General features: G+C 44.2%; 3 long non-coding RNA genes and 1 pseudogene across 5 annotated transcripts; 2 read left to right on the forward strand and 2 right to left on the reverse strand.

Moving 5' to 3' along the window:
• The first annotated feature begins 5,260 nt into the window (after window positions 1–5,260).
• On the forward strand, window positions 5,261–18,959 carry LOC120097416 (uncharacterized). Its single transcript, XR_005494785.2, has 3 exons — window positions 5,261–17,140; window positions 17,897–18,005; window positions 18,828–18,959. It is a non-coding gene; the product is annotated as an uncharacterized LOC120097416 (long non-coding RNA).
• Window positions 15,994–16,125, reverse strand: LOC120097625 (small nucleolar RNA SNORA26; annotated as a pseudogene).
• LOC120097417 (uncharacterized) lies at window positions 18,906–24,927 on the reverse strand. Its single transcript, XR_005494786.2, has 3 exons — window positions 24,571–24,927; window positions 20,422–20,588; window positions 18,906–19,042 (listed from the first exon to the last, which is right to left on the reverse strand). It is a non-coding gene; the product is annotated as an uncharacterized LOC120097417 (long non-coding RNA).
• An 11,113-nt stretch (window positions 24,928–36,040) lies between these two features.
• Window positions 36,041–48,211, forward strand: LOC102553008 (uncharacterized). 3 transcript variants are annotated; one of them, XR_005494812.2, is made up of 3 exons: window positions 36,041–36,340; window positions 41,622–41,837; window positions 45,736–48,211. It is a non-coding gene; the product is annotated as an uncharacterized LOC102553008 (long non-coding RNA). The 3 variants fall into 3 exon arrangements; XR_005494813.2 differs by having other exon boundaries at window positions 36,057–36,226; window positions 41,600–41,837; XR_360479.5 differs by having other exon boundaries at window positions 36,058–36,340; window positions 41,600–41,837.
• Window positions 48,212–50,771: the final 2,560 nt, after the last annotated feature.

Consider the following 50,771-nt stretch of genomic DNA (forward strand, 5'->3'; position numbering starts at 1 on the left):
GGCTGGGGATTTAGCTCAGTGGCAGAGCGCTTACCTAGGAAGCACAAGGCCCTGGGTTCGGTCCCCAGCTCTGAAAAAAAGAACCAAAAAAAAAAAAAAAAAAAAAAAAAGAAATAAGGACTGGAGTATTTACCTATGGGAAAGGAAATTTCCAGAATCTCTACCTTGAGGACAGATAGACTTAACCTAAACACTGAAGGATGATGGCCAGATACTCCTGTTTCACCCCTTGGGGTACTCATGTCTCAGAAAAGACACCTTCATCCTACTCCACATTATGTTACAGCACGACAAGATAATATGATTTAATGCCCATATTAACTCAGATTGCTGAAATGATTTACCCAATGTCTCAGCTGAAACACTGCAAAAAGAAATTGCAGTCCTAAAGCTACTTAGATACAAAATATGAATTTCAACAAGGGAGGTGATGGTGTAAGAAGGGAGGGGGCCTTGTGGGGCCACTATAAAGATCTAGAAACTCATGAGCAGATAATGAAAGGACCTTGGCACCCAACTGGCAAGGTCTGAGAACGGGGGATTCAAGCAGCTTTCAAAGGTTTAGGAGCAGGGCCCAAGAGGGCCGTCTTTCCATTCCAGGAGCTGACATTGTGGGTTGGTCCACAGTCACAGGGTGGGGACACATTGGCTGCCAAATCCCCAGATGTAAAGACACCAGCCATGCAGTCATGATTAGACCCTGGGCCCTTGTTCTGGGCTGGGCTGGTGGCTCATTCTCCAATGCTACCAAGTCTGTGATGATTAGGTATTGATCAGACAAGGTCCTGGGGATGTGGATTAGCTGGAAGAAATAAAAACACTGTGGCCACTACACATGCCAGACTATCCATGAATATCTGGAATCCCAGCACAACTTGGTCACTGGTTGCTTGAGCTTGATATGTCTATAGCTTCAAAGCATAAGAAGGGACAAAGGAAGTTACAGCCTCTTTAAAATGGGGGCCGAACATGTAGCTCAGTGGTACAATACTTGGCTGGAATGTGTAAGTGTCTAGGCTCTATCCCCAGTGTGGCTAACATAGAGGATAGATAGATAGATAGATGATAGATAGATAGATAGATAGATAGATAGATAGATAGATAGATAGATAGATAGATAGGCAGACAGATGGACAGACAGGAGATAGGAAGAATAGCAGAGGAACTGATAGGCATGGGTGTTGAACCTTCATGAATGTCTTCTGCCAAAAATTATGAGCCCAGTTTATAGCTGGAGCCACTGATGCACAGAGAAGCTACAGCCATCAAGAACTGGAACTGGAATCTAAGCTTTGCAGCCGACATTTTTAAAGCACCCAGTGCACAGATGTCCCTTAGGGGAAGACACTAAGCTATGAACAAAGAAATAAGAAAGGCACAGAAACTTCTAAGAGAATTGCTGACAGGTGGAGACCTGGAGAAGGAGATAAGAGAACTGAAAATAAACTGAAATGGACGGACGGACACACACACACACACACACACACACACTCACACACCATCCATTTTTATGGTGAAACTCAAAGAGGAAAACTTTGTCTTGAGACCATGATTAAAAACGAAGGCATCCAGACTGGTTTTACTCATTCATCATATTCTAGTCAATGAAAAATGCATTGGCTAGTTTGAATTAAACATGCTATCGTGTTTAGTTTAATTTTAGCTCAGGCTAAACTTCAGATGTTCTTACACCTCCAGAATCTGCTTCAATAATGAATGAGACTCCTCACAGTGAAGCCTCAAGCAGACCCCAAGCCATGGGCTGGGGAATCATAGCTTTTCAGCCCCAGATGCTGGGATCTCAGTGCATAAAGCTTTACAGCAGGAAATTCAACCCTGAAAGAGACCAGGCAAGACCTCAGTGTTTAAATGTGTGTGTGTGTGTGTGTGTGTGTGTGTGTGTGTGTGTGTGTACACTTTGGCACAGAGAAGTTGTGAGATCTCTTTAACATCATTATCAGGAAAGCAGAGTTAGTTGGATGTTAGTGGTACACGCCTTTAATCTTAGGTTGGGAAGCAGAGACAGACAGATCTCTGTGAGTTTGAGGCCAGGCTGGTCTACAGAGTGTCCTGTCTGGAAAAAAAATAGACAAATAATAAATGAGAGAAAGGGGGCAGGAGAGAAAGAGACAGAGACAGAGACATAGAGAGAAAGAGAGACAGAGACATAGGGAGACAGAGAGACAGAGACATAGAGAGAGAGACAGAGAAAAAAGACAGATGAGACATAGGGAGACAGACAGAGACAGAGAGAAAGCAGAGTTCAAGTAGCTCAGAGTACCCACCACTCTTAATCTTAGGCAAGATCAAACAAGAGTGAACAAACTCTTAGTGTCAAACAATTGGGGCTAGAGAGGGTATATAGAAATTGAGCCACTGGGGACTTCTTACATTACAAAATTCTAAAATTATTTTTGGTTTTTCTATGTTGTAAGAGGAGCCCAGTTTCTTAGAGTGAAGGGGCAGAATTGGGTGCCTTCATCAAGCTCTGCCTGGTATTTTTAGTTAAATGTTGGGAGTCTTCAAAAATTTAGTGGGTGGCTAGAAAGATGGCCTAGTGGGTAAAACACTTGCTGTGCGAACATGAAGACGTGGATTGAATTCCCTAGAACCCAACAAAAGGTGGGTGCAGTGTGTGCATCTATAATCCTGTGGAGAGACAGGAGGCAGAGCCAAGACAATCCCCAGAGGTTTCTGGCCCAGATAGCTTGGCACACGAAGCAGCAAGCAAGAAGGTAAATGGCAAAGACCAACATACGGGGTTGTCCTCTGATCTCAGCATGTGCTACACAGCATACATGCGCCTACACTCTCATATACACAGACACATACATATCCACACATCACATACATATACACCCTATACACCAACGTGTTATTACACATATACAACATACACACAGACACAAGACATTTACATACATCAATACATACACACACTACACACAAACATGTTTTTACATACAACATAAACAGACACATAAACATGCATACACATCACATACATACACACACTACACACAAACATGTTATTACACACATATAACATAAGCATAACAAGTAAACACATATTACATACATACACATACTATACACCGACATGTTATTACACATATACAACATATACACAGACACATAAACACATACACACATCACATACATACACATACGATACACAGACACATTATTATACACATACAACACATGCCTAGACACATAAACACATGTATACATATCACATACATATACTACACATAGACACATTATATAGATATCACATACAATATGCACAGAGACACAGAGACTTACAGAAGTCATGACTTACTGCAATTTTAAGGAGCACAGTGCTGGCATTGCGAAGGAAGGGTTCCTAATCATTTGACCATCTGCATAAATTACTATCAGCATGGGACAGAACAAGCCATGTGCAACACTTGCTCCATTGATGAACAAAATGATCTCTTAATGGTTTAACTTGGATTAGATCAGTTACTCAATTTCCCTTAAACATATCTTCTGGTATCTACAAGTGTCTTCACTGCGGATCTGATTCTAACACAAGAGGAATTTACAGCGGGGAAGGCAGAATGACAGGCAACTGGGAGGAGAAGAAGGAGAGGACACAGTGTGGAACGGGGAGCGTCACATTGTATGAATGGTTAGGTTAGGCTGGGGTTTAGTAACTGCAGCCCATCTGCACTTGGAAAAGTGCATAAACGCCTCCCTGTGCACCGTCTCATCACAGACAGAATCTCTTTCTTCATCTTTAGTGTTTATAGGTTTACTGTAACTCATCTGGAATTATGAATGGCTGTATAATTCTATAATTCTAGTTATACAGCTGTAGAGTAGATATAGTATATAATTATAATATAAATGGTTATATAGCTCTTATAGGTCTATATAATTCCTTTGGCTCAGCAACCATTGGGGTTATTATTTGCTTTTTCATAAGAAAGATCAAAGCTCAAATAGCCAGAAGACTAAGCTATGAATTAAGGTCACCCGGCTACATACCTTTTGCCCCTGAATCCACACTTAAAAATTGCTGTTAATGTGTGTCAGGTACCGGAAGTGAACAGTGATTTCTGCTCTTTCATACAGCACATCATTCTTATAGTATTTGTTAAAGTTTATGTGTGTGTGTGTGTGTATGTGTGTGTGTGTATGTGTGTGTGCGTCTGTGTGTGTATGTGTGTGTGTGTATGTGTATGTGTGTATGTGTGTGTGTGTCTGTGTGTGTATGTGTGTGTATGTGTGTGTATGTGTGTGTGTATGTGTGTGTGCGTGTGTGTGTATTTGTGTGTGTGTGTGCGGATCTGTGTGTGTATGTGTGTGTGTATGTGTGTGTGTGTGTGTATCTGTGTGTGTGTGCGCATCTGTGTGTGTATGTGTGTGTATATGTGTGTGTGTATATGTGTGTGTATGTGTGTGTATGTGTGTGTATATGTGTGTGTATGTGTGTGTGTATGTGTGTGTGTGTGTGTGTGTGTGTGTGTGTGTGTGTGTGTGTGTGCGCGCGCACTGCATTCATGTCTGATGCCCATGGAGACCAGAGGTGTTGGATTCCCTGAGACTGGAGTTGCAGATGGCTGTGGTTTGCCGTGTGGATGCTGGGAACAGAACTGAACTTGGGTCCTCTGCAAAAGCAACAACTTCTCTTCACCACTGTACCATCTCTTTAGACTTCATTTTTATACCTTTTAAAAAAAATAGGTAAGCAGGCCTAAATGAGCTGTTCAGTGTTAGAATATTCTTTTTTAAAAAATCTTAGATTCATGTTGAAAGCATGATGAACACCGTAGACTCATCGGATCTACCAGCGATCCTCATGTCTCTGTCCCCCAAGCACTCGGATTACAGCTACATGCAGCAACACCCAGTGTTTTGCATAGACTTGGGATCTAAGCTCAGGTCCTCTTGCTTGCACAGCATGAATTCTTACCCACCAAGCCATCTCTCCAGCTTCTGGTGCTGTTCTGTTTGCTGTTCTGTTTTTAAAGACAGGACTCTGGTAGCCCAGGCTGCCCTCAAACTCACTGATAGGTAAAGATGACCTTGAACTTCTGATCCTATAGATCCTCTATCTGTCTGTCTAATCATCTATCGTGTATCTATCATCTCTATCACTATCTTTTTATCTATCATGTATCTATCTATCTATCTATCTATCTATCTATCTATCTATCTATCTATCTCTCTATCTATCTATCATTCATCCAGAGAGATACGCAACATTTATGTGACAGAACATGTAATTTTAGCCTTTTATTTATTTTTAGATTTATTTATCTTATTTTATGGGTATGAGTGATTTGCTTGCATGTGTGTGTGTTCACCATGTGAATACCTAGTGCCCTCAGAGGTCAGAGGAGGGTCTTGGATCTCCTGGAACTGGACTTGAGGACAGTTCTGAGCACCACTGGGGTGCTGGACACTGAACCTGGGTCCTATGCAAGAACAACAGCTGAGCCATCTGTCCAGCTGAGATTAATTTTGTCTTTCTTACCCCTCATTGCTCCTCTTCGTTCCTTCTCCCTAGAGTACAATTTTTGCACGTAGTCATAAGGTGTGTATTAGTCAGGGTTCTCTAGAGCCACAGAACTTATGAATAATCTCTATAAAGTAGGGGAATTTGCTATGGTGAATTACAGTCTGTAGTCCAACTCCCCAACAATGGTCATCTATGAATGGGAAGTCCAAGGATCTAGTAGTTACTCAGTCCCACAAGACTAGTAGAGTCCAACAGATGTGCTGGTAAGTAAATACAAGCAGGAGAAGACTGAACCTTCCTTCTTCCAATGTCCTTATGTAGGTCTCTAGCAGAAGGTGTAACCCAGACTAAAGGCATGTATCACCATGCCTGGATCTGACCCATGCTGACCTTGAACTCAGAGATCTCCTTGCTTTAGTCTCCTGACATTCATAGCCACTATGCCTCAAGATCGCCATGACAAGATCTAGGTCAAAAACTTCTATCTCCCAGCCTCAAGATCTGAACCACAGGTGAGCCTTCCAATTCTGGATTGCAGTTCATTCCAGATACAGTCAAGTTGACAACCAGGAATAGACATTACAAGGTGTACGCGCCTTGTAGGTACACTTGTAAAAGTCAAATTGTTTTATTTAGTTGTAGAAATTTTAGTCATGAATATGAGCTGAATTACCACAAATTACTTTTTAAACACTTATCTAGGTTGTACCACATTTTACTCTATATAGTGTTACTAAGGGTTCTTCAAATCTTAAACCATTCTTGCATGTTGAAGTAGGCCTGTTTCGACACAGCACACTCCCTTTCTGCATGTGTTGCTCCATTTGTTTCATAGATGACATTAGCAGTAAAATGGATTTGATGTTCTTTTTGTTGTTACAAAAGACCATGTAAAACATGGTCGTGCTTTGACTGCGAATGCCCCCATAGGTTCACGTACTGTAATACTTGGTCCCTATCTGGAGAACAGACTTCCATCAGATACGATTGTGGCCACATGCTCCTGCCACCGCACAGCAGCCTGCTGTCATCATACCTTACTAACAGGATGCTCTCGCAAACCATGAGCCAAAATAACCCTTTATTCCTCTTGGTTGTTTCTGCCATGCATTTCATCTCAATAATAAGAGTAACTAATAGAACATTATTCTATATTGGCTTGTAATTTTCCTTTTAAAAAATGGTCTTGTTAGGTAAACTGAGGCCCCAGAGAAGAGATGAATAGAGAGATTCTATTCTCTGGGAAAGTTTAGGTACAAGAAATATTATTTCATGCTTAAGCACCTGGTTAAATTTATCAGCAAATTGATCTGATTCCAAAGTTTTCCCTTTTGAAAGCTTCAAAGTATGTATTCCCCACAGTTGAAACTGATCCTCTGTCATCTGCCTGGTGATGCAGGACATGGAATCTTTCTGCGTATCTTTTCGGTTTTCTTGTTTGTTTGTTTGTTTGTTTGTTTGTTTGTTTTTTGTTATTGCCAGCTAGTTCCCTTTTAGGCTGTGCCAGTGAGAATCACTGCAGGAGATCTGGTGGATGTGAAGGAGAGAGATAACTATCCTTAAGTGTGGTTTCCCTGGGGCTTCCTGTCTGTTTTGGTCAGCATCAGGAGCTTCCTTTTGTCCCTCGGTAGCTGATGTTATTCCAGTGCAGAGGGCTGCCCCTCCTTTGCCCTTGGAAGCACCTGTCTCCCTGTACACTTTCAGAAGCACCAGCCACTGGTACGCCACCCTCAGAGGGTTGCAGTTTTTGTTGTGTGGGTTCCATCCAAAGCTTCTAAGAATACCTATTACTCTAGTTCTAGGGGAACTTGGTGCTCCCCAAAGTTGCTCATTCGCTCGATAAAGTATAAAACATTAATGTTTTATTTTGCCTTGCGGGTTTCTCTAGAATAAACTTTTCGCCAAAGAGAGCCAGGTTCTGGTCCTCCAAACTTGTGAATGTGTTATTTGACATGGCAAAAGGTGCTTTGCGGACATGATTAGTTGATCTGAGGTGGGAAGATTATCCTAGTTCACCTGCCTGGTCCCAAGTAATCACAGGGTCCTCATGAGGGGAAGGAAGTTGAGTAGAGTCCGAGAAAGAAAGCAGGTACAGAGTATGGGCTGGAGCAATGAAGGGGGTGGGGGTGCTGACATAAGACATGCAGATGGCTTCTAGACGCTGGGAAAGGCAAGGAAACAGCTTGTCCCCAGGGATTAACTTCAAAAGGAACATAGTTCTGTCAAGACTGATTTAACCCAGTGAAGCTATTTTGGACTTCTGACTTCAGAGCTGAAAGGTAACGAATCTGTGTTGGGAGCTGGAGAGATGGCTCAGCAGTTAAGAGTTCAGTCCTCAACACCTAAGTCCGGCAGCTTACAACTTCCTATAACGACAGCACCAGAGGGTCTGATACCTTTTGGCTTCTGTAGGAACCTGCACATAGCCCCCTCCCTACCCCCTGCCCTCTACTACATACATAGGCATGATTAAAAATGAGCTCAATAGGGGTTGGGGATTTAGCTCAGTGGTAGAGCGCTTGCCTAGCAAGCGCAAGGCCCTGGGTTCGGTCCCCAGCTCCGAAAAAAAGAAAAAAGAAAAAAAAATGAGCTCAATAAATCTGTGTTGTCTAAGTCACTAGTCTGTGATAATTCGCCCCAGCAATAATAGAAGACTACTTCATTTACATGGTTAGAATTCTACATCAAATTCTTTCTGTTAAAATACAGACCATAGTTTCCTGTCTTAGTTATTGTTCTATTACTGTGAGAGACACCATGACCAAGGAAGCTCTTACAAAAGAAAGCATTTAAATTAAGGATTATATAACAGGTTCAGAGGTTTAGTCCATTATCATCATGGTGGGAAGCATGGTAACACACAGGCAGACATGGTGCAGGAAAAGTAGCTGAGAGCTATATTCTGTTTTTCAGGTAGCAAAAACGAGAGGCAGAGACAGAGACAGAGACAGAGACAGAGACAGAGACAGACAGACAGACAGACAGACACACACACACACAGAGAGAGAGAGAGAGAGAGAGAGAGAGAGAGAGAGAGAGAGAGAGAGAATCTGTGCTTGGTATAGGTTTTTGAAACCTCAGAGCCCACTCCCAGTGACACATCTCCTCTAACAAGGCCACACCTCCCAATCCTTCCCAAACACTTCAACTGGGGATTAAGCATGTAAATCTATGAGCCTATGGAGGCCATTGTCATTCAAACCACCACAGCTGTCATGCTTTGATCTGACTTTTGGTCTCAGATCACACTCTACCTATGTGATGCAGAATCAACCAATTAGTTGAATCACTTCAATCAATTTATTGAGAAAAAGAATGAGTTGAGTAACTGATCAAAGGTTGTGACACTGGACCTCGCCTACCTAAACCACAGTGGAAACACACCTGTTGTGGTTCTGAAATGAATAAAAGGTAGATGCCAGGGGGCCATCAGCATTCATCCCTCTTTGCTTCCTGACTGTGGTTGCAATGTGACTTGTGGCTGGAAGCTCCTGCTGCTGTAATGCCCTGCCATTATGAAGCAAATTCTCAAACTGTGAAGGAAATAAACCCTACTCCTTTACTTTTGTCATCCCCTTTTTTTGGTCACAATAATAAGAAAAAACACTCACTATACCCTCCCAAAGGAAAGATTCATGGCCTGTATGGGCAGCAGAGCAATTGGTTACTGTTATAATTCACATTTCTTTGTTTGCATTTTCTCATAAGTATGTATGAGTGAGATCCAATCCGTAAAGCTTTTAAAGAAGCAGCTAGCAAGAAACCAGGAAGGGTGGTGTGTAACTGTAATCCTGACAGTTAGAAGCCTTAGACAGGAGCTTCTCAAGTTTGAGGTCAGCCTGGGGTATATAGGAAGATCCTGTCTCAAAACCAAAAGAACGTAAAACAAATAAAAAAAAACCAAACAAACAATAATATGAGAAAATAAATCCATTGTCTCTTCTTTCCATGGTACCTTGTGCCTGTACTATGCCTGACTTTGTTCAGCAGGTGTCTTAGGATTTCTATTGCTGTGATAAAACACCATGACCAAAAGCAATTTGGGGAGAAAAGTATTTGCCTCATCTTATAACTTTTAGATGATACTCCATTGCTGAGAGAAGTCAGGGCAAGAGCTCAAGGCGGAATGCAGGAACTGAGGTAGAAGCCCTGGAAGGACAAGGCTTGCTGCCCACAATATGGAGCCTACCCACATGAATCATGAATGAAGAAAATGTACGATGGGTTTCCCTGTAGGCTGATGCCATGGAAGATTTTCCTCAATTGAGAGTCACTCTTCCCAAATAACTCTAGCTTGTGTCAACCTGACAAAAGCCTAACCAACACAGCAGGGGTGTCAGAGACCCAAGAGCATAGAAATGAGAGCTCTGTGGCCCAAGCAATTCCTTCTTGCATTGAAACTACGATCTTTCACAAGACAGCACTGTGGCTTAAGCCCGAAGAAATCAATCTCTTATAGACAGGGTTCATCCAGTGATGAAAGGCTTTGCTAATGGAACATATTGGAAAGAAGACCAAGTCTGGAGAAATCAGGCTATGCAATTGCCAATTTCATGAAAAGCGGTTCCAACACCAAGAGGCCCTCTACTTCTGGGCCAAAGATCACTCAAGAGCTTGATCTTCAATCTGCAATGGCAGACTGTAGCTCTGTGACGCCGAATAGCTCTCTTCTGTGGAGGGAGGTTTCTGCTCGGTCTCTGTGAGTGTGTGTAAGGAGCGCACCTACTCAGGCAAACTGCTTTGCTCTCGGTTTTGTCAAGTTTGCCCCAACGATTGGCTAGGACAATAGCAGTCAGGTTGAAGGATGTTTGGATGTTAAAGGATTCCAAACACCCACTTAATGTGGCTTTAAGAATGGTAATGTAACATATTATAACAATAACATGCTTCTGGTCTTTCCATAAAACAACACTGTTACATTGCATGTGGCCATTTGTATCTTTTAAAAGTAAGCTAAAGGGAGGTGGCGGGGCTTCTAGAGTGCCTCTCTCACAAGCATGGGGATGGGAGTTGGACATCAGGACCATGTAGCAGTTCTGGAAACAGTGGTGTGGACTTGTACTCCAGGGGAGGGGGAGATGAATTGCTGAGATCTGCATTCGGGGAGAGATGGTGTCATAAAGGATATGGACAGTTTTTAACCTTTATTTAAAATGTTTGAGAATTTTATATATGAGTATTATATTTACATAACTTCAACCCCTCTCTATCTCCCCCAGCCCTTCCATGTCATCCTACTTCCTCTCATATTCATGACCTATTCTTTAATCTTTTAGACTCTCTGTCTCTGTCTGTCTCTGTCACACAAGTAGAAGAGGCCCAGAAGTAGAGGGCCTCTTGGTGTTGTTTTTTTTTTTTATTTTATTTTATTTTTTTTTTGTATATGTCTGTTTTTAGAGCTGACCATTGGGAGGGACTAACTAGCCCATTAGGGAGTTCTTGCCTGGAGAGGACTAATTCTCTCTTTTAATAGTTATTCATTTTCTGTAGCTCTTCATCTAGAGGTGGAGCCTATGAGGTTTCCCGCACCACATTGGAATGTCAGCTTGGGTTGTTAACTGTGTGCAGATCCTGCTTAGGTGCCCACCATTTTAAGATTCATGGATACAGTTTCCTCGATGTATCTAGAAGACACTTTCTCACAGCAGACATCCTGATAGTCTGTCTTTGATAGTCTTTATGCCACCTACTCCACGATGTTTCCTGCGTCTTAGGTGTAGGGCTTGTGTGGTCAGTATACCAGTAAGGGCTAGGCATTCCATAGTCCAACCTGCATTGGCCCTGCATTTTGACCTGTTGTGGCTTTCTAAAATGGATCTTTTCTGTTGCAAAAAGATGCTTCTTTGATTAGAAGTGAGATCTCCCCTCCTCTGTGGGTATAAAGGTTTAGAGTATAGTTAGAAATCGCACTGGTCTTAGGAAAGTAGCAGTAACAGGTTCTGCTCTAGGGTCCATGCTCTCATGAGGCAAGGGTTGTTGGCTAGGCTTACAGTACCGGGCATGGATCCCTCCCAGAGAGTTGGCCTTACGTCCATTTAGAGTTGTTACCCTCCAGATGAAAGCAACACTGGGGGTATCTTATCATGCTGGCCATATTGTGTTTTGGAGGCCATAGCAAGCAGGACTCTTGATTGCTTTTCCCCACTGGCAGCTTGTATAGCTAGCACACACACACACACACACACACACACACACACACACACACACACACACCAATAGGTACCTACATACTCCTTCCTCTGTACACATGAATACCCACATACCCACAACCCCCCCACATACACACATATACACCCACATCCCCCACACACCAATACCCCCCTCACACCTCAAAAGTGCATTTAAAAGTGTACAAAAGTGAATTTAAAAGAAGAAAGAAATGATCTTCTAATTTGGGGTAGCTAATGAGGATTGTCAAAGGATGGGGCTCTTTGGAATTTAAGTGCTCTACAGGGCAGAGGTATTGTTGTAAAAATATAATAATAAAAAATGTATTGTTGTCTTTTACCTCGCTAGGTCCAGCACCGCGGTGCCCCAAGATATCTCCTAGATATCTTGTCAGAAACACATCCCAACTCTGCGGTGACCCAGACCAGTCGCCCCACACTCCATTACACTTAAATCTACACATTAAAGAACACACAACACAATAACCTTAGATTCAATTGATACGATATAATTGCCTACCTAAACATACTGAAAGATCCCCGAAGAGAGACCCTTTCTAAAGTCTTGGGAAATCGCGGACCCCAGACACAGAGAGACCATTTTGGATGTAATAAGCAAAGGCGAGGTTTATTAAGGAGACCTATTACAGAGATCTCCGGCCGACACATATCCCGCGCAGGAGACAGAGGTGTCGACCCCGAGAGGCTGGGAGAAAGAGCATTTAAAGGCAGAGGCTGTGAGCCCAGGGGATGGGGGATGTCAAAGGGGAAGGCACCACAAGTTACAGGATTGTTTTATGGCTCCAGGAGATAAGGGGATGCCAGAAGGTTTTATGGCCCCCTGGTTCCTGGAACAGAGCTACTAAATCAGGAGAAGGGTAGGGTCTTCAGGTCCTCATTATTTTTAAAAGTTTGTCAAAATTGATGAAACATCTATATTTGAAACACCTCTGGTTAGGCTTGGGCCGCCGGTTTCTTGGAGTGCTCTCTGTAGGACGCAATGGCTGGAAAGCACAAGTAGGGGCTTAAATAAACATCACAGGGGCAGAACAAAGAACAGTTACTCACACCAGGTGATAAGCAAAGTAGTTCTCTTGTATTTCTTTTCTTTATCTTTATGGCCTGCTGCTCCTGAGTTTGTGGCTTTTGGGGCTTACTCTTTTAATTTTATATTTTTAAACCTTAAATTCGTATAATTTCCTTTCAATACAAAGCCCAGTACCATCCATCCCTTAAGAACATTCATAACAACCTGTAAATACACAGAGCAGAATCTTTTTTTTTTCTTTTTCCTTTTTTCGGAGCTGGGAACTGAACCCAGGGCCTTGCGCTTGCTAGGCAAGAGCTCTACCACTGAGCTAAATCCCCAGCCCCCCACAGAGCAGAATCTTAAGGTCAGCCTCCATCTTCCTGCCATGGCTTCTCTCTCCTGTCTCTTCCTCCTTTCCGTTCCAGTCTCCTCTTCCTTCAAACTTCTCTCCCGCCCATCCTTCCTTCTCCTCCAATGACAGGCCTCCTTCTATCCTGTCCCTGCCCCTCACCAGTACTTTACAGATTCAATGGGGAGAAGGTTCTGGTGAAGTCACCTGATTCCTGAACAAGTGACTAGGCAGCTGTCCTTGGGGCAGTGGAATTAGCATCAAAATACAGATGACTCCAGAGCAAACCACAGCACAGAGGAATCAGGACAAAAGGTGACATTGAGAAGCCAAATTGTGAAAGACTAGAAAAATTCAGAAAATATCCAAGGTTTTACAAAGTATCTGTTTGTACTAAAAATCTGTTCCTTCTTCCAAAGTCAGTACATGGTCCCAGTGAAGGACCTTCCTGTGTGACCTTTCACAACTCAGTAGGGACCTTCCCTTAGAGAGACCGGACAGAGTCTATAGTGAAGCACACAAAGACCTTAGAAGGCGCCTGTAGTGAGGTTTGGTTCCTTTAAAAACCCAGTTACATCCTTTTGGAACTGGGTTACTTTACTCAGGATGATAGTCTCAAGATCCATCCATTTGCCTGTAAAATCCATGATGTCTTTGTTTTTCACAGCTGAATAGTATTCCATTGTACAAATGCACCTCATTTTCTTTATCCATTCTTTGCACTGCCACCAGCAATGGAGGAGTGTCCCCTTGCTGCACATCCTCGCCAGCATCTGCTATCACTTGAGTTTTTGATCTTAGCCATTCTGACTGGTATCAGATAGAATCTCAGGGTCGTTCTGATTTGCATTTTTCCAATAACTAAGGACCTTGTACATTTCCTTAAGTGCTTCCGGGTCATACAAGATTCCTCTGTTGAGAGCTCTGTAGCTCTGTGCTCCATTGTTTAATTGGGTTATTTGGGTCGTTGGTGTTTGCCTTATCAAGTCTAGCATGGCTGTCCTCCTGGAGGCTCTATCATCATAGACTCAGACAGATGCAGACACCCACAGCCAAACAGTGGATGGAGCCTGGAGCCTTATGGAAAAATAGGAGAAAGAACCGCAGCTCCTAAGAGAATAGAAACTCCATAGGAAGATCAACAGAATCAACTAACCTGGACCTTGGGACTCTCAGAGACTGAACTACTAACCAAAGAACATACACGGGTTGGACCTAGGCCTCCGCACACATATGTAACAGATGTGCAGTTTGGTCTTCATATGGGTCCTGAACAACTGGGGAAGGGGCTATCCCAATAGCTGTTACCTGTATGTCAGATATGTTCTTCTAGCTCCGCTGCCTTTTCTGGCCTCAGTGGGAGAGTATGTGCCTATCCTCACAAAAACTTGAAGTGCCAGCATTGGGGAATAACCGGGAGGGGGAGCACCTGCTTAGAGGAGAGGAGAAGGAGATGGAGGGATTGTGGGAGGGGCTAACTGAGAGGGGAGTAGTGAGCAGTATGCAAAGTGAATAAGTAAATAATAATAATAATAATAATAATAATAATAATAATAATAATACCCAGTTATGTTATGTGAATATGCTGTTGTTTTAATCCCAGATGTGGAATAATGGGCTGCTTCTGTTTGTCCACAGCTGTTAACTATGTTGCCTCATGTTCTGGGAGGGATGTGATTTTTACCGGCTACAGATAGTTTAATTCTGGGGTCTTTGGAGAGGGAAGAAAGGCCTGAGCCCCGAGAGGGGTGGGAAGTGCTCTGTAGAAGAAAGTGGCTGCTGCTTGTTCCTGCTGGTTCCTGCTGCTGTGTGCTGTTGTGTTTGATATTGCAGGTTTGCTGGGCTGCTGGATATTCTGACGAGGAAGATTGGACTTGCCCCAGGAACCCAATGCACCTGGTCAGGAGGACATGGCCTAGAGAGAGGTCTATGTCCCCCTTTCCTCTAACCTTTCTCTCCTATCTAGTGTTGGGGGCTTGGAAGGGATTAGGGAGGGATGAGGGTTGGAAGGGAGGTAGAGGTAATAGAACCCAGTAAAATAGTAAAAACAAATAATCTAACAGGTCCCCCTCACACACACCAGAATGACACCACCCAGGACAATGTACAGGCTTGGCCATCCTTCCTCCAAAACACACCCCCTCACCCAGTAGAGCCAAAGTTAATAGAACAGTGACACGGAGACTGAGGAGAAATCAAGTAAGCAAGTATCAAGAGCATTCTAAGAATCCACCTGCTTCAACCATTCACGGCCAACCACCCCGTTTAGAGAGAATCTTCACTCATTCACTAAGCGCCACTGCTGAACTTTTAGCATCCTTTTGGACTCATTTCCTTTTTGCTAACAGGACCACTTGAACTACAGGATGTGGACGATCAACTCATCCTTCCTCATTATCCAGAAGGGTTTGAGAAGTGTGATGACAGCTAAGATTGTACTTTCCCAGTGTCTCCTCTCTACTTACTGCAATCCCAGTGTACACTTAGGCAGCGATGTCTCATACATGGACAACCTTATGCAAACCTCAGGCTACTGAAACCTTACTAGCTGGGGTTGTAATGTTCTAGAATATCTGCCACTTAAGTATAGGGCCCTAAGGCCAGTCTCCAGTATAGTAACAAAAATGAAAAGTATCCCTACTGGGAAGCAACTAGAGTGCTGGGAAATCCAATCAAGAACTATTAACACAGAGGAAAGAAAGACGGCCATCTTAGTCAAGGTTTCCATTGCTGCAAAGAAACAACATGGCCAAAAAACAACCAGGGGAGGAAAGGGTTAAGTCAGCTTAAACTTCTGCATGCATTGCTGTTCATCATCAAAGCAAGTCAGGACTGGAACTCAAGCAGGGCAGGAACCTGGAGGCAGGAGCTGATGCAGAGGTCATGGAGGGGTGCTGCTTATTGGCCTGCTCCTCATGGCTTGCTCAGTCTGCTTTCTTTTTTTTTTTTTTTCATCTGTGACTCCAGACAGGATCCAAAGAGGAAGTGCAGTTTTCCTCTCTGGGTTTTATGGAGACTTCCTTTACCCTTCTGTGTTAGTCTGCTTTCTTATAGAACCCAGAACCACCTGCCCAGGGAATGGCACCACCCACAGTGGGTTGTGTCCTCCCACATCAATCATTAATTAAGAAAAACACTTTACAGCCAGGTCTTATGGAGACATAGTCTCAATTAATGTTCCCTCCTTTCTGATAACTCTAATTTATGTGTCAAGTTGACATAAGATTAATCAGCCCAACAAGAAAATGCAGGACGTTCTTAGTGTTAATGAACACATATGTATGATTTTTTTTTAGGCATATGGTTGTGTCTCTAATAAATTAAAGGTAAATGTGCTAGCCTGTTTTGGCAAGGCTGGGGAAACAGGTCTGGCTCTGGGAATCAGATAAGTCAAGAATGTTCCCTGCTGGGTCACAGTTTCTAATTTTGGATGAAGTCATGTAGTCTGTGGGACATTCAAGAACATAGCTATAGGAAAACAAGATCCCTCAAATCTCACTTTAGATTTACACATGTTGAAACCTCAATGGAAAGAAATTTGACAAAGTCTGTCCCAATCACTGAAGCATCTGTCTTTTGGCCCAGCAGCCCTACCTCTGAGTGTCTGCTTTTTTCCCATAGGCAAACTTCCACACATGCAATAAATAGCATTGGCACAGTGCCCATGGTCACACTGGAAATAGTCAAATTGCTTTGCCGTCTACAACAAACTGGGTCATAAGGCATTTGCATAGTGGGTATTACAGGGACTCTCTCTACAAACTGTGTGACATGTTGACAAGGACAAAAAACTAAAATCACCCCCTCGTGTTCCCCCGTTTTTAAAAAAATCCAACAGCATTTTTTAAAATGCAAACTTCTTTGCTTTATTTTGCTTTTCGAGACAGGTTTTCTCTGGCTTGGTGGCCTTGAGTGTCCTGGAACTTGCTCTGTAGACCAAGATGGCCTCAAACTCACAGAGATCTGCCTGCCTCTGCCCCACAAGTGCTGGGACTAATGACATACTCCTTTTTAAAATATTGTTCAGAAAAAGAGAAGTCCTGCTGTGGTGGCTCACATCTATGAACCAAGAACTTCGGAAGCTAAGACAGAAGGCTCAGGTGTGCAGAACCACCCCCGGCTCCACAGTGAATCCAAGGCCAGTGTGGGCTACCTGAGACCTTGCTGAAAGAGAAAAAGAGCAGTGGGGAGGAGGGACAGGGAGAAGCAGAGACGAGGGAGAGGGGAAAGAAAGGAGGAAAGAAGGGAGGAAAGGAGAAAGACTTTGAAGTAAACATGTTTTCAGTTAGCAGAAAGAATAAATTCAAGAGTGAAAGGGAGAGAGAGAAGGGCACATGCACACATATGCAGGGGGGGAAGAGAAAGAGGGGGAAAGAGGGAGAGGGGGGAAGAAGAAGAAGGAGGAGGAGGAAGAGGAGGAAGAGGAGAAGAAGGAGAAGGAGAAGGAGAAGGAGAAGGAGAAGGAGAAGGAGAAGGAGAAGGAGAAGGAGAAGGAGAAGGAGAAGGAGAAGGAGAAGGAGAAGGAGAAGGAGAAGGAGAAGGAGAAGATCACCTGGAATTGACTGTCTATGAGCCCGTGAGACCTTAGGGAAAGCACTGAGCATCTCTCAGCTGTTGTCTGTGGTCTTTCTCATCCTTAGCTCTGTCTTATTTATGGCCCTTTTCCCTCTGCTTTCCTCCAGACACTTAACTTTACCATCTAAGGACTTTCCTGCACGATGTTTCTGCTGTTTTGATTGGCCTTGCTACCCTCATGCACTAGGTCTCAATTTCGCTGCTCCAGAGAGTTCTTGTATTTAAGCCCTGGTTTCTCTCTCAGAGTCAACTGTCCCTGTGGTTTTCTCTTTCCTCCACAGTTCTCAGGATTTGGGCTGAACGAAGAAGCTCAATGAAGTAGTGAGCACATGGTCACTGTGGCTGCTGTGTCTCCCAGGTTTCCTATTGTCCCGCGTCTCCTGTGAAATGGTTGGTTCTTGTCAGGCTGTATTGAATGGATTTTTTTAAACAACTCTCTTATTTGTTTATATTCCAACTTCTTGAGTGGAACGGGCTTTACACATAACCTCAAAGGCCCATTTCTGACTTTGGTACCATCGTTTCTAGGGTTGGATTTCTTTAGCCTTTGGACACATACACCCCGGAACACACACACACACACACACACACACACACACACACACACACACACACACAATCACTTTGTGAGGCAGGGAGGCTGCACCTCTTGGGTTCACTGTGTAGGGCAGACCTAGAGGCGATGAATGGTTTCCAAGTCTGCATGATCCCGAGTTTCAGATCCCATAGGACACTCACTTCTCTGACTGCATCTAATTTTTGCCCAGCCGATAATTATTTATAGCCCTTTATCTAACTGACTTATAATTCTGCTGAGACTCAAGTGGCGGAATTGACAATAAGCTTGCCAATTATGCATTATTTTGGGTCTTTCTGTACAAACCTTCTTTTCTAGCAGACCAAAAATTATCTTCATTTAGACTCTCCTTTTTGTGAATCCCTCCCCCACCCCCACCTCCATGTCTGCTTGCGAATTGAACTTGAGAGATCTCAGAAGGCTGAATTTATCAGTAACCACACCCTCAAGCACATCCCTTCATTCATTTACCAACAGTGTTGCCCATGGTAGGAATGAATGCCAAGGGGAAACCAGGGGAGGGGTACATGTTAAGTTTTTAAGTTGTTGAATTGCGCTCAGCGGATCAACAGCAATTTCAAAAACATTTTCCTGATGTTTCGTGTATTCTCCTCCTGCCTTTGGCGCGTGCACAGGCCTCTGAATATGTCAAAGAACCATGGGGCACAGAGAACAGCTGCAGATCCAGACCAGAGATGCTCTAGAAATTCATTCGGGGCACTGGCTCGGTGGTAAAGAGCATCTATTGCTCGTGCAGAAGACCAGGGTTGAGTTCCCAGCACTCATGTCAGGCTGCTCACAACTGCTCCAGGGGATCCGACGCCCTCTTCCGGCCTCAGCGGACACACAACTTTTTAAAACGGAAGAAGGAAGGAAGAAATTCATTTTGTTAGCAGTGGCATAAGGACCCGGAGGGTAAGGCAGGACTTGCTTGTGGCAAGGGCAAGGCTATGGTCACGACCAAACTTTGCTGTTTGACCACTCTGGCACTCTGTGTCTCCCTGCCATGCTCACAACTTACCATCCTCGGCCCATTCATCTCCACTTCCGGTCTGTCTGCCCCTGGACGAGATGAAGTCTGAGCTTTCTGTTTTCTTTCTCAAGTCTGGGTGCGCACGTGGGAAGGAGGAATCTTCCATGTGTGCCAGGCTCCCTGGGGCTGCTAAAACTGAGCTGTGAACTGTGCTCTCAGCGAACAGAATGCCTAGCTGTTCTGGAGGCTTCTTATCTCGTCTAGGTCTTCTGCTGGAAGGGTTGGCTCCTTCTGAGAACTATGAGGAGAAAGTGTTCTTTGCCTCTTCTAGCTTCTAGTACCTCCTGGAAGTCCTTGGCTGCGGTTTTGTCACTCCAATCTCTGTCTCCATCTTTGCACGCCCAGCTCCTTTGTGTATCTTTGCCTCATCTCCCCTCTGAATGCCTTCCTTTGTCTCTACATTTTCCCTTTCTATAAGGACGTCAGTCTTTGGAACCCGGCCCTATCTTTGTGATCTAACTTAAGCTTGACTATCTTTGTAAAGAACCTGTATTCAAGTAAGGCCACATTCTGGGGTGCTAGAGATTAGGACTTCTTGTCTTTCGGGGTCGTACACAACTCAACCCAAGACACCATCAAAAGTGTGTTCCCTGTCAGTTAAGCTACCACAGTGGAGGTATCCATGCAAAGGCACACAGACAGCTGAGGGATATCTTTCTGGACCTAGATGGTGTTTAAGCGAATAAGCAGGAAAAAAGCTTAAAGGTGTTATTATTGAGCCAGGCGTTGTGGTCCATACTTTTAGTCCAAGCAGGCAGGAGGCAGACCCATGTTCCTGTGAGTTCTATACCAGCTCAGGCAACAAAGTGAGGCCCTTTTTCAAAAACAAAAAAACAAAAAAACAAAAAAACCAAACAAACAAACAAAAACCAAAGGTATTCTTATTGCTGTTCTTGTTACTACTCTCAACGTCCTTCTTCAAGTTTTTGTCATTTACTCATTCATTCATTCATTCATTCATTCATTCGTTCATTCATTCATTTGTCATAACTTTGTTGTTAAATATGGTAGCCCCTGTTCTAAAGGCAATCAATAAAACAGACACAAATTCTGATCTTTGCTGCTCTGGTTTGCCTAGGATTTAATTGTGTCACCGGAAGGCCTATGTGTTGGAAGTGAGTGCTTAATGTGGAGGTTTCAGTAAGGATGTGGTGAGACCTTTAAGAGTTGAGGCATGAGCAGAGGTTGCTAAGTACCTTGAAGCATCCCATGGTTATCACTGCAGCATGATCGCTCCGTTTCTTGTCTCCTCCTGTGCTTGTTCCTTCTCACATATGCTCCATCATTGTGCTGTTACCCCATGAGCTCTATGGCAGAGCTAGATGATGCCAGCACCTTGTCCTTAGATGTGCACACCTATGAACTAAAATGGCATGGTATCAGCGATGTAATCATAGTTATGAACACTGGACCGATAGACTCATGGGGTTTTTATTGTAGTTGCAGGAGACCCATGTAAATTAAATATGCAATCATGTTAGGTTAAAATCAACAAGCAAGGAAAGGCAAATGCCAAGAGAAATGGCGATGCATTTTTGGGTTAGGTGAAAAGCAACACTCAGGCTGTATAGATGGTATTGAAGATTTGGGTGTAAGGAAACTTAGACAGTAATGGGGAAATGCATTCCAGGCAGAAGGAGCAGCGATCACAAGGGCCATGGCATTACAACATGGCCAGATCTCGACCAGAGTGGCCAACAATAACAAGGAGATGGATAATGCTAGACTGGGAGGAGCAGAGGGGGAGAGGCCTGGAGAAGATGAAGCTGAGAACAAGCAGCAGGAAAGGCTCATGAGAGCATGGGCATTGAAGGATGCTGAGGGATGCTTGGTACATGAGGGCACTGGCATTGAAGGATGCTGAGGGATGCTGGTACATGAGGGCACTGGCATTGAAGGATGCTGAGGGATGCTTGGTACATGAGGGCACTGGCATTGAAGGATGCTGAGGGATGCTGGTCTTTCACTTAGATAGACCTGATCCCCACTCCCCCCATGAAGACCTTAAAGGGGGAAGTGATTCAGCCTGACTCAAATACATGCACGGCCATAGAATAGGAACAGAGCAGCCATTCAGGGACCATAATGGTGACCTAAGTCAGATGTGATGAGGGTCTGAACCAAGGAGACAAGTGGGGTGGGTGAAAGGGCTTTCATTCTAGAATCTATAAATGTCAGTTACCTATAGGTAATTCTTCTTAGTAGACTGGGTATGGTTTATGGGGAAAAATGTTGATTCTAAGATTTTTTTTTTTAGTCTAAGCAAGTAAAAAACTGGGATTCAGAGCTCAGTATGGAACAAGGATTAGAGGCTCATGAGCTTCCTCCTCCCCCATCATGAAAATATCACAGGGCATGTGTCAGGCCTCCAAAGTCTTGTATTTTTCACACCCACCCGGCCACTCAGGACTATCCTCCCCTTTCCCAATAGAAACTATGGCATTTTCCCTCCCCCTCCCCACTCTCTCCTGCTTCTCGCTTTCCACTGACATGTCTCTCTTCCCTGAAATTCGTATCTCAACTTTGCCTCTTCCAATCTGAAGCCCAAATCAGCCACTGGCTTCATGTTTTCATTCTATGTTCTCTGAGCCAGACACTTTGGAAGCTGAGGTTTGGAGTGAGCCTTCTCAGATGGACGCCTTTCTCAGCCCCCTTCATGCTCATGATACTCCTCTGATGTCAGCTGTGGACTCCGTCCAGGCATCTGCTGCCTCGCTATGCCACTCCCGTCTGCAACTGGGATTAATATGGAACCGTTTGGGCTATTCCCTTCCTTGGTAAAGATGTAAGCTATCTCTACCGAGCCTGCTTCCTTCCCTTCAGTAACTCCTATTGGAGGTGGATGAGCGGCTCTGGCTCCCTTCTTTCATGTACAGAGTTGTATCTCTTGGTGTGTCTGCAGACCTAGCTCAAGTCTCCTCCAACTCTCTGGGGTCTCACCTCTCCCAGACTGGAGAGGTGAACAGGAAGGGGGAGGGGAAGAGGAAAGAAAGGCCAGGTGGGAACTGTCAGTGCTGAGCTCTTGACTTTGATCTAATGGACTGTTGGCCCTTCTGCTTGTCTGGCTCTCAGCCCTACCCTCCTGGGTCCAGTTAATTATTAGTGTCTTTCTGAGAAGAAGATTGAATTGTGCCATAAACCCAGTACAACTAAACAAGCTTATTTGAGCAAGAAGTGTATTCTAGAACCAGGTATGTATCCCCTTTCCCTTACCCCCAATCCCCTTGCCACATACACACATGCTGTGACCATCTATTATAACTAGAGAGACAAGAAGGGACAAACAGGGTATTATCTGATAGGTAAAGTCTGGTGGTTGTCTAATTTGAGCACAATTTGGTAACCTCCATCCTGGGATTAGCTGAGGGGTCAGCGCTTGTGACTGGCTGAGCCTTATTTACTTAGCTATAAGAGTGTACTCTTTGGACCTACTTGGATGACTTGCACACCAATTTAAATTGTAGCTCATTAGCTACGGGGTTCCCTTAAGGCCAATATGTTAAAGGCAGGGGCTGGTGTAAGCTAAGTCATCCAACAGTAGCGTTCACTTTGCTCTAAAGTTCATTTTGACTTAAATTATCATGACCAGAGAATAAACGGTATCTTCCCAGGGCATTCTGGAATTCCTGTGCTGCACTGTACCAGTGTCAACATGATATCAGACCCTTGCTCACTGACCTTGGTTGATTCCTAAGGGCTCAGGAGTCAGTTCAGCTTGCAATACCTAGTCCACAGGGTTGGATGACTGATATTTCCTGAGGTTCATTAGGGACGAGGGTTCCTATGGAGAGTTGCAAAGGAGCTCTGGGGATCCCTTGTGAATCTCATTTAAGACTTGACTTTGCACTAATGGCCTGATTAACCATGAGATCAATACTTATTTAAAATCCTTGTTGCCTGAATAGCATATGCTTTTGAACATCCAAGCAGCTGTGTGTGTGCGTGTGTGTGTGTGTGTGTGTGTGTGTGTGTGTGTGTGTGTGTGCATGCGTTTGTTTTCTTCAAGGAGAAAAAGAAAAGGTTGGTGAAGGGTTATTTAGGAAGCAAAAGAAAACTTGTAATACTGACCCTTTAACCCAGAAATTCTCACCAGTCCTAATGCTTGACCCTTTAATATAGTTTCCCATATTGTGGTGACCCCTAACTATAAAATTATTTCTGTTGCTACTTCATAACTGTAATTTTGCTACTGTGATGAATCATAATGTAAATGTCTGTTTTCTGGTGACCAAACTCCCCATCCCCCACAAACAGGTCATTACCTACATCGTGAGAACCACTCATCTATAACAAACACTTACCTTATATCTAGTACTTTATCCACAGATGTTTTGCCAAATGAAATAAAATCTTACATTTGCACATCCAGGGTGGATAAGGCAGCTCATGAGGCAGAAAAGGGTCCCAAGAGCAGGCAAAAGAGTCAAAGACACCCCAACTCCCATGTTAAGAGCCCCACAAGAACACCAAGCTACACAACCGTAGCGTATATACAGAGGACCTTGCACGGACCCATGTAGGCTCCCTGATTATCACTTCAGTCTCTGTGAGCCCATCTGAGCCATGTTTAGTTCATTATTCGAGCCATGTTCTCCTGGTATCCTCCGCCCCTTTTGTCCCTACAATCCCTCCTGCCCTCCTTCTGAAGGATCCCCGGCTCCACCTAATGTTCATTTGAGGGTCTCTGTCTCTGTTTCCATCAGCAGCAGGAGGAAGCCCCTCTGATGAGAGCTGAGCTACGAGTAGAGCAGAATAATCTCATTGACTTTTCCCCAGTTGTATTTGATTTTATGCTAGGTCTCTGATCTAGCCAGTTTCCAGTTCCTGGTCATCCAGGTTGTGTCGGGCATGGCGTGGGCCTCAGGTTAGACCAGGCATTGGTTGGCCACCCCCGAAGGTGATGCACCACCATTACGCCAGCAATTTTGCAAGCAGGACAAATTGCAGGTTGAAGATTTTGTGGCTGGGTTGGGATTCCATTTCACTCTGGTTACAGAAGATGGCCAGTTCAGACTCTGCCCTATTACTAGGAGTCCTCATCACCATGACCTTCATAGATCCCAGAGAGCATTAGGTTTGCACACCACCACCCAAATATCCCCCAATTCCAGTCATCCCCCACCTCAAGCATGATACCTCCCCCCTGTTTCCGTCCCCGCCAACCCTTACCCCAGTCCATCTAAAAAATAGCCTAATTCCCTTTCCTAGGGAGATCTATGCATCCCTCCCCCTTAAAGCCCTCCTTGTTACATCTATAGATTGTAGCATGATTATGCTGTGCTTTACAGGCAATATTCACCTATAAGCAAGTACATGCCATATTTGTCTTTCTGGATCTGGCTTACCTCACTCAGGATGACTTTTTTTCTTAATTCCATCTATTTGCTTGCAGATTTCATGATATCATTTTTTTAAACAGCAGAGAACTACTCCATAGTGGAAATGTACCACATTTTTGACATCATTCTTTTTTTTCCATCTTTATTAACGAGTATTATCATGATCATTTCCTTCTACAAGGAGATCACAGACAGCTCTGAAATATGTTACGTCCTATGGAGAAAAGGATGTCATCTGACATGACCTGGTCCCAACAATTTTGTGTTTGGCTATTGAGAGGACAGCAAGCCTCCCAAATTCTGTTCTAAGTGAGTAAATGTGGCATTAGACATAAGAATGTGTTAGTTGACTTTCAGCTACTGAAACAAAATACCTAAGATAACTAACTTGCAAAGAGCAAAGGTTCATTTTGGTTGATAGTATTAGAGGTCAGTGGCCTGTTGGCCTTATTGATCTTGAGGCATGACTGATGAAGGGTACAGTGGAGAAGGACCAGGGACTACTCTGTGATGCTTCCAACAACCTGCCCTCTCACTAAGACCCATTTCCAAAAGATATCCCCAGGTCACGTAAGTGTCATCTTGGACAGTAAGCCGTTAATATATGAGCTTTTGAAAAGCATTTAGTGCTAAACAATGAAAATGAGTCATTAACAGAAGAGACACGCTGCAAGCTCTTGAGAGACGGGTGAAATCAAGTAGGGCAGATATGCTCAACCATGAAAGTCTCAATAGCAAAGCAGAAAAGGTAGACTCAAATGGAAAGAGAGTGATTCTCTACAGTTCCTTTGGAGCACAGGCAAAGCACACGATTCCACTGAATTCTATCTTATCCTTCTCTGGGATTGTAGAGTCATCATTATAGAGTCATAGGATTATTATATTTTCTTAGTGTGATTGAATACCTGACAAGAACTTGTGCTAAGGAAGGTATAATCTGGGCTCACCGTTCAAGAGAGGAAATCATGGTGGCAGGAGTGTGGGGAAGCTGGTAACATGGCGTCTGTAGTCAGGAGGGAGAGGGAAATACCTGCTGCTGTTCAATTAGATTTCCTCTTTGGAAATGCCTCCACAGACATAGTGTGTGTCCTGGGTCATCCCAAACCCAGTCTGACTGACAATGAAAATTCATAGGGGTGTGTAATTGAGGGTCATATAGGAAAACAGTGTGTCCGGGTGGGATGGTTGCTCTGAGTCCAGGGTTCTGGCTCTGCTATGATGTTGCCCCCCAACCCTGTCCCCGCTATTCCACACTGGGCACAGGGCCTCATCCTCCTTCTCCTACCTACTAAGAATATGTGGCAATGGTCTCACTAACTGTATTGCGCATTTCACTCAGTCCCTACTCGGCTCTTTGAGAGGATGACTTATGGTACATTTTTAAAAAAGATGTCCACTTTCTGTGACTTATGAAAGCATCAAGCTCAGCTATTATAGAATTGTCTCTGAGAGCCAAAACTTTCCTTTGCTTCAGTTCCCTAGTGCACTATTGCCTAATGGGTAAATACGACTGCTCTTTCCAAAGAGCGAGAGCAAATGAGACCCTTACACCACTTTATTCTCCCATACGAAGTACAAGAGTGACAAGCCTCCAGCTTTGCAGAGCTCCCACCAGATAAATATTTAATGGAAAAGAACACTGGGCTAAAAGTCAATGCAGAACCCTGCTTGGCCTGCAGCCGTCACCTTTGTCCCCTTTACACTCCCCTTCAACACCCAAAATCTGCAGGCTCAACAGAGTCTGGCCTCTGGGAGCCTTGCAGATCTAACCATATGATTCCGATATCTTTCCTGGCCTTTGCTCTATGCTGCACCCCTCGGGTGTACACAGTGAGCCCACCTTGAACAGGACCATCGCATTCCCGCTCCATTTCTTAAGCTTGAACACTCATGTTTGTCATTGCCAAGTACATAGGTCCCGGTGACTCAGAGTTTCTTACCTTGTAGTATGAGCCACCCTCCCAGGGACAAGAGATCTGTTGCTGATAATGGGGCTCACCACCTGGGGCCAGGTACCAAACACTGAATGCTGGTATGAGGCCTCAGCACCACACACTCCCAGTTTGTCCTCTTATATCCAATGCTACCACTGCCTTGTGTAGCCACAGACACAGAATCCTTACTCTGTTTCCTGGATGGTGCCTTTCCCTTGGCAATACCCTCCTAGGGTTTTCACAAAGTACTTGTACCATTCAGGGAGGTTTTCTTGATTCCTGTGGTCTAACCTACTTGATTAAAAAAAATCTAGGATGGGGAAAAATGGTTCTGGTCCTGACTCTTCTTTCATGACACCCCTGAGCCACTGCACCTTAACCACAGGATGGGTGTGCATTTTAAAGGTGTTAAGGGAGGGCTGACGATGGATACGTCTATACCTCCATGCTTGCACCTACAATATGAGGATCCTGCAAACACCACATTTTCACCAACAGTAAGATAGAAAGCCCTTTTTTATCAACACACAATGTACCTTTGCTTCACCTATAATTCTAGTGTTCCTGTAACAAAAACAGATGGCCACCGGCTTCCATTCAAGAAGGCCCTGGAGACCCAAGAGAAAGGACTGTGGAGTAAATACTACAACTTTCTCCCCATCATGCTAGTATTTCTGGGGGCTAATTTTCAAGATAATACCCCAGGCCGATAGGATCAAAGAATCATGAAACACAACTTAAAACTGTCCGTTGCCCAAAGCAAGTCCCACTGTGTAACTATTGCCCAAAGGCATACTACTGGTAATGTTCATGAAATCAGATGCAACCCAAGAACAGCTTAGAAGGGGGCAAGGCTGCCATCAGGGGTCGAGATGCTTGCTGTGACCTGCTTTCCTTTCTGTTCACCTCTGCTCTGCAGGATGGAATGTTCGTAGGAGTGTGTCTTGTCGGATAGGGTTTCATTGCTGTGAGGAGACGCCATGACCAAGGCAACTCTTACAAAGGAAAACATTTCATTGGGGCTGGCTTGGAATTCACAAGTTTAGTCTGATATCCTCATGGCGGGAAGCACGACAGCACACAGGCAGACATGGTGCTGGAGAGGAGCTGAGTGTTAACATACAGATCTGCAAGCAGCAGGAAGAGACAGTGAACTTCTGGGACCTCAAAGCCCACTCCCCAGTGACAAATACCTTCTCCAATGATGTCATCCCCACTCCAACTAGGACATACCTCCCAATAGTTCAGGTTCCTATGAGCTTATGGGGCCATTTTCATTCAAACTGCCTCACCCTCCTTATTTATGCAGACACACACTGTGTTCTGGATGACAAGAAGCAGTCCCAAGCAAAATCTCCTTTGGTGTAGCCTACTGTGCTGTAGGCATATTTTGGTATAAAAATTAGATTCTTTATGGATATACCTATATTGTTTATTCTGTGTCTTATATACACCAGCTGACCAGATTCTTTTTTTTTTTTTTCGGAGCTGGGGACCGATCCCAGGGCCTAGGCAAGCGCTCTACCACTGAGCTAAATCCCCAACCCCAGCTGGCCAGATTCTTAATTCTCCTGCCTCAGTCTCCCAGCTGCTGTTACTTCAAGCATTTGTTAGCCACTCTTCTTCTTCTTTTTTTTTTAAAGATTTATTTATTTATTATATATGAGTACACTGTAGCTGCCTTCAGACACACCAGAAGAGGGCATCAGATCTCATTAAAGATGGTTGTGAGCCACTATGTGGTTGCTGGGAATTGAACTCAGGACCTCTGGAAGAGCAGTCAGTGCTCTTAACCACTGAATCATCTCTCCAGCCCTCTTCTTCCTCCTCCTCCTCCTCCTCCTCCTTCCCCTTCCTCTTCCCCTTCTCCCTCTCCCTCTCCTCCTTCTCTTCCTTCTTCCTTCCTCCCTCTCCTCCTTCTTCCCTTTCTTCTTCTTTTAATGTTTTTCAAGACAGTTTCTCTGTGAAGCCCTGACTGCACTGGAACTCACTCACTCTGGAGACCAGGTTAGCTTCAAACTCAGATCTGTCTGCCTTTGCCTCCCGAGTGGTGATATTTAATTTGTGTACCACAACTGCCTGGGTTTCAGAATAAAATATTTTTCTTTAACATAACCTTTTTATTGATTATCTGGGAAATTCACATCATGCACCTGATCACCCTTCTTCCCAGTCTTTCTGTGTCAGCCCCTTTGCCCTTGTGACCTCATCTCCCTGCCCCTTAAATAAAACTGAATGCTTCCCCTGCCACATCCCCACCAGAAGCCATCAGTTGTGGAGAGCTATGTTCATCATCCCTATCACAATTTTTAAGAGTTCATTGATGACTTCCCTCTAGGCTGTTATTTTTTTGAGGGGGTGGGGTGGGGAGGATAGGGCTTGTTGTAGACATTTTCTATGTCCCTCCCTCAGAACTGTGTGTCTGCTGTCACCCGTGTCACAGCAGAAGTAGACTCCTTGCTCTTCACAGTCAGCAGGAGCAGGGATCATGGGCCCCACAGGCTTTCTGGTGACAGCACAGACCACAAACATGGCCTCTGGGTGTCGTAGGACCACAGACCCAGACAAGGCATCATCCTGGACCATGGACATCAACATGGCCTTGGAGAGCAGAACAGGCCACTCAGATCAGTAAGCCCTTGGTGGTAGCAAGGCCCATGGATATAAACATGGCTTCAGGTGCAGCACAGACTACAACATCCACATGGCCTTCAGTGGTAACACAAGCCACAGTTATCAACAGGGTACCCCTCCCCCACCACCAGAGGGTCAGGTGGGTGCAGGCCTGGCTGGCTTCTCCCGCTGCCCATCATGGTGGGATACAGAATAAATTATTTAACTGTCTTCCCTCCTTATACATGGAATATATATATTTTAGTTTACAGACATAATCTAACCCTAGACCCTAGAAGGCATATAATTTTCTGTCTATAAAAACTAACAAAGAAGGGGCTAGAGATCCGGGGTATCTGGTAAAGTGCTTACTGTGCTTGGATGAGGACTTGGATCCAGGTCTCCAACACCCACACAGAACTCCCACATGATGACAAGTGTCTGTAGTCCCAACATTGGGGAGGCAGGGACTGGAGGATCCCTGAAGCTAACTGGCCAGCCAGCCTAGCAGATCTATTCAATGGATTCCAGATTTGATGAGAGAACCTATCTCAAACAATAAGACAGGGATAGTGAAGAGGACACTTTTATTTGATGAGACACGTCCCCCAAAGGGTATTTCATTCCTCCTCGGTGGCACCATTTGGGGGAGTTCAGGAGTCACAGCCTTGCTGGAGGAAGTTTGCCACGTCACAGAGTCTATGTAGCCTCATCTCATTTCCAGTTCTCACCTCATTTCCAGTTCTCTTCTGCTTCATGCTTTGGCTGAGATGTGATCCTTCAGCTTGTTGCCATGGCGACCCACCACGATGGACTCTTATCCCTCTGAAAGTGTGAGACCAAATCAGCTATTTCTTCCATGCATTTTCTTTTGGCCATGGCATTTTATCCCAAGCAACAGAAAAGTAATGAATACAACCCTGGATATTGACCTCTGGCCTCTCACGCATATACACACATTCATGAGTTTGTACACCTATCGTACCACACACAAACACATAAAACCAACCAAGCAGGTTGTCTCATTACTGTGTATGTCAGGTGCTTTGACCGGCATTTCATATTCAGTCTCTGTTCTCTGGGTTTAAAAAACTAAGCTTACTTTTTAAAAAATCATCAAATTCAAAGTTCTGCATATGTCTCCCCAGGGAGGGTGGTTGCAGTGCTAAATAGGAAAGGGGCTGGGATTAGAGAAGTTGGACTTCCCTGCTCAGTCTCTTGGTAGGTCCTGGTGTGTATCTTTCCCAGACTGTGTGTGTGTGTGTGTGTGTGTGTGTGTGTGTGTGTGTGTGTGTGTGTGTGTGACATTTGTCCAAAGGAGCCTGGTCCTGTCAAGAGCGCTAGATATAAGATGCATATGGAGTGAATATTATTCTTATTAGTGTCTTAGTTAGGGTCTGATGAGGTTAAGGGCTTCTCCTAGATCCTAGGATTTGTTTCGATGGAAACAGAATGTCGTCTCTGGTGTGCTCTGTGGCTCATACGGAGACTGTGACTTTGGTGGTTCTGCTTTGACGTGGCTGTGCCCCACTGTGTTAATGATCTCCAGCAGAAACATTTCATGTATTGAATACTAGTGCGAATGGCCAGCAACCATTTAAGTGCCATCCCAATTTAAGTGCGATTCCCAGGAACACGGGTGGGAAATCACAGCCACCGACTACACAGGAGAGGGAAGTGCTCATCCTCCACCAGGTCAGAGCATGTCCTACAGAGAAGAAGGTATCAGACCTGATGCTCTAAGGTGAAGCTGGAGGTCCACTTGGACACCTGCCTGCTCACATTCCGGGATGAGACAGTTTCCATACCCACCACCTGCTATCAGGGGACGTGAGCAAACCAGTGAGGTCCACACCCCTCTTGTTCCTCATCAACATTAAAGGGGACACAAGAAAATCCACACATGCATCATTTTGAGGGTGGCTGGAGACACACTGTAAACAATAAACTTCCAGCAAAACTCACAGTATTTTTAGGACACTGAGCTTGGAATGTAAAAATAACAGATGGTGTACACACACACACACACACACACACACACAGAGTCTGGGAAAGATGTGCATTGTCACCACATGAAAATGTTTCAAAGATAGTTGCATTCCTGAAGAACAGTCTCCTTCGAAATTCCTTAATCCCTAGTCTTCCTCTACATACCATCAGCAGACAGGAAGGAGATCGGTTCTTGACAGTACATATAAATTTCAAATTTTATTGTTGTTAGTGGTGCTTTAAAATGTCTTTGTACTGTCTTTTAATTTTTTTAATGTATATCTATCATCTATCTTCTTTCTTTTTTCTTCCTGTCTATTGTTGATCTATTTATCTATCTACCCACCTACCCACCTACCCACCTACCCATCTATCTATCTGTCTGTCTGTCTGTCTGTCTGTCTGTCTGTCTGTCTATCTATCTAGTGTGTGCTGTAGGGGACTTGGTTCTTTCCTTCCACCATGTGGGTCCTGGGGATTGAACTCAGTTCATCAAGCTCTGTGGCCTTTATCCACTAAGCCATCTTACACACACACACACACACACACACACACACACACACACACACACACACTTGTGTGTTGTCAGTGGAGGTCAGAAGGCCACACTAGGTCTGCTGGCACTAGAGCTTCTGGCGGCTGTGAATCACTATGTGGGTGCTGGGAACCCACCTAAGACCCTCAGCAGGAGCAGCCCGTGCTCTTAACCCTTGAGCATCTTCCCAACCCCTGGGCAGCCCTTTTTGAGCTTGCAGTTTTTCTGCTAAGTTAACCGCACTGTAGATGGAGGATGAGCCATGCTGCCTTCCTGGTCTGACACTTCTCGGTCATTACATAGTCATGCTTAGGACATTTCCAAAATTACTAATTTATAAAAGCTTAGCTGATTCTGTTGCAGGATTAGAAAGATGCTAAATTATTAAGGGCAATAATTTTTTAAACAGCTCAATATGAAAACCACTCATGAAAGTCTCTGCCCCTGGCTTGTGGTATGCTTTATTCCTGAGGCCTGGAGAGGCTACCACCACATGGGGACAGCCACAGATAAGGGACTGGGTGAAGAGCAAGGATCACCCATTCTGGACAAATCCCGCCAATTTGGAAGAAGTTTCACTATTTTAAATGCTGTTCTTTCAGGTACACTTCCTTACCATTTTAAAGAGCGTTCTTTAAAATAATCATAATTTGCATGAGCATGAAATATCAGTCTATCATTCAAATGCTCTCCAAGGCTTCAGAATAAAAGTAGGAGGCACCGGCAGGCTGAGGCTGCCAAGTGAGGAATGGTTTGTGAAGGATGAACATGTCATTTCGAATATGTTGAATAAAAATACATTTTGAAAATGCTTGAATGGAGAGCAATCTGGGATGCGTTGAATAGAGGATGCGTTCTAATTACTATAATGCGCCAATTCAAGGATACCGCTGGAAATTGCTCAATTTCAGAATCAATAGTTCTGATTGCTACACGTTTGAAAGGATCTCAGAGCCTTTCTACTTTGAAAGCTCTGCTATAGTCATCCTTTGAGGTTTATGCTAAGAAGCCAGGGGTGGGGAACAAAGGCACTCTGCAAGGGTAAAGATTTTTCTTTTTGCCTGAAATTCCTGAGGGATCTGGGATTTAAACCTGCTATGTTGAGTTGGGTGCATAGATTAGATGGCATTCTCAAGAGCTAAAACTGGCAATGTTTGCCTAAAAGGAAGAAGCCTAGTACGAAAGTTCCACAGTTGTTTGCCAAAGGCTACATCTGATCCTTTTTGGTGTGTGTTTGAATAAGGGGATAGTAGGGTTGCTTAGCTGAACACAAAGCATATTTTTGTTCTGAAGGAACACTTAGAATATCTGACTTTAAAACAGAGACAGAATTCCTTCTCTGCTTGAATTAGCACACCAACCAGTGAATCAACAAATATTTGTTGAGATCCTGCAACGGAACCTTGGACTTACTTGTTTGATAACTCTTGGCAGATGCTCTAGTATCCTGGAAAAGAAAATATTTCCTCTACCAAATCATGTTAAAACGTGCTTATCTTTCCATTTCATATTTATACTTACTAAAGGAGTTTTTCTGAGATCTTTTATCTTCCCACGGAAGGGCATTATCCATTTTATCCTCTACGTTCAGTTAAAACAAAACAAGACATAGATTCATGGGATCACTTTAAACCTCGAGTGGGGGCAGGCATACAGATGTGTAATTAGATGCTACTTAACTACTGGTCCACAGTGTGCCTTTGGGGACCACAGTTGAAGGACACAGTTGGAGGCCGTAGAGTTGGATCAGGAAATACTGAGTCTCTTCCTGACCTATTTCCCTGTCCTGAATTTACTCTCATGACATTCCAGGATTGCGGTGGCAAAATCTCTCAGTGAGATTCTAAGTGGATTTTGGGCACATCCATTATAATTTTAACTTAGATAGCTACTCTCTGAGACTGTATTAGATCACAACTTCTTCAACAGCGATACTTACCAATAGCAAGAAAGTTACCTCACACTTTCCTTCATACGCAGAATCTAGATTGTACTATACGTGAAAACAGGTTATGGAGACAAGTGGTGGTAAGGAGGGGGACCAAGAGAAGGTAAGAGGAGATAGACATGAACAAGGGACAACAATACACTTGTATGAAATGCCATAAGGAAACCCACCATTTTTTATGCTGACTTAAAACATTTATTTTTAAAACCCGACGAGAGCTAGACATGTAGCTCACTGGATGAGTGCCTGCTAGTGTGGGCAAAGCCTTGAGTTTGATCCTAGCACTGCAAAAATAATTTTTAATGACTTATATTACTGGAGCTCCACTTCTACACATCCAACCAAGTGCATTTTTGGAAAAATTTTATCTACCAATATACAATATTCTTGTCCTTATTCTCTGAATAGTAAAATATAATGATTATTTATGATAGCATATACCACACTATTAGATTGTATATGTATCATATTAGATAGTATACATAATCTTGAGATTGTGTGGCATGTCTAGATGTCCAGAAGGATGTTTACAGATCATACACAGGTACTACACTATTTTATATGAAGGACATAAGCATCCTAGGGAATCCTGGAAAACAGTCTTCATGAAAGCAAGAACAACAATAATAAAAGAGACCCAGATACATCCTATTTAAGAGCCATTCCACGACTCTTCCTTTACCAAAGGTTTGCTTATGCATATCTCTATGCTGGAGATCTGTCATGGAGAATATATGATTTTTAAGTGGGTGTGTCCAAGGGGAAGTTGCATCTAATCAAGGAGAGAAGACTGTGGGAGCTAAAGAAACCTTGAGTGAATGTGTATTGTTGACATGGGGACAGTGAAGTCAAGGACCCCAGTGCCTCAGACCCATGGGAGAGGCAAGACACTTCCACTGTGTTTACAAATGATTGACCAGTATGCCAAAGAACAAACAAACAAACAAACAAACAAACAAGAAAAACCCTAAGAACTGCAACTTCCTCTTCTCAGGTGTTTACAGACTGCTGGCCTACAGAGACTTGCAGAGGACAAGAGAGAATGGTTAAGATTCCCGCCATCCCTACCCCCACCCTCGCGCTGTACACCGTGAACACGCTGGAGTTCTGAGTCTTTGAGATAGTTGGTGCCATTGTATCAGACTAAACACAGCCCACCTGACCATGGCTTTTCTGTCTCTCCGTGTGTCTTTCTTCATTCCCTCATTCCTTTGGTCAGGTTTCCAGACCCAAGCCATACAAGTCTTGGCCGAACAGCCAAAAATATAAAAACAATAGCAGCCTGTATATAAGAAATACTCAAGTTAATAAAAAAAAAAATAGCAGCCAATACGCAGTATAATAAACTCTTGCCCTAAAGTGAATTAGTCACGGTGAGTCGACTCTAAAATACACAAAGTCCAGTGTGTGTGTGTGTGTGTGTGTGTGTGTGTGTGTGTGTCAGCTCCTGAAGGATGGGCAGTTAGTTCCCTGCCTGGTAGGTGGTGAGTTGGGTCCCAGGTCTTCAGTCATTTAGCTTCCGTCCTCAGCACTTGGTTTCCTAGGCTACTGTGAGTTTCCCAGATTAAGCTACTGCCTCCTTTGCAACAGTGGAGAATTTCACACGGTTCTCTTCAGCTAGAACTTAGTCATATGGGCCATACCTAACTTCAAAGGAGGAGGCGGTGTTCTGGACACGAGGGAAAGGGGTATCAGCTCAGCAGTAGGAAGAGCATGCTGTTTGATCCCCCCCCCCCCCCCGGCAGCATAGAAACAAACAAAACATCAAAGAGTGACAGGATATTGAAAATAAACCAATCTGGTGCTCCTCAGTTAAAACCGGTTAGGGCTGGAGAGATGGCTCAGCAGCTAAGAGCACTGTCTGCTCTCCCAGAAGATCGGGGTTCTAGTTTCAGCAACCACATGGCAGCTCACTACAAACTGACCCCCTCCCATGACCTTCACCAACACCAGGCATGCATGTGGTGCACAGAGTATGCACAGGAAGAACACCCATGCACATAAAGTTAAAAGAAATGTTTTGAAAGAAAACTGTGAATGCTCTAACATTCTTTTCTAGTGGCTTGGGCCCCTAGGGATATCTCCTGAAGGTCATTCTCGGCGACAGAAAAGATCCATGCAAAGGATAAGAGAAGGAAGTGCCAATTCGTGTGCACAGGGAATCTGAGTGCATGGTTGCTCCTGAAATGAGAGTTTCATGTAGAAAAGTGAGGTGAAAGTTGGAAATATTGCTAGCATCAGGTCGTAGTAGTATTGAGCACAGGGCCTAAGAGCCTTACCAACACTTTAGGTCAAGACCAAAGATTCTCCATTGAAAGTTAAAATTGAACAAAATCTTTTCAACACCAGGTCTACATTTGTTCTCCTCTGGACATCATTCTATTTTGTAATGGTTGAGCCTTTTAAAAAAAGCAGCTCCAAAGGTCATTGGTTGAAGCTTCGTCCCCAGCTGTTGTCACTATTGAGAGGCGATTGGGCCATGAAGACTTAACTTCATTAACGGATTAATCAACTGGTAGATTTATAGCTGAATGGACTATTAGGGTGAAGCCTGGCTGGAAGGAGCAGGACCAGGAGGGGCCTTTGAAAGGCACCTCAGGTCTTTGGCCCCTTTCTGTCTTGCTCTGCTTCCATTTATACGAGGTAAGCAACTCTGAGCCATCTCCTGGGATGCTCGACTTCATACAGGCCGGTGCTGTTGGCTTGAAACTGCTGCAACTGCGAGCCAGAATCTTTTTCCCTGCATTAGTTGTCACGGTAAGGAAAATAATTACTAACTGCTCCTAGCATTCACTCCAGACATTCCCAGAAGACAGTAGCCGAATATGTCTCTATCCACCATGGTCATCACAGGGGATTGTCTACATGTAGCGTTGTTAGACTCTTTCATGAAAAATAGTTTTATTTTGTATTTGTGTGTGTACACATGTGTGCATGAGTGTGTGCATGTGCATTGTGTGTGTGTATGTGTGTGTGTGCGCATGCGGATGAATGTTGCAACACACATGTAGTGGAGCTCATTAGACAACTTTCAAGAGTCAGTTCTCTCCTTCCACGTGGGTTCCAGGGGCACTAGTCTTGCATGGCGGGTGCTTTTACAAGCTGAGCCATCTCACCCTCCCCTTTGTCCAACTCATGATGAACTTTCACCTGTTGGCAGTGCTTCCAAACAATTAGAAGCCCCAGGTAAGAGTTCAAAGAAGCACTCCTTGCAAAGTCAGTTACGCAGTGGCTCTTCAGTCTAGGAAGTTCACAGAGAACTATGTTTCCCACACAGCCTTGGTAACTTACAGCATCCTGTATGCTAGTTTTCCTCCCTGCCATCTTCCTCTGCTTTCCTTATGTCTTTTCTTTAAATATCTTTCTACAGGTATGGAGGATGGCAGGTGGCTAAGAGCTCTTGTTACCCATGCGGAGGACATGGGTTCGGTTCCCAGTGTTCACATGGTGTCCCACAACCATGCTTAACTCTAGTTTCAGAGAAGTCTGTGTCTCCTTTTGACTTCCTCAGGCACCAAGCACAAAAAGTAGTACACATATGCACATTACAGGCCAAACGCTCATACACAAAATAAAAATAAATATTCCTAAAGAGAATTCAGTTTAAGAAAAGTACTTTTAAATTAAGAAATAACTAAACTCAAAGAAAATTTTAGAAAAGAGGATAAAATAATTCAACAGCTCATATTTCAGAGGCAAATAATTAAATATATATGTATAATTAATTATATTACATGTGGGTTATATGTAGATATAAGTTATACACAGTGTATGAGTTATACATGTCAGGTCTTTTGTGGTCTGATTTTCTGTGTTCAGTGTACATTCTAAGGGTTCTGCTCATCTCACTGAGAGGTCTTTAAGAACATAATTGTTAAGAACATATATGAATGGGCTGTGATTTTTACCAAGTATCTCAGGAAGTTAACTTCTGCGTTGTTTGTCGTTTCCAGGTTGAAGGGTATCAGGAAGGTCGTGCCAATGATCAAGGGTAGACTTACTTTCAAATACCACACACCAGAGGTTGAAGTGTCGTGTGTTTGACGTGATCTGTATTTTATTGCCCTACATACAGTTGTACTCTCTAATCAGGGATAGCTACGTCATCATCCCATGTGCTATATACTGAATAGATCCTAATTTTCCTACATAATCCTATATACAGTTTTTTCTATGTAGCCATTAATAGTTGCCTTCTAAGATTTGAGTGCTCCCACAAGAGGCTTAGGTGTTAGAACCTTAGTTCCCCCATCTGGCAGTGTTGGGGGGTGTGCCTGTCCTGGAGGTGTTTGGGAGAAGACAGTAAAATAGTAATCAACTGCCTGCCAGACTTACAGCAACACTGCTCAGAATTATCTAAAGGTGCTGTACTGCGGATGGAACCCTAAGGGTGGGCAAGCTCAGAGCAACTGAACTACACCCCCAGCTCCTGATTCCCTTTCAAAGGAAGGGCTGAGTGTGGTGGTCCATGCTGTTGATCCCAGCATTCAGGTGGCAGAAGCAGCCCAATCTCTGTGAGTTTGAGCCTAGCATAGTCTACAAAGCAAGTTCCAGGACAGCCAGGGCACTTAACACAGAGAAACTCTGTCTCAAAACAAGAAAACAAACAAAAAAGAGGTAAAGGAGGGAGTCACATTCTATGGGATCACATTCTATGGGAGCTTTTGCAATAAAACTTTTCTTTTAAAATTATTTTTAACTTTTATTTTTTACAGTCCAGTCGTTATCCCCCTCCCATTCTGCCCTCCAACACAACTTTTAAAAACAATCTTTTCTGATTTTGAGACAAGTTCTTACTAAATAATCCCGGGCTGGAATTTATTGTGTAGAGTGTATCAGCCCATACTCCAAGTCCTGTGTCCACTTCTTGGGCATTGGGATTATAGGTGAGTGTGTCCCAGCCAGCTGTATCACATAAAAGGTTTTGTTTGGATCAAAGCTAACCCTGAGACATGGTGCAATGTGGATACAAAGTCTAGGAGTAAAGACACTTCAGCAGCTATCTAACCCGAGTCTTGCCTTGCCAAGCAACTTAAGTCCAGTCTAAAGCTTCAATTCTGATGCAGAAAGAATGAGCTTAAAGTTTCCTCAGATGCAGGGTCTCAGCCCAGGATTCCTTAAGGCTGGCGTGACACAGGCAAGGGAGGAAGAAGGTTAAATGCCCCATACTTACAGCAGGCTTGGTCTGTGGAGCTTGTGGCTGATAAGATTGTCCTTTCTAAATGGAGCGAGAGTACCTGGAAACAGATGAGAACTGGGTCAGTGAGATGGCTTAGCTCGTAAAGGCACTTTCTGCCAAACTCATTCCTCGAGACATACTACATGATGTAAGGAGACAACCGAGTCCTGTAGGCTGTCCTGTGACCTCTGCTCACACCATGGCAAGCATGCATACAAGTGCAGCCATACACCAGATAATAAGAAACACATGCTTAAGGTTAACTAAAAACAAAAATCAAGATGGATTGCTCTAGATCTTAAATCCCTAGGGCAAGGGACCTGTAAGTGGTGTTATAGCACAAGCTGAGAGTACCCCAAAGAAGTGACAGAGGCACATAGGAACTGTTCCTAAAGGCCCTTGGGGCTGGGTGGATCCTGTGAGCACTGACACATGGGACTTTTGATCCTCCAGGGAGGAAGAACATCGGGGTTGCTGCCAGCTTGTCTGGAAAAGGCTCAGCTAGGCTGCTTTTCCCACCATCCCCAGTCTCAGCTTCATAGAAGTTGGCCCACATTGACCCTACAAAGGCCCCGAGTGGCACAGATTGTCCTTTATATCACCTGCCCCTTCACTCATGCAAGCAAAATAAACCGAACCCTAAACCAAGCATTAGCTGCAGGAAGGTACAGGAAAGATCTAATCCTGTCATAATAAGAGAAAGAGCATCTCTCTGTGTGTCTCTCTGTCTGTTTATCTGTCTGTCTGTCTGTCTGTCTGTATCTCTGCCTCTGTGTGTGTTTCTCTATCACTCTGTGTCCCTCTGTCTGTCTCTCTGTCTCTGTGATTCTCTGTCTTTGTTTCTGTCCCTCTCCCTCCTCCTCCTCCTCCCCCTCTTCCTCCTCCTCCTCCTTCTCTTCTTCTTCTTCTTCTTCTTCTTCTTCTTCTTCTTCTTCTTCTTCTTCTTCTTCTTCTTCTTCTTCTTCTTCTTCTTCTTCTTCTATTTCTTCTTCATCATCTCCTTCTTCATCTTCTCCTCCCCCTCCTCCTTCTTGCTCTCTCTCTCTCTCTCTCTCTCTCTCTCTCTCTCTCTCTCTCTCTCTCTCCATTTCTATTGCCCCGGATTGCTGCCAGAGTGTTGCTTTCATTAACTTAGCCCAAGACAGCGTGTGTGTTTATCATGCCATTTCTTTGGGAATGTGCAAAGATGTTCCTGCTCCTAGGCAGGTTTGAACACAGCATTCAGGGGTAAATAATGAAAAGAATATCTTTTTTGAGAAAGGGCCCCCTTTATAATGTAGTGCAAGCTGACTTTGAACTCTTGGCTAGCCTCCTGTCTCATTGTCTTAGTTTACTTTTCCATTGCTCTGATAAAATGCTGATGGTTTGGGAGAGCAAAGAGTTTATATTTGGCTTCCAGGTTACAGTCTATTATCCAAAGAAGTCAAGGCAGGAACAGAAGCAGAAGCCATGGAGAACTTCTCACTGCCTTGTCCTCCCTTGACTTGCTCAGCTACCCTTCCTATTCATGCAGGGCTCACCTGCCCAGAGGATGACACTGCCCATGTCACCTGCCCATCCACCTCGTAGCAATCAAAAAAATGTCCTATAGACATCCCAGCAGGCCAATCTGATAGAGGCAATTTCTCACTTGGATTTAATCTTCAGTTACGTACTTCTTACCCACCCCCACAACCACCCTTCAACCCCCAACCCCTGACCCGCCATCTCAAAAAAGAGAGAAAGTAAAGAAACAATCTACTTCTTAACCTAAGCACCCAGAGGGCAGACTGGCATCTGTGAATAGTCTATAAAGTTCCCAGTGAGATGTCAAGGAGACGGAAACCTAAACTTTGGCCTGTGTGCTCAGCTCCTCTGGAGCCTCGCCACTGTGACGTAAGCAGTGCTCAAGTAGCCTCTCTCAAACCACACCGGAGCAGGCTGAGTACAGAGAAGGGACCCAATAGTGCCCAGAACTTGTAAGCGAAGGATGAACACAGAGAAAGGCCTGTCTTCTTCCCAGAAAGAAAACATGCACTAGCCTGGCGGGCACTTCCTCACTTGCGTAGCTGACACGACAATCTCAGGCAGGGTAAGCGGCAGTGGGTAGCTTCTGGGAACTGTGAATACAGTTATTGTATTGTCGGGTCGTACAGTCAACACCAACCTGTGGCCTCAAGTTACGTGGCACACGCTCTGGACTGACAGCCGGTGAACCTATGAACAGATTACAGGAACAAGCCACGAATGAAACTGACCCAAGCATGCAAACATTCAGTTCATGTGACAAGTGCATCAGGGTCCACCTGTCCCGTCCATAAAGGCTGCTCCACCCACAACATGTAGCACTCAAGCTTGATCCTCGAGGGTGGTCAGAACTCTTTCTGGAAAGAAATAGATAAGTGGGTAAACAGATAAGAAGAGATTAGGTGATTATGCTTTCACTGGTCTGAGAGGAAGGGGAGGGAAAGAAAGCATTTAAGAGCCATGTCTACCCACTGTAAAGGACTTTGGGGTTGGGAACATGTGTGTTGTGCTTTGGGAATATTATTGTTTCTCTTGTGAAATCAAAGTCAGAATACATGGTAGAACATCCATGGGATGTCATATTTTGCCCAATAAAGTGTACACTTCTCACATTTGTATTAATTTTTAATGACATGCATTTATTTATGGAAGCATTGTGGAGGTCAGAGGACAACTTTTAGGAACAAGTTCTCTTCTTCCCCCATGACTGGAGGAAGGACTATGTCCCAAGAACTAAACTCAGGCCACAGGGCTTAGCAGTAAGGGCCCTTCCTTCCTGTTCCTTCCTGCTAAGCCAGCTGACCAACCCTCATATTCATTTTTTTTTTGAGTGCTGATCTTTGATACTCAAAGGTCCGTGAATCCTGTGGCCTATGTTCCGGGTAGAAGAAAAGTATAAAGTCTGCCTTGCTGAATGGGCTGTCTGCACAGAGGAGTCAAGAGGAACCCGGTGTACCCTGAGGCAGGAGATGGGACCAGGGGAGGACTCAGAAGCTGGTGGAGGAAGGTCCTTTCTGAGCAGCTCTGACTCCGTTCTTTAGGATGCGGCAGCCATTGGGAAGTGTATAGGTAAGAGACAGAGGTTAACTTGACCGCAGCAGAACAGACAGGTTAGAAAGGAAACAGATGACAAGTGATGAAAGCCATCAGAGATAAGGACAGGGTAAGATAATGACTCAGGTGGTGACCAGGGGTGAGGGATGAAGAAGTACTGCAGGTGTCCGTGCCTTGAGGATGCCATCAGGATATACACAAGCAGCGTGTTCAGGTACACCTGGGGACACGGCAAGCCAAGTCTTCAACATGGAAAACAGCCCATCAGTCCTCTGGGTCCAAAGATTCCAGAGGCTGAACAACCTAGAGCTAATAAGAGCTCCAGGGGTAACCCCAATCCCACTCATTAGTGCTTCTCAGTGGTAAGACTGCAATAGGGCATGACCAGGACTGGACACAGTCAGGCCCATGGGCTTGGCTAAAAGAATCTACTCTTTTGCCCCCATCCAAGTAATGCAATGTGGAAATGAGATGGGATCTTTTGGAATTTTTTTCTTTTCCTTTTTATTTTTTTAAATTGTTTTATTTATTTGCATTCCAAATGCCCCCCATTCTGCAACCCCCTCCAAGAGTTCTTCACATAATCCTCCCTCTCCTTTGCCACAGAAAGGGTTCCCCCCGTACACACACACACACACACACACACACACTCGCACACGCACATACACACCCCTCACCCCCTCCCACCTCGCATTCCCCTTCCCAGGGGCATCAGTCTCTATAGAGACATCCTCGCCCACTGAGACCAGTAAGGCAGTCCTCTACTACAAATGTGACAGAGACCGTGGACCAGTCCACAGATGCTCTTTGGTTGATGAGTCAGACTCTGGGAGCTTGCAGGAGTCCAGGTTAGTTGATACTATTGGTCTTCCTATGAGGTTGCCATCCTCTTCAGCTCCTTCAATCCTTCCCCCAGCTCTTCCCTGACCTCAATGCAATGATTGGCTGTAAGTATCTGCATCTGTCTCAGCCAGCTGCAGGTAGAGTCTCTCAGAGGACAACAGCCATGCCAGGCTCTTGTCTGCAAGCACAATATGGCATCAGGATTCGGTGACCTCCTATGGGATGGATCCCAAGTTGGGCCAGTCACTGAATGTCCTTTCCCTCAGTGATCTGAAAGTTTACTGAGAGCTAATTCAAGTTTAAAACACAACAGTGGGTTAAAATCTGTTTTTTTGCAAGCTGAATTTGTCCCACTGATCTCGTCTGAGATCTTTCACCTAGAAATTAGAGGATCATTAAGCCCATAACCTGCATCTGGGGCCCTTTGCTCTCTACTTGGCAAAACAAAACAGCAAAGCAAAACAGAACAGGGACATAGAAGTGTGGAAATAATAGGTTTACTTACACTTTGGCCAAAATAAAGAGAGAGAGAAAGATAGTATGTATCAGTTTGTCACCACCCTTCCTGAAGCCGCTTCACATTTATAGAAAGGACGGAACCCCCTTTAAGGCCCAGGGGCCATACAAGGAGAGGGTGTGGAGAGAATGTAAGACAGGGAGAAGCGCTTGGAAATGCCATCCTCTGAGCATGGCACAGGCTTTGTAACATGAACTCAGCAGCGGTAGATGCCTGCACAAGGGTGACTCCTTGAACTGTCAGTCATGAACCCCCACACACACTCCCTGTAGAGCAATTATCTATTGATAGATCAGATGTGGCTGGTTCTGTGCGTCAACTTGACACAAGTTGGAGTTATAAAGAAAGGAGCCTCCCTTGAAAAATATGCCACTATGAGACCCAGCTGTAGGGCATTTTCTCAATTAGTGATCAAAGAGGGAGGACCCAGCCCACTGTGGGTGGTGCCGTCCCTGGACTGGTGGTCCTGGCTTCTATAAGAAAGCAAGCTGAGCAAGCCAGGGGAAGCAAGCCAGTAACTAACATCCCTCCATGGCCTCTGTATCAGCTCCTGCTTCCTGATCTGCTTGAGTTCCAGTTCTGACTGCCTTTGGTGATGAACAGCAATGTGAAGTGTAAGCTGAATAAACCCTTTCCTCCCCAACTTGCTTCTTGGTCATGATGTTTGTGCGGGAATAGAAACCCTGACTAAGACAAGATGCACACTCCTTGTCTTTGGTTGGGTGACCACTGCTAAGCCCACCAAGCTCCAAAGAATAGACCCAGAACCCAATTTGGGAAATAGGCAGTGTGGACTGAGCCATGATACAAGTGTGAGGAGACTGCTGCAGGGGGATTGCTTTCTGCACAGGACTTCTGATGCTATTACCCTTACCAGGGATTTCATGGAGAGTTTTAGCCATTGCAGCCTATGTTACACTGTTACAGACACACATCTACTGAGCAGATAGATATATGTCAGCAAAGAGAAGCATGCAGACAACGATACAGGCAAGATTTCAGTATCAGTGGGGAGAAAGGTAAGATTATGAAACACTTTAAATTCAATTAATAAACACTATAAAAATATAATAAAACAAGCCACACTCTGTGCTTCTCTTTCCAGGAGACATGAGTGTGTGCCTTGGTAAATGTATCTCTAGGCTACAATTGTCACAGTTGTTTTGAAGGAAAGCAGAACAAATCTTCACGAGAAAACTAAGCCAGGGTGGATCTGTAGTCTTCCTAGAACCATCGGGTGGTATTAGCTGAGCCAACCTGGGTCTAGAAAGGTCTCTGTCACTATACCAGGCGCTGGTCTACACAGCCACCTAACTGGCACTAAACCTACACCTCCTTGAAACAGGAGAAAGATCCTTTACCTCTGTCTTAGTTGGAATTACTAGTGCCGTGATGAAACACCATGACCCAAAAGCAAGTTGCAGAGGAAAGAGTTTATTTGGCTCACACTTCCACATTGCAGTTCATTATCTAAGGAAATCAGGGCAGGAACTCAAATAGGGCAGGAGCCTAGGGGAAGGAGTTGATGCAGACACCATGGAGAGGTGCTGCTTACTGGCTTGATGTCCCTCCATGACTTGCTCAGCTTGCTTTTGTTTTTTGTTTTTTTCTTTTTTTTTTAGAACCCAGGACCACAGGACCACTAGCCCAGAGACAGCACCACCCACAATGAGTTGGGCCCTCTCCCATTGATTGCCAATTAAGAAAATGCCCTACAGACTTGCCAATAGCCAGATCTAATGGAGGCATTTTCTCAATTGAGGCTCTCTACTCTCTTGTGGAACACCTCCCTCCATTCTTTCCTTTTGTCTTTCCTGTCCTCCTTCCTTTTTCCCCATCCTACCCTTAGTTCTCTCTCTCTCTCTCTCTCTCTCTCTCTCTCTCTCTCTCTCTCTCACACACACACACACACACACACACACACACACACACACACACACACACACACAGGACTGAACCCAGGGCCTCCAGCAAGCCAGACAGGAGCCATATCCCAGGCCCAGTTCTTTTGGGATTTTTTTTTTTATTTTTGAGGGAGGGGAGTCTCAAGTTTCCCAATCTAGTCTTGAACTACTGAACTGTAAGGAACATTCTCTCCCCTCGCTTCTTCTCAAGCATTTGGAAGATGATGGTGTACTTAGGATGGCTAAGTCAATGACTTATTTTGAAAGTCATTTTATTGGGTCTACACACACACACACACACACACACACATACACACACACACTCCCATATACACATATACACATACATACACACATACACATACATACATATATACACACTCATATATACATACATATTTGTGTTGAGTGCAAAAGTCAAAGAAGTCAAATTGTACAGTAGCTTGGAACAGGGATCCAGAACTAGAATACCTGGGCTTAAAACTTGGTTCTATTTTCTGCTTGGATGACCACAGAAACATCCCTCCCACAAGCATCCTAATACTCGACCCGCTCCATTATGCCACTGGAAGAGCTAATGAGCGATACAAGTTGGGTTGCCTAGGAAACAGAATCAAAACATAAACTAACATGCAGGCTTTCCTTGCAGGTTGCCAACTCTTGTGGGAGAAAGCAGAGAAGCCAAACTGGGCAGAAGGGGAAACGAGGCTGAAATTCAGTCTCACCAAAGACCCCATGGCACAAGGATCTCCTCTATTGTCTTTCTATGCATAGCAAACTAACCCTGTGTTTTGTCTCACTGCCATGGAGTTGCACTGTGCTGTCTGACATCTGTTCCAGAGAGAAGGAATGAGTTCTCCAGCTGATGGACATGATACTTGCACATAGTCTGTAAATCAAAAGCTAGTGACCTTTTACAGTTGTTGGGAGTCGGGGATTTGTGTCAGATACTTCTGTTCTCCTGTGGATCTGTCTTTGAGTGCCCTGTGCTCTCACTAACTCCCTCCATCCCCAACCTCAGGAAGGTCCTATTGCCCAGGCAAAGCAGCTTTGTGAAGAGCAGTTCCCTGAGAGGGATGGACACCTATGGGCTGTTTACAAACTTGTCCAGAAGCTGTGGGGATGGTGGTTGAGGGCGGAGATAGAATGACATAGTTTCAACTCCAATGAGACAAGCATAATATATAATATTATATATTGTCTCCACAAACCTTATTTTCTACTTGTTTGATACTTTTGCTTTATTACTCAAGACAAGAAATTTCTAAGATATCCCTATCTCTTTTTGTAATTTTATTTCAAGGGATTCTTGCTAAGTTGCCCGGACTGGTCTTGAACTTGTGACCCTCTTGCCTCAGCTTCTTGAGTAGATGGGATTGTAGCCCTGCCACAGCAGATTCAAGCCATAGCATATGGCTTTAGTACTGTCAGTCCTACCACTGGTGAGGTGTTTGATATTTTATGGCCTTTTGTGCCTGTCATATACTCATGAGAGACACCACCCGTCAAGGAATTTGTGAGCCTCGTGTGTCACACATGAGCTGAATGCAAAAAAAAAAGTGTTATCTCCACACTACTGTTTATACAAAATTAGGCACAGAAGACAGAATTGACCCATAGAGAGAAAACAGATATGGTCTATATGCGATAATTTTCCAGTATTATGGTTACTTCCTTATTCCTAAATGAGCAAAGAGAATATACAATCAAGAAGTAGCTGAGTTATAGACCTGGAGAAGTTACTTTAGAGTGTATCTCCCTCAATTGCCTTATCTACAGATGAAGCAAATAAAGAACAAAGATAAAGTTAATGACTTGATGGAGTTCATGGCAGTGACTTGAATTAAATCCAGGCCACTGGGCTTTATGTTCAGTAACACTCTATTGGGTCGGGCCACATCAAAACACACTGCACCTGGATTGTCTTCATAGTTCATGCCAGTTCTAATTCGCTGATAGAGGCTGCCTATGTTTAGGAGAATGGAGGCCACTCAAGTCAGAGGTTTTGTATGATCATCTAATGAAATTAAGATTTGTGGAAGCAAGATGACTGCTACCTGTGAGAGGAAACGCCATGTTGGGTTTCAATCAAGCTTAAAGTCTAACCAGATTGCTTCCTCCTCCCCTCCACCTCTCACAGAATATGGTCTTAGGAGTTTTGTAGGGTTTCTTTTCCCCAAAGTGAAGATGTCAAGAATCAAATAACCACAGAATCCCCTCAGCTCCTCCCCAGTGCATCCAGAAATCTTCACAGATGAGATGAACGGGCTGAGTTGCACCGGGGAACCAATCATGAAACAGAATCTATTTCCAGAGCACCCTGAGCGATGGCAGGATGGAGCTAGCGCATCCGTCCTTGTTCTTCCTGGTGAGGAGAGGTCAGGCTCCAGAGAAGGAGCTTAATGGAATAAGACTAAATCATTATTGTGGCAAAACATCCACGACAAACTTCAGGTTTAACGTTTAAACCATTTTACATATCTAATTTCACAACATTATCACTTTCACAAAGATGTGCCACCACCAGGGTGCATGTCCAGAACTTTTGTCATCTCAAACAGAACTCTGAACTCATTAAGCAATAACACCAGAGTCCGTCCGTCTCTGGTAACCTCTACTCTCTATTCCAAGTATTCCTATTTTAGGTGACCTATGGGAATACATTTATAAAACATCTGTCCCTTCGTGCCTGTCTGTCTTCTTTTGGTAAGGGGGAAGATTTCAAGCCAAGCTCTAGTACTTAGGACCTTCCTCATGCTGAACAGTGTCCTTTTTAAGAGTTCACCACGTTTTGTAATTTCTTAGGTCTGTGGATGTACGTGGGCTGTCTCTGTTTCCCAGCTATTGCAAGAAATGCTACTATAACTGGTGTGGGATAGCAGGTTTGTTTGCATGCTTTTCGTTCAGCTCCTGTCTGATACATCAGAGCATGAATTCCGTGGAGGTCATCTAGTGCAGTCTCTCAAAACTAAAGGAAGAGGCAAAGGCCACACAACACCAAGACTCTCGTCCCTTTAATGGCAGTACTGACATGCTACGAAAGCCATGTGCTATGGTTTGAATCTGAAATGTGGCCCTCAGGATGGTGTTTGTGTTCGCTCAATCTCTACCTTGTGGCACTATTATTTTAGGACTAATATTTTTACCTAAAAATATTACAAAAGAAATTTTTACCTAAAAATTACAAAATAAATTCTTTTGAATTTCTTTGAGAAATTCAAAGATATATACGATGTGTTTTGATAAGATCCACCTACCCCTAATTCTCATTGGACCTCTCCCAACATGGCTCCTTCCCAAATTCATGTCCTTACTATAACCCAGTGAGTCCAGTTAATATTGCACATATGTGCACAGATGTGGGGCCATCTCCTGGAACATGGACAACCTACCCATGGAAGGATCTACCCTCTTTCCATGATGCTACCTGAACTTTATGATGGAGAAGGTTGCTGTGGGTGTTCCATTTAGGGCTGAGCATTCAGTGCATAGTGAATATTGTTCCTTTCTAGGAGGCCTTTGGAATACCATACAACTATCCCAACATTGCCATCCTTCTTTACAGCTTTCTGGAATTATGTTTTAGAAATCCATCTGGAGCACTGGTTCTCAACCTTCCCAATGCTGTGATCCTTTAACAGTTCCTTGTGTTGTGGTGACACCTCCCCAACCCTAAAATTATTCTCCTGGCTTCTTTATAACTATAATTTTGCTACTATTATGACTCCTAATGTAAATATTTGATATTCAGAACATCTGATATGAGACCCCTGGGAAATGGTCCTTCATGACCCCTCCAAGGGACAAGGACTCACAGGTTGCTGCCCTAGACCCTGCTGAACATCATTTTGACTTAGTACAAGCAATGAGTCTTTATTTACTTCCGAAGGCAGATTTGACTTGGGGAACTCCAGGGATGGAGAAGGATGGACCAGTGTGTGTTCAAGCACTTAGTGGGCTGCTAACATGTGTGGGGAACTAGGGAGAGAGAGAGGGGTGGGGGGGAGACCATGTAAATAACAGTAGTCACACCAAGGAAACAAGGCCTTCTAAACACGCATGACTGACACGTGTATGGATGCACAGAGACTGAGGCAGCAGGCATACGGCCTGCACCCATTGGGAAGGTTGAGAATCAGTGCTCCAGATTGATTTCTAAAACATAATTCCAGAAAGCTGTAAAGAAGGATGGCAATGTTGGGATAGTTGTATGGTATTCCAAAGGCCTCCTAGAAAGGAACAATATTCACTATGCACTGAATGCTCAGCCCTAAATGGAACACCCACAGCAACCTTCTCCATCATAAAGTTCAGGTAGCATCATGGAAAGAAGGTAGATCCTTCCATGGGTAGGTTGCCCATGTTCCAGGAGATGGCCCCACATCTGTGCACATATGTGCAATATTAACTGGACTCACTGGGTTATAGTAAGGACATGAATTTGGGAAGGGACCATGTTGGGAGAGGTCCAATGAGAATTAGGGGTAGGTGGATCTTGTCAAAACACATCGTATATATCTTTGAATTTCTCAGATAGATAATCGTGCATGTCTAAGGATTACTGGACATAAAAATAGAAACTCCTGTACAAGAGTGAGGTGATTCTGTGGCTTTCTTCTGTGCTCATCTAAGTGGTAGAGTTGTGCAATGAGGAACAAGGACTGTACATACCCTGGCATGGTCTCCTAAACAAAATTCCAGAACAGGAATTTATCTGAGGTCTGGATGTATCAGGAAGACCTCAGAGTAACCTACAGATCTTGGCCTTCATGTTCTCACATCCTGTCTCTTCTCCTCATCCTGTATGGCTGTCAGGTTACCCAGGCAACGAGCAGTCTTCAGTGCAGTGTTCTGGCCTTTCCTATGGAAACCCAGTTTATGCTTGTGCTCTATGGTCTGTCTTGATACTATCATCAACAGCAACATTTTTACCCCATAGCCTAGCAGGTCCCCCACTGACCAAAGGGCAGAACACACGAGGATGGTTAGATACACACTTTTTATACCACCCAGTATGTATTTGCTGTCGTTTGGGTTTCGGGGTAGCACAGACTATCCACATCCTTTGACTTGTGGGAAATCAACGTGAGAGGACTACTTAATTTGGTTGTTTCTTCAACTATATTGATTTTGCGATTTGAGTATGAATGTCCTCCAGTGTCTTATGTATTTGAATGAATTATCCCCAGAATGGCACTGTTTTGGGAGGTTGTAGAATTCTTGTGGCTGAGGCCCTGCTTGCAGAGGTGGGTCACTGGGGGAGGGCCTTGAGGGTGACATCAGCTTTTAATTTGGGATCTTGATCTCTGCCATGGTACGTAAGGAACTTTGGTGCCTTCCTGCTGTGGTGGACTGAGATTCTCTGAGATGGGCCAAAACAAACCCCTCTCATAAAGTGTTCCTATTCAATATCTAATAACAACAATGGAAAGCGCAATACTTAATACAAAATGAGGAACGGTTATACCTATCCTTGTCTTAAAGGATATAGGGTGACCCAACTGACATTCTGTGTACTGGACATCAAGGGGTCTCAGAAATCAAGGTCGTGGGACCATGAGTCTGTACTTTTGACGCACCTTACCCGAGGTGTACTGTTGCGAATGGTTTTGTGCACTGTGGAAAGGTTGTCTTTGTATTATTCAAATGCTGATTTCTGTCCTGGCAGAGAGACGGGTACAGGGC

This window comes from Rattus norvegicus, chromosome 16 (assembly GCF_036323735.1).
Source record: "Rattus norvegicus strain BN/NHsdMcwi chromosome 16, GRCr8, whole genome shotgun sequence".
Taxonomy (NCBI): Eukaryota; Metazoa; Chordata; class Mammalia; order Rodentia; family Muridae; genus Rattus; species Rattus norvegicus.